Consider the following 72,089-nt stretch of genomic DNA (forward strand, 5'->3'; position numbering starts at 1 on the left):
AAATTGGTATGCATGTTAAGAACATATAGAACATGTAATCCAACGGTTGGATTTTCAAAATATGTATTCAATAATAAGTTATTAGGTGGTGTAACATTTTTTAGAGTTACATCAGGTGTAACTTGAACCCAACCCTATATTTCTTAATTCAATGTGAATTTTGACAATCTACCGTTAAATTACATTATCTTCATATATTTTTCATGATTACAAAATTTCAAGGTGGTTAAAGATTAATAGCCATGTCGTAAACAGTTGTTCAAATTCAAGTTTTTGTAGTTTAAAATGTAACATTTAGTGACACTTTTCGTTTAAATTTATTTAATTTTCCTTAGAATGGACAATCACATATGTTTAATTGTAATCCTAAAAATAAATAAATTATTATATATAATTAATCAATTAATGTTATATAAAAATTAAGTAACTTTTTAAGTTTATTCATTTAATTAACTAAAATTACTATTTTTTTCTAGTCATAATTATCACAAAAAGGAAAAAGAAAAAGAAAAAAGCTTAATTAAGGTGACTTTTAATAAAATATAGTATATAATAACGTTTTTGAGGACAAAAAAGTTTTATTTGTACACTCTACAATGTACAGTCATGGTGAACCTTGGTTGGACACGTAATAATTATTTTAATAATTTATTAATATAAAAATAATAAAATACATGTACAAAATTTAACAATTTTAATTAAAATTATATATAAAGAGATTAAAACATATTTTAATTAAAGAAAATATGATATTTTTTGTAATTTATTACAAATATGATAAAATATTTTTTATATTATTTAAAAATTTTCAGAAAATTTGGACAAAATAATGAATTTTTTAACAAATTATGCTATGGGTACAATTTTTGGCACAATTTTATATTACAACTTGATATATGGCGAGTTATGATTAGTAAGGATGTGTCATGTCCCTACATGACCCACTGACATAACTTTACTAATCATAACTCACAATTTGACAAATTATGATATAAAATTGTACAAAATATTGTGTTCCTAACATAATTTTTTTTTTAACTTCCTTTTTACTTGTTTTCACTTTTCATTCGGCCCCACTCCCCAAAACTTTTTCTCCTCATTCTTATCTCATGTGTTCCCTTGTCTTGCCTTTTATTCTCTTTAGTTTTTTTTTTTTTTGGTTTTTTTAATATAAATTGTACTCTCTAGTCTTATCAATTAACAAATCCCAAAATTCTCACATACAAAACTTCATTCTCACCGTCAATTCAAAATGATCTCTTTAGCTCTCTATCTTCTTTCTTCTTGTCTTTCTAATAGTCTGATATTTTTCTCCTTTTTCGTCTCTTTCTTCATTTTGGTTAGCTCCAAGAATGCCTACAAAATAGCTCTTCGAAAATGCATGATTCAACTTCTATTTCAGAAAATCTAATGCCAGCGTAAGTTTGCTCTCTACTTTCCATTACTATATTACTTCATTCTCTCTAATCTCTAATCTCTATCAAATGTGTGTGGTTCTCATTGATTCTAGATTAAAAACTATATATAAAAAAAAGGGGTGTGGTTGTCATTGTTTTGTTTTGTATATTTTCACAATATTTTTATAATTAAGTGGTAGGTTGTTATTAGTTGTTATTGTTAGAGAAAAAAATAATCTTTATATTATGATTTATTGTGAAAATATTGTAAAAATATTGTAAACATGACATCTTAAATTTTTTTTAATTTCTTTTTGCGCGGTGCCCAATTTTCAGGCGCGTTCTAAATTTTTTTGATTTCCTTTTTTTTTTTACATTATTTTTTATTTGTGCAAACAAAACACTGTTACTCTCTCTTTCTCCTCCCACATACAGACCCACGCCTCTCTACCTCCCAAAAAGACCGGTAAGCTCTCTCTCATCGTTGTCATCGATCCTCTCTCTCTCATCACTCTTCTCTCTCTCATCACTCTTTTTTCTTCTTTCAGGATTAGCATGATATTGATTTCAGGAGGTGTTGGTTTTAGGACATAAATTTTGGGATTGGAGAAGGTAATAGAGTCTTTCCCTTTTGTTTCATGGTTATGCGCAAGAAAAAATAACACAAATTAAAGTTTTTGACTTTGTCTTTGTATGAAACTTACATGTAAAAGTTAATTCCTTTGTGGGTTTGTCTAATCTTTTAGTCAAGTTTTTACATACCCAGTTGGATTTTCTCTTATGGGTCTTTTTTATTTGGATAGATTTAGTGTGTTTCTATGGATTCCCTAAAATTTATTAGGAAAGTGAAATAGAATTGTTTTTTTTTTTTTTTTATTTATTAAATTTTGTCGGCATTGTGTTTTTAAGACTGAGGCTTTCTTGCATGTGTTTGTTACATTGTTCAATTGGCAGTGTGTAACCTAGGTTTCTTGTCCAAAGGGGTTGAATTGGGGTGAATTTGCATTGGATGGTTTTAGAGTCCATCTATTTCTCTTTATGCATTCAAGTTCAAGCATGCCTTTGTGTTAGAATGTAATGTAATCTCTCTCAATTTATGTCTTTAATAAAACTTATTGAACTTCGAGCTATATTGTATTATTAACAAATTCATTCATAAAAAACTAAAAACAGACAGAAATAAAGTTTCTCTTCCTTTATAGGTGTCGAATCCTTTCATAGGTGTGTATAAAGGATATTGTTTGTCTAAAGATGCTGAGGAGCACCTTGTACTGATGTGGGCTACCATATATATATATATATATATATATATATATATATATTTGTGTTTTAAAATTATTTAGCTTTTAGGGGCAACATGTTTGGCTTCTTTGTTCAACAACCACAGTTGCCCTCGTAGTAGAATGCCAAAATCTTTACCATTTTATATAACTGCATCATCAAGGTCTCACACTGAGATTGCCCCTTAAATACTTCCACACTTCCGTTTTACTTAAGATAAGTGGCCATAGAAAATGTCTGAAACTTGGTCTAGAGTTAGAAATTGCTTTTAAATATTTGTCTCTTTAACTGATTTGTCAAGTTTTTGGAAGTTGCCGTTTGTGTTCTGCTTTAGCTTATTGTCCTTTTTTCATGGCATTGTGGCCTTTGTTATTGCAAGAGATTGTTCTAATTGCTCTCTATCATAATTTTCAGCTTCTAAGTGGGTCAAGGGGAAGCAATTGGAAGAAGTTGTGGCCATTAAAAACACGTGAGTTCTGCCAATATATGATTTGTTGCTCAGTTCATCTTGTCTGTGATTTGGGTTTTCTCATATATGCTTGTTTATCCACACATTTTCTTGGCTTAGCTACTACCTATATGTGGTTTGCTTGTTTGTTCTTATGCTTGAAATGTTTTGTGTTTTGGGTTTTGGATAGCCAATATTTGGTGCTGTTGCAGGCCATATAGGAAAGGGACATTTGTTGTGCACATAAACTGTAACTTGATATGTAGATACACTCCCTGCAATATTGTTTTCAATTACATCAACATGGTCAATTCTAGTTAGGAACCATAACTCACTGAAATTAAAAGGGAAATAGAAACAAAAGCACACACCAATTTTATTGTGATGGCTGAGGTTTTTTTTATTTTTATTTTTTTTTATTTTTATGGTAGTGGCTGTGTTTTTGTGTAAATGGTGGTGACTGTGTTTTTTTGTTTAATGGTGGTGGTGGGTTTTTTGTTTATGGTAGTGGCTGAGTTTTTTGTTTAATGTTGGCGGTGGGTTTTTTGTTTATTGTGATGACTGAGTTTTTTGTTTAATGTTGGTGGTGGGTTTTTTGTTTATTGTGATGGTTGGGTTTTTTGTTTATGGTAGTGGCTGAGTTTTTGTGTTAATGGTGGTGGCTGTGTTTTTTGTTTAATGGTGGTGGTGGGTTTTTGTTTATGGTAGTGGTTGGGTTTTTGTATTAATGGTGGTGGCTGTGCTTTTTGTTTAATGGTGGTGGTTGGCTTTTTTGTTTATGGTAGTGGCTGGGTTTTTGTGTTGATGGCGGCGGCTGAGTTTTTTGTTTATTGTGATGGCTGGGTTTTTGTAAATGGTGGTGGCTAGTTTTTTTTTTTAATAGTGTTGGCTGGATTTTTTATTCGTTGTGGTGGTTGGGTTTTTGTTTTGGATTTCACTTTATTTGTTTTGTTTTAAATTGGGATTTTTCTGCATTCTTTATGATTCTCCATGGTTTGTAATGGGGGTTTGGTTTTTATTTGATGAGAGTGTTGTGGGTCTTCTTTCTTTGATAGTGATGTTGTATTATGATTATTTTGTCTAGTTAGTTATTGGGTTTTTTGTGGACATTTTTTGCATTGTCTTACTAATAATATATATATATATATATATATATGGTATTACATCTTACCAGGGATATAGGTTTGCAATCTAGTTTGTTATTGATGTATTTTCCTTTTTTACTTGTGCAGATATGGGATTGGTGGCAAAAAGATAGCTTTTGTGGGACTATTTGAACTCAAATAATTTTCTATAAAGTTTGGAAGCTAAGACATCATTTGTATATAAATGGTTGTAATTACTTTGTGAACATCTTTATTGCATTTTGAGATTGTATGGATTTATTTATTTATTTATGGATTTGGTTAGAAATGAATGGATGTCTTTTTATTTTATTTTTTATTTATTTATGGATTTGGTTAGAAGTGAACAGGTTAAAGTAATGGAAAGTAAATGTAAAGAATATTAATAAAAAAAAAATTGGTGACGATAATTTTCGTCGCCATATCTGACTATAAGTAGAAATTGGTGACGAAACCTAATCTATTGAAAAAAAAAAAAAAAATCTGGTGACGCAAAAATTCGTCACCTAATCTATTGAAATTGGAAAAAAAAATACATTTGGTGACGAAATATTCCGTCACTTGAAAATAAGGTTTAGTGACGAAAATATTAGGTGATGAAAAATTTTCGTCACCTATCATTTTTTATTGGTGACGAAAAAATTTCATCACCTATCATTTTTTTATTGGTGACGAAACATTTTCGTCACCAATACATTCTGTGACGGAGCTTAGGTGACGAATGCTGTTTCGTCACCATTTCGTCACCATATGTATTCGGTGACGAAATAAGGACGTATTGTGACGAAATGTTTCATCACCATAGTCCACATTTGTTGTAGTGATCGGTGTGTTTCGGCCGGAAAAAGGAAATCGGCCGGTAAGGAAAAAAAAAAAAAAAACTTAAACCGAAAATACTGGTGGACTGGAGTCACCGGTGGACTGAAATCGTATCTTTACTTCTTCGTGTTCTTCTTTGCATCGTCTTCTTAAGTGAGTATTGAGTTGTTCTCTGTTTTTTTTTTTTTTTTGGGAAGTGCTTTGTAACTTCTGTTTCTCTTTTTGATAAGTACAACACTTAAAAACTCTTCTTTGTTTTTTGTGCCTCTCTGACAAAACATGAGAGCCACATCTTCCCTTTTTTTTCATTTTTCATTTTTTTTTTCTTTTTTAATGGGAAGCTACACGTGAGAGCCTCCTACTTTTTTTTTTTTTTACCTATTATTATCTATTTATTTTTTATTATTATTATTTCTATACTACTACTACTACTACTACCACTATTATTATTATTATTATTATTATTATTATTATTATATGAGTTTTCTATTATTATTATATAAAAAAGCATGCTTAGTAATATATTAAAAATATTTTTAATAATTTTTTAATCGTCGAGTCCCGCCGCACCCGCACCCACCTTATTCAAAAATTGCCGAGTCCCAAAATGCACCCGTGCTTCATAGTTTCTTAGTTGCCATGGTAGACTGGTTAAGAAATTAAAAGGGGAGCAAACTAATTTTTTTTCCCATACTCATTTTCTAGCCTTGCATTTTTTATGAACCTTCATAATCACTTCAGCAAAGGCTTCATGTTTCTTAGTGCCTATTTTCAAAGGGAGCCTTAATAATTCACTTAATTAGGAACGCCTTGTTGAAGACCCATAACATGAGATAGATGAGTTCTATCTCGGGTTGTTGTATTTCTAGCTTTTTACTTAAAAACATGTTGGATTTAGCACCACTTTTCCTGATCACCTTATTTATCTGTCGAGACATTCCTTAAGGCAAATAAGGAGGTTATCACTGGCCCACTTGCTGCAAGTACACCCCATCAGCTTGAACTCCTACACAGTCAACCTATTGTCTCTTTCGGCTCCACCACACAGCATGGACCTCTACTCCTTAATTGTCACCAATCACTCAATACTCATTCTATACAAATCTGTGGGCAGCTTTAGGCCGGTTTGCTCCATTATCACGTTAAATCTTCAATTCCTCTATAGCCGAAATCACTAAAATCTGCATTAAAACATCCTATTTGGGTTGCTGCTATGCGTGAAGAACTTCAAGAAGAACTTCAAGCCCTCCATGCTAAACATACTTGGACAGTTGGACTCTTGTCCCTCGTGATCCCACCATGTACATAATTGGGTGCAAATGGGTCTTCATAACCAAATTGAAAGTTTGTTCAGGTAATAACCAAATTGAAAGTTTGTTCAGGTAATATTTTCTATGTATTAGCTTATCTTGTGAGAAAATGCTCTTTACTTGTAATTGGGTAGATTTAAGATATGTTTAAAATATCAAGAAGTGTGTTAAACAAACATCACAAGTTGTATCATTAAATACACGAAGATTGAACCAAGAAATAATTGAAGAAAAGCTGAAACAGTGAACCTCGACACTAGTCTCAATAGAAGCCCAACACTAGCATTTATCGAGACTTAATGAGTAATTCTCAACATTAAGCTCGACAACTCTCGATCTATCAAGCTTCGCAAATCCAAAATTCTCATATTAGAATTTTGGTCGATGACGTGGTTTGCTAGGGTTTCGTTCACTAAACCTCTAGATTATATAAAAGCTTTATTTTAAAATCATCATCAACATAGAGACTCAATTTAGAGAACATATATACTCTATAAGAAGCTACTGCGTTCTTGTGCATTTTAGAGTTTTTGTAATCAAGTGCTTCCAGATCTTCAACATTCTTTGAAGTGAAGAACCTTGCATCCAACAACAATCAATCAGTTGCTAGGAAGTTTGATATTGGGATCCATACATACAAGAAGAAGTCTTTACAAAATTGAAAGCTCGGATTTGTGTAAATACACAAGAGCTTGTTCATACCCTCCAATTAAAAATTACTGCTAGATTGCTTTTACTCTAACTTAGACTAAGTACGGAACAAGAATAAATGAGCGCAAATAAGCGATAACACTACCGTAAACCATATTTATCCATTGTTAACAATAAAAGAAAAGATTAAAAGTAGGGAAGAGAGATGCAAATACAGGATAACACCGAGACGTATTATCGTAGAGGAAACCAAAGAACTTTACAAAAAACCTTAGGCTTCAACCTATAATAAGAAGAAGACATGAGTCCTTGTCATTTGAAATGTATATAATTTTGTTGATCTCATGATAGGTATACATATCATCTTATTATTGTGCATTGAAACCCTAAGGCTCTAAATATATTTAGAGCTAAACTTTATTCTTGAAAGAAATTAAAAAAAAAAAATCCAATTGATTTATGGAAACTCATGTACTGTATAAGACACGTAACTAACAAAAGCTTCTTTTTTTTTTTTGTCTCACTTAAAAAAAAAAAAAAAAAAAAATTTTAAGTTTTTTTTTTTTAAATTAAAAAAAAAAGTTTTTACTTTTTCTCACACATTTAGCATAAAACCTATCAGCATCTATATTTTTGATAAACACTATGCAAATAAATTACAAAATATTATAAAATACTCAAATGAATACTATATTAATGTATTAGTTTGTACTTTGTAATTGTTTGTGAGAATAAACCCAAATAATCAAATATTTTATAAAAAAATTTTATTTAATTTTAATATTTTCTTTCTTTATATTTAACATTAACTTAGTTTATAAATAGATTTTTGAACTTTTTGTATATTATCTTAATAAATTATTATTATTATTATTATTTTTTTTAGTTTTGATGCATTCACTAATTTATTTGTATTTAAATTAATTATAACGGTAAATACATTTTTTGCCATTAGTTGAATCTCAAATTGTTCTTAAATCTTAGTAATTTCAATAGAAACATGTAATGTTCAAATTAATTCCTCTTTTCTCAACTATCTAATTATCCAAAAAAAATCAAAAATCAAAACTATAGTAGAGGCAATATTGTCATTTAGGTGATATTATATATCACATATGTATTGGAATCTTGCAGCCCATTTGGTAAGGCATTTCAAGCACACTTTTGAGTATTTTAAACACACTTACATACATTTATACACATTTTTTCACCTACACGTATATCAAAAATACTTAAACAATGTTACTCAAAACTCCTCTACCAAACACCCCCTTGATATTCCCTCGCCAAAGTTACTAGTTTCTCACATTATTAGAAGATCTTGAAGAAAGAAGCACAAATCATCAGTTCAGTTACAAGTTCAAGGCTGTGCACGTGTTACTTGTCGGTTAGATAAGAGTTTTCATTTGCTTGCTGTGTTTGTTGACAAATGCTACCAACGTAACATTTTACACAACATTTATCATAATTTGATGAGTGGTAAGTAATAGAGAAAAAATAGTAGGTGAACTTGGTTTCATATTTCAACTACTCACAATTTACTATGGGACAAAAATAGTGTAAATCGTATTCATTTAGTATTTATTGTGGGGACCGTATACACAGATCCTGGATGTATTATTCAATTCATTGAATAAGATGAGCGAGCAAGCTTTATTTAGTTCTTTAGTTTTTCACACACATTACTACATATAATCTATTCTCTCTCACGTCAGTCCATCTTGCTCGGACTGGAAAGGTCCATTACACAAGCAATGCACTAAAGGATCACTATAGAATTACAAATTAGAAATAGGGAGAAAGAATATTGAACATTTTTGCCAATGATAAGAAAAGATGTAACCAAATATTAAAATATATATATATACACACACTGCAATCGATAATTGATAAATACCTTTTTCTATTTGCTCCTAATTGAAAGACAGTATGAAATGATACTCTACATTCGCCTCGAGCTGGATTAAACAATAAAGCTATGTTAATGACTTTAGAATGCCCAATAATACCACTAGGAAAGTGATACTAATTGAGGAAATTAAAATAAATACATTACTGAGGCCTTTTTGTTTGTTATTATATGATCAAAAGCAAAGTTATCAGAGTATAGAATAGTAGTATTCTCTCTTACGGCTTTACTTCTCTGTATTCTTCTTCAAAAGTGTTAAAACTAATGCCCTTTTCTCCATACTTGAGGATGCATCTGCTGAGACTAGTGGAGGACAGCAGTGCAAGAGTGGAGCAGCACCACTTGCACACAATTTCAGTTACAAGCAATGCGAAGCAGAGGCATCAGATACAGAGCATCAGTGGGCTTGCAAGGATGTGCTAGAGACCATTGAAGCTATGCCTTATCATGAAGTGTTCATATATAGTTTTGGAGATTATGATACACGTGGCTTGTAGCCATTGGTCTGTCATGTAAATACTGCAATACCATTGTATAGTTTAGGATTGTTAATGACGAAGTTTGTTGAAAATTAGGGAATTGATTATGTTAGAGACGTGTATATATAGAATACCTTTAATTGTATTGGGCTCAGTTGCTTTGTATCATTCAATTTTTGATTCAATAAGATCTGATCTTTTATTTAGAGAGAGAGAGAGAGAGTTCCAAATTTTATAAAAAGAATTAGGCTTTCCACGTAATTATCCAAATAGAAAGATCTTGATAAGCCAGAGATATAAAGATCAGTACAAGGTCTTCCACTGCGGCCATTTGGTGCGTACAAAAGAAAGCCTTTATCCTTATCATCATCCATCAAAATGGATCCTGCAAAAACAGAACAGCCTGAGCCAACTGTCTGCCACCTGGTGGCTATGCCATATCCCGGTCGCAGCCACATCAACGCTATGATGAATTTGTGCAAGCTTCTGGCTTCAAAAACCGCCGATATTCTCATCAGCTTCGTCGTCACCGAAGAGTGGCTCGGATTCATCAGCTCAGAGCCAAAGCCACCGGCTCAGATACGCTTCGCCACAGTACCCAATTGCATACCTTCCGAGGTGAGTCGTGGGAAAGAATTACCGAGCTTTCTGAAAGCCGTGAATACGAAGATGGAAGTGCACTTTGAGGAGCTCCTGGACCGGCTTCAGCCGCCGGTGAAAGCTATCGTGGCTGATACTTATGTGTATTGGGCTATCGGCTTGGGGAACCGAAGGAATATTCCAGTGGCCTCACTTTTTCCTATGCCGGCGATGGTGTTCTCAGTGTTTCATCATTTTGAACTGCTCGTGCAGAACCAGCATTTCCCGGTCGATTTGTCAGGTGCGTCTCAAAACTATATTTTTACTGTATCTATATTATGTTATTATTATTACTACTAGTGTTTAACTCGCGCAATGCACAGGATAATTTTTAATTTTTAATAAACTCAATCCAATTCCTCTAATTTTGTTTTAGAATAATCCAAACGGAACCTTTTCTATCCCAAGTTCTTTGCCGGATTTCATCGAACAGCTAGTATTCATTTTAATAACCCTGTAGAACCCAATCACTAATACAGCTCCCCAACCAAAAAAAAAAATCTAATTAAAACAAAATTAGCCAACATTTATAAAGTTCATCCACTTCTTTTGGATCTCTCTTTTGTTTAATTTTTTTTTCTTATTTTTTTTTTTATAATGGAAGTTCACTCAACATTCCCAAATTTGTTTTCAATATGCAACATTAAGAAGTAGGAAAGCAACAACAAAGTAGCATTGATCACATGAATAAGGGCCTAAATAGGCTTGCTTTTGTGACTACATTATTAAGTCATGTTACAAATGAAAAAAAGTAACTGCATAAATTGAGAAATCAACACAGGACATGTAAGGAAACCAAATGAATTAATTGTCTAAATAGCTGTATGTTATAGCAAAAAGAGTGTTGAAATTACAACCAACCAAAAAAAAAAAACTAAATAATGAATTTACTATATATATATATATGTACAAAATATAGAGCCGAAGGATAACAATGCAAAAACACATTAGGATTCCAAAGGTAAGCACTGATTAATCACATCAAATGCAACAGCAGAAATAGAAAGCTACATAATAATTTCTAGAATCTTGTAGAGAAAACAATATCGTATTTCCACATAATCATCAAAAATCTAGACCATGGGACCCTCAGAACCTCTCTAACAAAAACAGAGTGCCATTAAGAAAAACAGACATCAGTTGCATTCCTTATCCAAACTCCAATACCAACAGTATAGAATGCCTCCTGAACAAACAGCTATTATTATGTTTAGAAACAGAACAATCAAGCCTGTCAACAGTGCCTTGTCATTAATAACACCAGATTTAGAAAAAACCTAAAGCATTCTATATCAGAGTCAAAATCCCTTTTTCCCATGTACACACCACCTGTATGAGAAAAAGAAAATTAGAACCTTAGACAGGAGATATTACAAAAACAATCATCATATTCAAAATATTGTCACTCTGTTTTAACTGAAAAGTTGAGATTCTTCCAAACAGAGGTATATTTATGTTGCTGAATTACATGCTCCTCCTAAAAATAACTCCATCATTGCCCAAACTTTCATTAAGCTTTGACCTATATCACATTAAAAGTAAGTCCCTCTCTCCCACCCTCAGTTTCATAATGATTATAAAATTAACACAATTATTATGTAATAAGAAGTAAATTATTGATTCCATACAAACAAAAATAAACTATAAAATAAACTGATACAAACCTGAGGGAGAAAGAATCCAATGATTTGAATCATTTAGGTACTATTGGGAGAATTATACACCTCATAAAACTTAAATTATAAACAATAAAAATAAATTTTAGAATTAAAAAACAGCAGAATTTTATCAAACAATTTGTAAGCATATAATAAAATGTATATATTGATTATATCTTAGGCATAGCAAAGCTGATCAGTGCTGTCAATTTCAAAAACTTAGTAGTCTCAATTTTCAAAAGAGAAAAAATACTAATTGTAATGAATTTCGTAAATGATCACTCAAAACCAAACCAATCTAATTCAAGCCAGAACTAACACAACAATAATTTAAAATGTTAAAAATTAACAACTAGCCAAATTACCTATCAATGGCATGCTAATGGAAGCCTAACTCAAAACCAAACCTAATTGAAATAGCTAAATCTAAACCAATCCAACCAAGAAATTCAAACCTAAATCATATTCAAACCCCAGATTTGAAAACGAAAAGGAAAAAACCAAAAACAATAACTTTATCGGTTACAGGTATACGGCGCGACCTGTCTCTCTGTGCCTAATAGACTCTATTTGGGTGTATGATGTTCCGGCAGAAAGACCTAAAATAAGATTGAAAAAGGAAAATAAGTACTAGAAACGAAAATACCCAATGATTTCAATCCTATAATTATTTAATCTCAATGGTTTTGTAAAGATTAGAAACAGAAGCACCCAAAAACCTGAAACAAAAACGAATCAAATCTAAACATATCAACCAAAAAAAACCCAAATGGCCAAATCTAAAAAATGGGAAAAAAAATTGTACCGGTGCCAATTCCGACGATTTGGGTGGCATATGGTCATAGTTTTTTCTTCATGTGTGCTTGCGGTTCCGATGGCCTAAGTCTGGCGAGGGAACAGGCAATGGCTAGCCATAGATATTTTTTCTCTCTTGGCGCCTACAAACTCTACTTGCTTCTTCTATCTCCGTATCCCTTAATCAAAACCGAATCTAACCCAAAATACCAATTTAAATCATAATCAACTCCCAATTGATTCTCCAAATAAAAACCAAAAACCTTAAATTTTTAAATTTAAAACAAAGCTATACCAGTAGCGATTCCAATTCCAATAGTTGGGTAGTGAGTGGAGGCTTACGGTGATGGCAGAAGATCTGGGTGGCGCCCTTCTCTCCATCTCTGCCCCTCTATTTCATTCTTGACTCCTCTTCGTTCTTGACGCTTCATCTTCCTTACTTCTTCTTATTCCAGGGAAAGAAATTAGCGGATAGTTAGATAAAGAAATTTGACAGGAAGTGAGAGACATCTTTTCATTCTTGATTGCAAACTGCAGTTTTTGATCTCTCGATCTCTCTCTCCTTCTCCGTTCTTTGCCTCTCTATTTTTCTGTCTCTCTTTTCTCTCGGTCTCTCTTTCTCCTTTCTCCGTGTAGCAGTCCTTTTTTTTTTTTTTTTTCCTTCTTAAGCGGTTAGTTTTCTTTTTTATACCAAGTGTTTAACGCAGTGAAAATTTATATTTTATCATTTTTAAACGATGTTTTAGCGTTACCAAACAATATAATGTACCACTTTTTAAAGTAGAACATGGCTAAATTTTGGATGGGCACTTATCCTATTTGTCACCATCTCTTTAATTATAGGAATCCACTTTCTCTCAGCTTCTACTATTATGTATATATATATAGATTATTTTTTTATTTACAATGTAAAATTTCTACTTTAGACTAATTTGAATGTATATATATGTAAAATTCACTCTTAGAGATTTGAATCCTGATCCTTACCTTCCTCATCCTACAAACATTTATATTTGTAGAGTGACTACCATACCAAAAATGCGCACTTAGATATTATATTATTATCTTAAGAGTTGGTTTTTGTTTTAACCCAAAAAAAAAAAAAAAAAAAAGGTTGGTTTTTGTAATTTACTCCTCAAATGGCGTAAACTAAACAACAAATGTACATAAAAATTTTTGGACTCACGTGGTCTGTTCGGATTTTGGGAATGATGCATAAGAAACCTTAGAAAAGTGACTTTCTTAAATAAATAAATAAAAGGTAAATAATTTTTTTGTCTGCTTTTTGTTTTATTTTTTTAATTTTTAATAAAAATAGTACCAAATCATCTATAAAATGGTTTATTAATAAATGAGAATGCTAATAAATGCTTTTATGGCAATAATTAATTATTTATTTAAAGAAAATATTTATGGGAAAAGAAAAAAAATGTTTTTACAGTTTTTTTCATTTCTCATAAAATGATGTCAAAACTTTCTTAAAATAGATTATTAACCATTGACTTAAAGACAACCATTAGCATGACCTATTAATAAATACTTTAAAAACACTTATTAATTGGACCCAATAATAAAACTAAGAAAGACCCCCCAAAGATATCTTTTAGCCAAAAATGCAATTTACATTTGATGATTTTATTTAAAAATAATTTTAGTTCTATAAGTTTGTCGATTATTTTAGTTTGATAATTTTGTCAAAAAAATGATTTTATCCGAAACTTTTGTCCAAAGATTATTTTATTTAGTAATAATTTAATGTTGCTAAAGGGACAAACTTCAAATTAAATAACTAAAATGGTTTTCAGACAAAGATACAAGACTAAAATGACTAACTTCAAAATTAAAGAAATATAATAATTTTTATGTAGAGTTTATGGGTGTATTGCATTATTATTTCAAGACAAATTACTTTTTTAAAAATTGATTATGGATATCTATTCGTTCATATGAATATCTATATTTCAAAATAACTAATTATTATTATTTTTTTTTATATATATTTTGTTTAGAATGTGAACCAGCTATTAATTGGTTGAAGTAGTGACTTAATGGTTGCACCAAATCATTATATTAGATTAATAAACATCAGTAATTGACATTAAACTTTTTTTATTCCATGTTCGTTACAATTTTGATAACAAGGGCCATTGTGTACATTAACATTATATATTAAATATTTTCTTTATAGACAAAGTTTGACTTCAAACGTGTTCGGAGCCTTGTGGTTTAATTACCAATAAAAGATGATATGTATCTCATCATATACATGACAAAGACTAATTCATCTTCTCATTAGCGTTTGAAACCAAACATTTTCCTCTCCTATGCTGCAAAAATTATATATATATATTCTATATTCTTGAATTGACTAAAAAAATTAATTGAGTTAGGTAAGTAGGGCAGAATTTTTCTTATCAAAGAAAAGGACCAAACAGTTAAAAGTCGTAATCTTGTATAAATAAGGTGGTTGCCAATTAATATTAGTTGGGAAAAAGGATTTTTTTTTTTTTTTTTTTTTTTTAAATAGTTGGGAAAAAGTTGTTACTCTTATATAAATATAAATATAAATATATATATATATATATATATATATATATTCTATATTCTTGAACTGACTAAAAAAAATTAATTGAGTTAGGTAAGTAGGACAGAACAGTTCTTATCAAAGAAAAGGACCAAACAGTTAAAAGTCGTAATCTCGTATAAATAAGGTGGTTGCCAATTAATATTAGTTGGGAAAAAGGGATTTTTTTTTTTTTTTTTGGCTAAATAGTTGGGAAAAAGTTGTTACTCTTACACACACTTAACTCGTTTATATAAGGTGGTCATCAAATCAAAGTCCAAACAATCAACCAATATGGTACAAGACCCACAAACAGCTTTTTTTCCCTATCAAAGTTTTGTATATTTGCAATAATAGATATTCCATATCACCGGAAGTGATTATCCGTACAGCATTGGTTAAGAATCTAATTAAAGAAAATTTTTATGAAAAAAGAAAAAAAAGAAATTAATGTTTTGACAGCTTTTTCATTTCCCATAAAAGTGATGTCAAAATTTTCCTAAAATGGATTCTTAACTAATGCCATATGACACTTATTAACATGACCCAAAAAAAGATATCTTCAACTGCGTTAAAAGATTGGGCCCAAAAAATGCCATTAAAGAAGCTTAAGCTTCGCATTGTATCCCTTTTTTGGTTTTCTAGCTCCATGTTCCAAGGCAGTTTCTAGTATTTAGGCTTTTCACTTACACTACTTTCTATGTGTTTAATTAAGAACGGGGTGATGAGCTTGTGGACTACATCCCTGGAGTTTCTACTATCCGTATTGCTGATCTTCCCACCTTCACATATGGAGATGGTCGACTAGTCTTGCCTGGAGTCCTGGAAGGTATTTCAAGCGTGTCCAATAAAGCGCAGTATCTTCTATTCACCACCTTTCATGAACTTGAAGCTAAAGCCATTGACGCCATAAAAGCCAACTTTCCTATCCCTGTCTACCCTATTGGTCCTGCCATACCTTACTTAGAACTTGAAGAAAAGGATGCTTCTTTAACTAATTCTAACAATGGTGTCAACTATCTCCAGTGGCTTGATTCTCAACCTCCATGTTCGGTGTTGTACATCTCAATGGGAAGTTTCCATTCGGTTTCAAATGCCCAAATGGATGAAATTATTGGTGGTATAAGGGACAGTGGTGTTCGGTGCTTGTGGGTGTCACGTGGAGAAACTGCGCAGTTCAAGGATTGTAGTGGTGATATGAGCCTAGTGGTGCCTTGGTGTGACCAACTGAAGGTGTTGTGCCACTCTTCAATAGGAGGGTTTTGGACACATTGTGGCTGGAATTCCACTCTTGAGGCTGTTTTTGCTGGTGTGCCAATGCTTACTTTTCCTATATTTTGGGATCAAGTCCCAATCAATAAACACATTGTGGAGGATTGGAAGATTGGATGGAAGGTTAAGAAAGATGTTGGAGTTGTGACAAGAGGTGAAATTTCAGAGCTTGTGAAAAGGTTTATGGATAACAAAAGCGATGAGATGAATGCGATGAGGAAAAGAGCAAAAGAATTTCAGAAGTCAAGTCAACGAGCAATTGCGAACGGTGGGTCATCTGATGCAAATCTTAATGATTTTATTAGAAATATTTCAGAAGGCCATGGTCATTAAGCAAATTCTATTGTATTGTATTCATTAATCAGTTGATTTGTAGGAGTCGACTGTAATTTCATTTAAGATCGTGCAGTTTCAGACACTTTACTGTTCAACAATTTCCTAAAAAATAAAATTGAAGCTGTCACCCAAGATGCACCAGAAATTATAAAGGGAAAAGATTCTAACCAACTTTATCTTTCTCTCAATAATGCGTGCTAATTTTTTTTTTCTTTTTTTGGTTTAATGTCAAAACTTTCCTTTTATCCCACGGTATTTATGCATTTCCCAATCACTAATATAGCTAAGAGTGATGATACCTACCACCGCTCCCCCCTTGGTGCGATAGTCACTTTACAAATATAAATGCTTGTAGGGTGTGGAGAGCAAAAGTCGGGATTCAAGTCTCCAGGAGGGAGCTTCACACATATATACAAAAAAAAAAAGTGATGGTACCTAGTACCGCATACAAACTCACAAACTAATTATTCCAATACTATTTTATTTTATTTTTTTTATTATTATTATTATTTTAATTGTGCTAGGTATCATTACATCCCTAGCTATATTGGTGATTGGCAAATACACAAATATCATTCGTTAAGCACATAAGCTTCAAATTGGGATGAAGGGAAAGTTTTGACATTAAACCAAAAAGAAACAAAAAAAAAAAACTCTAAGCACACACATAGTGCGTGCAATGAGGCTAGTATATAAATTAATGTGTTACATGTGCATTTTTGCCTAAAGTTTACTTCAATTTTATTCTAAAACTGAACAATATATATAAATTAATGTCATACCTGTGCAAAGAGAATGTGCAAAGAGAATTTTATCATATAGACCTCATCATACACACTATGTGCGTGCTTAGAAGCTTTTCGGTGCTTTCGTTTGGCAAATCCTAAATTAGCATCAGTCTTAGGTCTATAAAGTTCACTTTATTTCTAATCATTTTCAGTGCTTTCAATTGAAACATACATAAAAATATATATATATATATATATATATATATATATATTAATACCAGCAGCTTGTCAACTCGTTGACTTCTTCTTCTTCTTCAATCTTCAGTAAAAGGTTAAACCAAATTCATCAAAATACATCCATTCAGTATACATGGATCCCACCGGTGCTGAACCAACTGCCGTACACCACACGGTGGCAATGCCAATCCCATTAAATGGCCACATCAACGCCATGATGAGTTTAAGTAAATTAACTGCAATTACACCTAATCTCAATCCAAGTCCAACACTTTAACTTATAAAACTCCCTTCCCATTATTTTTTTTTTTTTTGAGACTCTATTTGGAATCCGTTTATTTTGCTAAAACTGAAAGTTTTTTTGCTGAAAGTATTGTAGATAAAGATAAAATTAGTTGAAATAGTATAATGAGATTTATAAATAGTAGCAAAAATATGTTAAATAGTAAAATAAATTGACAAAATTAATTATGTCAAATGAACGTGGCACTAGTTATTGATTTTGAACCAGGACATGTTTGTAATCATGCCAAACAACAACCGCACTAGTCATTGATTCTGAAATAGGACATGTTTGTAATTACGTGGCTTGAATCAACTGGTTTTAAGTGACTGTTTGTAATTATGTGCTTCATTACTATTAACAAGTAACTGGGAAGGTACCAATGCTCGCAAGATCATCTATTATTAATCATTTACATTGTACCATAATGATATCATTTACATTGTCACATAGTGTTGATAAAAAGATAGGCCAATAAATTATTATCATTATTATCATTATTATTATTATTATTATTTATTTTTAATTTATTTTTTCAAAACAAAAACAAATTTCACTCTGTATTATGTTATCTGCTACAAGAATCTCCCTCAAATATCCTTTCTCTAGCTTTTGACACCCGAAACTTCTAAAAATCCAATAAAGCATTTAAAACCAGTTGATTCCCCTAGCAATACGAAAGAAGAATCATGACTTCTACAATGGCCTAATTCGCTAATTTATTCTGAAGATGGGCTAGACCATAACTATTAACTAGACATGTCCAAGAGAAAGAGATTACTTCGAGAAAGAGATTAATTAGCTAATTTGGAGACTGAATTAGCGCTTAATTAGCTAATTAATCATATAGCACGATTGATAAATTGTAATAGCTTCTAAACTTGTCAAAAAATTCACAGCTAATGCTCTCATAGACATCAACTTAAATACGCTACAGTTTAGGGGAAAAAAAAAGTATAGCTTGGGGGAAAATCACCTGAAAGTATAGCTTGTAGGCCATCCAATAAAAGTTATGAACTTAATTGGTTCATCCAATGAAAATCATTATAAGTGAAACCATATAGACAAGGATTACTACACCCCTCAATAAAAAAAGAAAGAAAAGAAGATGAAATAAAAGATCATGCCTCTACAGTCTTTATGAAACAAGATATAAGGATATGTCACTTGAATAAATTTCCAAACCATTATAACCGAAACCATATATAAATTCGATACAACATACCAGGATTTTCATCTAAAAGTAATATATATATATATATATATATATAAATATATAATCCAAAACATAGTCAAATTGACAGAAGTCCTTATGCGCATCCAGTAACTGAAATCCTCCTATGAAAATCCTCTCCATTTAGCAACCAGACAAAGTATAAACAGAACATAAGTGTCATCTTCTACAGACATGTTAATTGTTATCATTTGCATATATATGAAAACTTGAGTTAGTTTGGTATTACAATCAAAACAAAAAGCAATAGCAATTCACTCATTAATAATCAGTATAATTGGAGTTCCTCCTTGTATTTTCTAGAAGGCATGTCACCAATGATTATGAAGTATAGACATGGTAGAGACTACACAGTCTCTAGTTTTCACATGTAAAAAATTTATGAGGATAATTTCTCTTGCTTTTGCTTGCATTACACAAGATGAATATGAAAATTAGCATGATACTTGCACACTTACGAATGGGATGTCATTATAGGTCTGAAACATCTACCTTAGCAAAATCCTTGAAGTTGGAAATCAAAAACCTCATGAAACGAGGTTGGATTTAGTTTCTATTAGACAATTGGTGGATTAATTAAGGAATATGCATTGTTTCTTCCAAGAAATTAACTAAATAGTAACACAAATTGTTTCCTTTACTATATTTTTATATTCACTAAACATAGAAGTTGAGCTAGGAAAGTTAGCGCTCAAAAAATTTAGATATAAAACAAACAGAACGACTTCTCGCCTGCTTTCTCAACATCTAAAGAGGACTTTAACACAATTTTAAAAACGAATTATAAAAAATAGAACAACAGCAATTTCTCTTACTATAAAAACGAATAACACTCTTATTATAAAACGAAGACCAAAATGAGAACATCATATTGAAGTTAATTATCAAACAAAAAAACATTATGGCAATCATATTGAGAGTAATATTCATGTACTCTAGAAGAGGGCAATCATAAAGCAATTTATAACAAACATGATCAAATGCAAAAATATATTTGAATAGTTTTGAGACCATGAAAACTCAAACTCGTTCATCATGAAATCCCAAAATTGAATTACATTTTTTTTCTTCTAGTAATGAGATGGACATAAATAAATAAATAATAAGAATAATATGAATAAAAAAAACTCATTTTGAGTTCGTACCCTTTGGATCTGGGCTACTAATGTTCACCTCTCATATGCTTCAGTTTTGTCCTTTACCTCTAGAGTCACTCTCTATCTCCTGCACTTTTTTGATTGGGTTTTGACAGACAGACTTGAGTCATGACCGAAAGAATGGTTAAAACACTCAAGAAATTAGCTATTCATTGAAGGCCATATTGATCAATTTGTGGATAGAGAACAATTGAAAATTTATAAGGAAAAAAAGATGAGAGGCGAGGAGGTAGAAATCTATTGGTGACTATCAAAATTCCATATAATAGCATTTGAAGAATCTAGATTAATGGAGAGACATACGGTAGTGTTGGAGATAAAGTAACACTTGAATCTAAGGAGATGCTCAATGAATGTCAATTGGTAAATCGAAAAAAAAAAAAAAAAAACAAATGAATATATACCTTAGCAATAGGATTCTGAAATAGGACCAAACAATCTACCTTAGCAAAACCCTTAGAGCAGTACAAGAGTAAAGCTTGAGAATATATTTCCTATATAGTCTATATCATTTATTCAGCTGCTTGTATGATATAATATCTATTGATTTGGAGAGAGTCCTCTCCTTTTTCTTTTCCATTTTTTTTTTAATGGCATGAAACTTCACCAAAGCAAGATCTTCTCCGAATTTGGATAGAATTGAAATAATCATATTTTAGGAATTTAAATACAATTATTGAAATTTTATGAATTAAATTATAGAATGGTCAAATTGCAAAAGTCAAATAGTAATTTACCTAAGAAATATATATATATATATATATATATAGTGAAGATAATAAACAATATATTGTAGGGCTATTGGGCCCAGGAGCTCATTTTCTATGTGTATATTGAGCCTAAGGCCCAAGTCGAAGATGGGGGGTCGTCCGAGAAGGAGTAAACATTGTCAAGGGAGCCCGTGTTAGTAAATGAAGAAGTTAGTTTTGATCATAATGGCCTAGGAGGTTGGGCCGAGGATGAATGTCTCCTCAACTAACCAAAGCCAAGGTCCATAGAGGTGGTCTGCCGTCCAGGGGAGCACTTCAGGAAATTTCTGTTAATTCGGATAAGCATTATAGGAACATTTTTTTATTATTATTAAAATCTTGGGATTTTAAATCCAAACCCCTTTTCTTTAAAAGAAAAACCCTTGAAAATTTTTCAATCAACCTTTTCCTCCAATTTATTTTATTTTATTTTTTGTGGAATTGGTGTTCTTATACAATACATACATACGTACATACATACATATATTCAAAACAAACTCCTTTTTCTTAAAAATTTTATTATCAAAATAAAAATCATGGAATTTTTAAATCTAAACCCTTTAAGGAAAACCCATGAAACATTTTTTTTTTTTAAATCAATCTTTCCCCCCAAAATTCTTTTTCTTTTAGAATAGGTATTTTTGCAAAATGATTTTCAAAGCAAACTCTTTTTTAAAAAAACAAAAGCCATGGGAATGTTCGGATCCCCTCCTTAAAAAAAAAAAAAAAAAAAACCCACGGACACCCTTTTTCTCTAAATCAACTCTTTTCCCAAAACCCCTTTCTAAAAAGCTGTTGTTTTCACTAAAAATTTTCAAAACCCAAACTTTGCTTATTCAAAAGAAAACCTTTTGTCATCTCTTGTAAAAATTGATAAAAACATGGTTTCCAATTGAAACATGGAAACCCTTTTCTCAAAATAAAAAGTTTTTAAAACTTTTTTTACTCTATCTAAAAAAAAAAAGAAAGGTTTTTCCAACCTCTTTTCTCTAAAGCCAAAGTTATTTTTTATAAAATGGGGTCCTTTTTATGAGAACAAAAAATCTTTTAAGTATTGTACAAAGAAAATGGGCAAACTTTTTTTTTTTTTCAAACAATCTATTCTCAAAATAATTTGTGCATTTCTTTTTAGGCAAGTTTTGAAGCTTTTCATCTTTAAATCCAAGCATTGTTATTTTAAATCTTTTCTTTCTTAGAATTGCATCTTTTAGAGATTTTTACCTCTGGTTCAATTTCATTAAACCAATAAGCACCAATCAAGCATACATGATTCCTTCCATTTTATTGGCACTAATGTTTCTTCTTATTGTGTTTTTCACATGATAAATGAGAAAAATGTAGTGGATGACAACAATGTATTATTCTTCCTACTCTATCTCTTTTGTTTTTACATTGTAAATAGTCATGTTGTAAAGAATCATGCTAAATATATGGTATATAAGTATCCACATGTTAAACATTTAGTATATAAATATTCACATGCTAACATATATATTATTTCTTGCAACATGGTAAAATGCTTCTCACATGTTATGTATATATATATATATACTTCACATGCTTTGTTTGTAAATAAATCCTTGAAATAAATATTCACATGCTACGTTATAAATAAATAAATACTCACATGTGTGTATATATATTTTGTACAGAACTTTAAAAAAAAAAAAAAAATCGCTAAGTATCTTATTTTTTCACTAAAAAGATAAAGTTAGACTTAAATTAAAATAGGGTACTATCCTTTGGATAGGTGGTGTGAGGTGCCTAATATATTTCCCACATATAACTAAACTCCTGAATTCAAGATCTTTGGTTTGAGACTTTTGGTTTACCTTAATTAATAAACCCTTTAAATTGGTTTAGTTAATTAAGTAACTTAAAATAAATTAGATAAATAGGCGACTAATCTCACCTAATACAAAACTAATGGTTGGTGGCGACTCCTAAAATAAAAAGGAAAAAGGGACTCACACACACACCTCATCCTAAAGACATATGCACACAAAGTGTCATGTTGCTAAGTACCTAATGTGCAATAAACCAAAAAAACAGAAGCCCTCTCACAAAGGCCCTTCTATTTAAGAAATTTTTTGGGCGTCCACAAGGCCAAGTTATTAATTAGGTCTATTGTGAAAGCGTTATGTTAATCAAACAAGCATCAATATCATGCATAGCAAAAAATAAATATGACACAGGATATAATGACCTAGGAAACCAATAAAACCAAACTAGTTTCACAGGAAAAACCTAAGGGGACTAATCCCAAGATGAACAAAACCACTATCAGATAAAGATTTACAATCAAAATAACCTTATTCGTTGAAAATATAACTATAGTTACCAAACTGAGCTCTGAATCCCATAGACGTCTCTGATAAAAATCTGTTGTTGCATAACCTCTAGTCCATGACTTCAAAATCCCATAAAAGATTTGGATCTCTAGCACCTTTAATAACTAGTATGAGGCAGCAACTTCTATAATACTGAATCTTGAGTGTCTTCGAAGAATATTATCAGCAAAAGATATGAGAGTTTCAGTGGTTTTTGCTTACATTTAAAACCCTAAATTCAACAATTAGTGTTCTTTTATCTAATCTTATAGTTCCAATTATATGAAAAATAGATATCATAATCTTAAAAGTTAATGATAAAAATAATTTGGAGTATGAAAGTTCATAAGAAATAGGCTTGGGAAATATTAGGAAATTAAATTTTGTAATTTTGTAGGCTAGTTAGTAGGACTTAAAAAAAAAAGGTGGTGGTGGTGGTGAAAATGATATCTCCTCATCTTTTTGAACATATAAAGAATGTAGAGAATTTTGAAAGAAAATTATTTTCTTTTGAAAATTTGGACACCCAAAGCTTTGAAATGAGTACTAGTTTGACTTCTTCTGGAAATAAAATATAATGATAAGATATGGCGTTTTTAAGTTTATGATATCAGTGTATGAATAATTGGGATAACATTTGATAAGAAAAACGATTTCTAAGAGTTAAATTTAGGGTTTTAAGAAGTAGGGTAAAACCATAGATATTTTTTTCCTCTAAATAGACTTTTGTTCAAAGAACGGACAGGAATTTGGAGAGACGAGAAAACTTTCAAATGATTTTTTTTTTTTTTTAATATAACGATTTTGTGACTTCCCTTTAGTATATTGGCGAATTTGTTGAAGTTGTAAATTGTATTGTGGTTTCTGGAGTTCTCAAGAGAAAAAAAAAAAATCTCTTTTAATTTACTTAATATTATATTAGGGTTTGATAAGAAAAATTCAAATTCCAATTCTATTCATGATTATTATTCACTATATAATTCAATTTCTTAAATGTTTGGTTTTCGGTCTTATTTAATGTTCACGCAATTATGTATAATTTAGGTTATTTAATTTAAATAACCTAAATATTCAAAGTACAATTAACCACCTTATCACTTTATCTTCAAATGTCCCCCACATAATACATTTGTTGCCCTATCTTCAATGTGTGTCATTAAGAAGATGTGTCAAAAGGAGTTGCTATTAGGTTCAAATTATTTCTTCTCCTACAGAATAATCCAAAACTCTCAGACATTTCAAGTTTTTTTGGTTTGATCTCATTTGGGAGTTTCCAATTAAAGTGATATAATAACTAAGAAAGAACAAGTTCAATACTTGCAAGAGCAAATAATATGCCTGGACATATCCTCCTACCACCTCCAAATGGAATGAATTCAAAGTTGGACCCTTTAAAATCAATGAGAGAACCTTGGACCCTTTCTGGGCGAAAGCAATCAGCATCAATCCAATATTCGGTATCTCTCCCTATGGCCCATGCATTAATGATTACTTTGGTGTTGTTTGGTATCTCATACCCATTAATTTCACATTTTTCTCTTGATTCTCTTTTGATCAAGGCACCAGGAGGGTGTAATCGCAAAGTTTCTTTTACTACTAATTTCAAGTAATCTAGCTTTTGAAGGTTTCCCTCATCAAAACTTCTCCACCCTTCAAGGATTTGTCGCACTTCGGCTTGTGCCTTCCTCATTACTCTTGGGTTTTTCAATAATTCTGACATTGCCCATTCGATTGTAGTTGCTGTAGTCTCAGTTCCTGCAGCAAAGACCTCCTAGAAAATGATGTGTTAAATTACAATCAGGTTGTGTTTACATGAATTTTCCTTCAAAGTTCCTAATTCTTCTGTGACTTTGGTGTTGATTATTGTTACGTGTACATGAAATTTATGTCAAGAGAAAAATTGTTTGTGGCAATACACAATCATGTCTATTTGGCTTGCAACTTAAAAGGTCTACTACTCAAAAAATATAGTGTGGCGAAATACATGAAAACATGTATGATGTACCTCTACTCGTTCATCGCTTTTGTTTACGGAGTAAAGAATACATGTAAAAATATTTGTATAGAGCCGATTGAACCGAGACACCGCACAAATGAAGACCAGAGAACCAACCTCTAGTGGTTATAATCAGAGCCAGTGAAGGGATAACTGATCCCTATAGTGTGTGAATACCTTAGTATAAAGATGCTTAGTTACCAACAGAGAAGAGGGAAAAATAATAAAAAAGCAACAAAAGAAATGCTGGTCATAAAGTGTGTATATGTTAAAAAAAATAATTGCTTGATTTAATTTAATTTAATATATTTTTTTTGACATACCAGAGTGATTGCTTTGATGTGGTTGTTTGTGACCCGTTTGGTATATGTGTTTAAATAACAATTTTAAGTTTTTTTGAAAATACGTATGGATAAAAAAGTGTGTAGAAATACGTGTAATGTGATAGGTATGTATATTTTGTTGTAAAGCCCAAGCCCATGCTCTAGAATTTTCCTTGGCTGGCGTGGGAATTTTTGACAGCAAACAAAACCCTCAATCTTCTTATATTTCCTTATAAAATAGTCAGCCGCATTTTCCCATGTTTTACAAAAAATACATAGCAGTTTGTGACATCAATGGTAAAGAAAATTACTTTGTTTTTGCCTTGCCCTTTTCACTTTAATCATCTTTAGCTACATCCTTTTTTTAGAGCTCTAAGACTAAAAAAAAAAAAAAAAAAAAAAAAAATTTGCATATATGATATTAGTTAAAAATAATTAAAGATATATTGTTCCCGTTTGGATTCAACGTTTTCCGCTAAATCCTGGGCTGCGTTTTCTGATTTTTTTTTTTTTGTTCCAGCCGCACTATTTGACCAAGTCTCGTGAACAGTGCATTCGTGCACTGTTCACAGACCCACAAATTTCACTTTTCAGCAACTTTTTCATTAAAAATGGGTCCCACGATACTATTCACATATTTAAAAATTATTTTGCTACAGTGTTTTCAGTTTCAGTTTTCAGTTTCAGCAAAAATAAGATCAATCCAAACAGACCCATTACTTTTGATACTCTTGCTACTTTGTTTATGCTGAAAATTTTCTCTTGGGCATTTGTGACGAGTTCAAAACTCTTTTTGTAAGTGCACATTAATAGAGTTGTCGTTGTATCCTAGAAAGTGATCGCCTGAGTCATTTGCAGCGACATATTCATTCCAGTAAGGGCGAAATCGCTTCTTAAGGACAGCGAATTTAGTTTCGTGCCTCGGCGATAAGTTTTACTTAATCCTTAATTTTATATACTTTTGTACTTGTCTATTTTGTTTATAAGTTAATTTGAGCATATCTTGTTTTATTGATATATTATTAATATTGCTTTGTAACTTCGTTAATCAATTTGGACAATTTTCCAAACTATACTTCCAACATAATGTTATTTGTTTAAATACATATACCAAGCTCGCCTGTTTCCTAAAGTTACAGAAGCACATCAATCATATTATCATGATTGCTTTCTTCACATTTTCTGGCTAAAGTGGCACTTCTTTTCTTCTTATGCTCGTTGATTATATCATTGAGAATGTTTTTTGTTTTTCTATGCATTTCAACAATGCGGGATTAGTTCCTATAAGGATGCCAAGGAAATTTAGTGAAGGGAACAAATCAGGCACATCAAATCTTCCACTGCGATTAAATGTTTCCTGGATTAGTGATATGAGTTCTTTTTCATATTTGCACTTCTTCCCAATGACTGCCCTGACATTTATACAATTTGTCAAGGAGACGATTTTCTCAGTGAAATTGATTGCAAGTCCCTCAGCCTCGGATGATTAAATGAATTCAATAAGATTCCACACCTCTTCTTCGCTTATTGTTCTAAATGACCGAACACGCTTGGGACTTAGGAGCTCCATGACACAAATCTTTCGCATTTGTCTCCAATAATCACCATAGGGACTAAAGACCATACTTGAATTATCATAGCACATAACTTCAATGGCAAGAACAGTTGGCCGATTTGCCAAAGCAGTATCATGTGTCTTCATCACCTCTTTGGCTACTTTTGGTGATGAAATGATTATAGCCAAGACCTCCCCTAGCTGAAGTTGCATAATAGGTCCATGTTTCATGACTAAATCTCTCAAAGATCGATGCGGTAGAGAGAAAACAAACTGGTGCAAATTCCCTATAAAAGGCAGTTTCCATGGCCCTGGTGGCAACTTATGGCTTTGGCCTTTGGCTTTAGACCTCTTTCAATAATATACTATGATAAACAAGAAAAAGAAGAGGCACCAAAAGAGAAGAAAGGAGGGCACTGGAAGCATTGGGGACAACAAAAGAACTCCATGTTTGGGAATGGGGTTTTGTATGCATTGGTGCAAGGAACACTAGGTGTACTTATAGTAAGTTAAATGATAATACATAACTGGAAATCTCTGTATTATACTATCATATTTTAATTCAATGCTATATGAAGTTTGACTTTTTCCTCTATAATTTTTGTGGTTTTGAGTTGGATCCAATGTTTCAGTATACGATGTCAACCTCACACAAAAGTTTTGCCCAAATTTGGCAGTTAGATGACATGCATGTCAAATAATTTCTTTATCTAGGCTATGCTTCAGTATGTTTCATTGGACAAAGTTGTCACAATATGCTGTCCATTCTTGCTTTTCTCTAATTTGTTTCGTTGATTCTCTTTCTGTTGTAGGTGAAACACGTTTGCAGGGGTAAATAGTTTTTTTTTTTTTTTAATATATATATATATATATTTTTTTTTTCCTTTGAACGAAGGAGTCTCTAGTTGGACTCATTAACCTCATACCACGTGACAGTAAAAGCAATACCATTTGTACTACTAGAATTTGATAAGCTATCAATGTGGGCACAACATATTCATTGAAGTGCCACTACTCAAACCAATTTAACTCCTACAAAGCATTATATGAAGCAATATGAGAACTCTTACCACTAAGTCATACCTCACAGTGGTTGCAGGTATAAATAGTTTGTGGATATGTGTTTTGTTTCTTTAATTCTCTTTCCATTACGGGTGTAAGTGTGTAACACGCTTGCAGGGATAAAAGGTTTTTTGATTAGTGAGCATATATATTGTACAACTTGGTCAAAACAAAAATTCACTTTATTTTAGAGAATAAACCCTTAAAATTTTGGTTTAACTGTCTATTTGAATTATTATTATTATTTTTTTATCATGAACAGATATTCATAGTTTATTAGCAAAAGAACTTTTGGCTTAAAAATAAATAAATAATGAAAATAATGAAAAGGTTTATTCAAAAGAATGAGTAAAAAATTCTTTAAGAAAAAAATAAGAAATGATATTTAAATGAGATAAAGAGAAAACAAAATTCATTGGAAATTGTATTTCAAAAAGTACTAGAAAAAAAATGAAAATAGAACTTTTATTCTCCAACTTGGGTGAGAAAATGCCTACACTAATGGAGATGACAAGAATCTTTCATCTATCCATTTAAATATTTGAGAGTGCAAAAAGATAGAAATGAATGAAATGAAAAGAATCTTTCAACATAATTTTTTTCGTTTCCTTGTTTGAAAATTTAAATAGGAGAGATAAGAAATACTATTTTCTTGTTTGGGATTTTGAGTAAGACAAAATATAATAGGTAAAGGGAACATTTATTTCTCCATTTATGTCAAAAACTCAAATTTTCATTTTCTCAAAATTAGGTGGAGTTTGAGAGAATAAGATTAAGTTTAATGATGTAAAGTTTATATTTATAGGTTGGAAACCATTAACAAAGTAACAACTTAGAACCTAGTTTATCTAGTTGATTGGTATTGAATTAATCTTTAGATCAAGACAAATGAAGATCTGAATAGTTGAAGACTCAAGAATACAAAAAATAGACTATTGGAAGGCTGCATTTCGACTGCAACACGACAAGTCGAAATCCACTTATCTTGACCAATCGAACTGCACATCTCAACCGATAGAGATTCGTGCATATTTTACAAACAACTTATTTTCTTAGCCATTTGATTTATGGTTTTGGTGCAACTCAAGTACATATAAACACAAACCCTGGAGCAAGTTTTTACATACACAAAGGGGCAGTATTTCTGTACATAGATCTAGAATTTTCCAAGTCCTCTCGAAGCATCAACCGGAGCATACATGCATATATACAAAAGATCCGGTGATCAAGTGAAGATGCTGCAACCAGTTGACTACAGTTATTGGCTAAATCTGTAAGGTTGAATTTATTCAACCATCTAATTGGCTTTATTCCGGGCTAAATTTGCTTGTAATTTAGCTTTTAGTAACCCTGTATTTAGGTGGGTTTGATGTAAGGGTAGTGAGTGAGATAGAGTGAAGATTGCTCAAGAGTGTGCAAGAAAACAGAGACTCGCGGCTGGGACTTACGGGTGACTCGCGGCTGCAAGCCGCCAGACGCAGCACACGTGCCAAGCATGCTGGAAGATGAACAGTCATGCTAGCTAGAGCACTACAGGACAAAACAGGACAACTGGCCATACGGTTATCTCACGACTGGATCTCGCAACTTAGTCAAGCCGCGAGGTCAAGCCGCGAGCCACCCCTGTTTTGTTAAACCTGACGTTTCACATTCCTCTCCCACTCTAGTATAAATACCCCTTTTACCCACGATTGAAAGAGAGCTTCCAGAGAGAATTTTGAGAGAGAAACCCTAAAGAAAAACAAGATTGATTCACACACAATCTATACCTTAGAGTCTCTTTAAATTCCTCAACTCTCTTCCTCTCCATTGTCAAATCCTTGAGAGGCATTATACCAAACCTGGTTCTCACCATCATCTTCACTGTGAGACAGCTGTTTGGACTTCTGGGAAGCAGTTAGGAAGGAACCAATCTTTATTGGTTGATGCTACGGTCTAGTAGCAGAATCCGAGAAGCTAGAAAAGAAAAAGGTTCGGCGCAACCTCGTTGAAGCAAGAAGCTTGGAGGGCTTAGGTGCACTGGGTAGATTAGGCTTGGAGGGTCTATTGCTGTCCATGTATCCCAACTGTATTTTCTAGTGGATTGTTTACCGCTTGGAGGGCGGCGGAGAGGTTTTACGCCGAGGGCTTCGGTTTCCTCTTCGATAACACATCGCGTGTTGTCTTTGTGTTTGCATCTTCCTTCCTCTCTATCTTTGCCTTTCTATTATCTGTTGTGGATTGTATTTTGTTTTGGCTTAGATAGTTTTTAACCAATTCCATATTATAACTTATGTTAAGTTTCCGCACACTTGTTGTTTGACATATTGCTTGAATTGGTTAAGTTGTAATTTGGGGGCCTAAACGTTCAAGGGTGTTTATACACGTTTTTGAACTTTCAAAATCTTTGAAAGTGGGTCTTAGAGCCATGAAGTGGGATTTCATGTGCAACAAATCAGAATAGAAGAGTTTGTGAACATCAGAACTATGTGTGGTCATGTCAATAAGTATTACATAAGATAGCATTGGATTTAGGGTTGAATCTTTGTATAAACTTTCATTCTATTTTAGTGGATTTGTTACCATGAGGATTGCTTAGGTTAAAGCCCCCCATGTTTGTTTTACTATGAAACTGTTAGTTTCATTAGCTTTCCTAGGTCATCATTTTGGTGTCTTATATGATTTATGTTTGTATGAAGTTATTCATTTCAAATCTAAAGCATAATTAATCTAATTAATTACTTGATTAAGAATTGATTAATTTTGTGACAAGTGTGGCCTAAAACCCAAACAAATGAAATTTAAACTGAAATGGCCATAATACTCTTTCATAGTATATAAATTTTCTATAATATCATTCTCTTATTATTTGCCTCACTCTACCTAACAAAATAGTACTGGCACCAATTTCTATCGCCTAAGGCCCCAAGTAAAAAATTTTCTCCAAATTTTAACTAATAGGGTTATTTCTTTCATTGTAACAATATTAATTAAACCAAAATATTAAACAATAAATAAAATATTTTTTTATCAAATGAAAAAAAAAAAAAAAAAAAAAGCAAGAGAGAAATGCTACATCCACAACATTTTTACAATAAATCTTAAGCAGCAGGTTGTTACAAGCTATTATTGATAACAAAAATAAAAAATTAGTGGTGGATTCAAAAAGAAAACAAGAAGCAACTTTACATCTAGGATTTGTTATGAGAAATGTTGTAAATGTAGTACTTCTCAAAAATGAAAAAGGAAAAAGAGCAATACACAAAAAAATTCACAACATTTTTTCACAATAGTTGAGTTAGAAATTTTGTACTAGTTCTCATCTAGGTCCATTACTAACATAATTCTTTTACTTACCACTATCAATCTACCACAGCAACAAGTGTAAAAAGATTTGTCAAATTTTTTGTGTTGGACCCCCTCAATATCAAGATCAGAAGCCTCAATTCATCAACCAAAAAAAAAAAAAAATGATCAAAAGACATAGGAACAGTAACCATAACTTTCGAACCCACAATTTCCTCACCCTTATCATCCGACACCACCTAAGATGACAAAGTCACCACCGCTGCCACCATTGGATCGCTAGATGCCTGAGACAACACCACTGCTGATATCTGCTCGAATGATGCCTTATCCACCTCCATTGGCAAGATCGGCATGGTGGATGTCTTTTTAAGCCAGATCAGAATCAACTAACCACTGTAGTCACTATCGCCTGGAACATCCAGCACCAATATGGCAGATTTTGTGACCAATGGAACCATCAAACTCACCTCAAGTCGACTTGCTGGTGAAGGAGAGACCACAAAGCTCGTGGGTTGCATTGTAGAGTTCTGTTGCTGGGTTTGTGTTTGTGTTTTTGTTCTTGCTGGAAATCAATTTGTGTTTGTGTTTTTGTGTTTGGTTGCCAAGAAAGGGCAAGAAAATGCTAGAAAATTTGGGTATGTGTTCTTATGTTTAAATCTGAATTTGTATTCTTCAAAGTTCTTATTGAAGATAAACTGGATTTTAATTTTGTTTTCATGTTTAATTTCTTGTTCATGTTTGATTTGATGTGGATCTATAGTTTAATTTTCTGTTCTTATTTTCTGGATTTGTGGTTTTTGGATTTTAATTTTGTGTTCTTAGATCTAGGTTTATGTTCTTGTTCAAGACACATTTAGATTTCAATTAATGTGATTTTTTGTTTTTATTTCTGTTTTTAATTTTTTTATTTAGTTAAAATTAATAATTTTTTTTTAATTTAGATGCTAACGTGGCATTTTTTAATGCCAAAATAAAATTTTTTATTATTATTTTAATAGTTCTGTCTGCCACGTAGGACTTTGCCGTTAGGGCATTGACGGAAAGGACTAAAATAAATAGCGTTTTTCTAAATAGGAACTAAAAGCAGTGAAAATAAAAGATAGGGACAAAAATGTGGTTTTTGCCTAAACTTTTTATAAAACAAAAAATAAAATAAAATAAAATTTATGAGATTTATATTAATTAGTAGTAATTTTGCATATAAAACAAGATAATCAATTTTCACCTTTAGCCCCTAAGTAAATCAAGGGAAATGCTAACAAGTGCCCTTAGGGCACTGGTTAAGAATCCAGTTAAAAAAAGTTTTTTTGGGAAAAGAAAAAAAAAAGAACAATTAATGTTTTGACAACTTTTTTCATTTCCCATAAATGTGATGTCCTAAGGGAAATGCTAACGAGTGCTCTTAGGGCACTGGTTAAGAATCCAGTTAAAAAAAGTTTTTCTGGGAAAAGAAAAAAAAAACAATTAATGTTTTGACAACTTTTTTCATTTCCCATAAATGTGATGTTAAAACTTTCCTAAAATTGATTCTTAATCAGTGCCCTAAGAGCACTCTTTAGTATGACCCATAATTATAAAAATAAATCCTTACACCAACCTTTTCAATGCAAATTATTGAGTAGATGACACCTCATACTTGCACACTTTAATAGATTCTTATGTTGCAGGTCCTCCTCTTGAGAAGATATCTCATGAGATGGTCTCTTAAAATATCTCTCTTGCAATATATATTGCAAGAGATATATCTTATAAAACTATCTTATAAAATAATTTTCTCTTTCCTCTTAAGATTAAATTTTTCTAAAATTAATATGATATTGAAATATAGTTAATTTAAAACATATATTGCGTCAGAGTCATGTATGCACTGAACTCAATTGATTTACACCTTCTCGGCTCAAAAAAAAAAAATCATTTATTTTATCTATAATAACACTATTTTTAATTCTTATTTATAACGAAATTCCTTCAAGATTTTGTTAAAGGTATATAAGTTGATTGATACAGTGGCACTTCTGCAATAATCGAAACGGGCCCGATGATTAAAAGGGACCAATATGGACCTTACATTTATCTATGGAAAGGAAATGCATTTATCTACTAGGACTTTGTTTTTCAAAGATTAAAAAAAAAAATAATACATTACCGCGTACCAATTAAAAATGGTTTCAACCAAAAAAAAAATCTTTTATATTGAATCTGTTTTAAAAGAAAAACTTCATTCTGAATTACTATTTTCAAATTGATTTCTTTGCGCATTAAAAAAGAGAGTCTAAGAGACCTTTTATAGATAGTGCATGGCTATTCCTAAGTGATTTGGGTAATACCATACATACCATCGAGACTTTGATGGTAAAATCATAAAATATATATATATATATATATAAATATATATATATATATAAAAAAGCTATTTATACATACATTAAAAAGAGCGCTGCTTTTGTTTTTTGGCTAGGCATAAAAAACTCTAAAAGATGGGAAGACATGCAGTATTGGTAAATTATGTAATAGCTTTTTGGGATACTCATTTCAATAATTTGTAACGAATTGGTGACCAACAGAAGTACTGCATGCATAACTTTTTTTACAATATTTTCCCAATTATTGAAATAGTCAATGAAAAATGGTAACAAAAAAAGAAGTGGTTGATACATGTAGAGAAAGTGTTGTTATTCATTATTTACAGAAGATTTACAAAAAGTATGAAAAATTTTGTGAAAAGAGTTAAGGTATATAATATTATGAAAACTAATGATTTGCCTCAGAAACCCTGGGGAACTCCAATTAAAGCAGCCCCTCCTCCTAGCCATTAAAGAAGAAATTCGTGTGAATTTGAAGACTTTGGTCTTTGAAGGAGACTCCCAGTTTTCATCTCATCCATCAACAATCTCTTTCAAGCCAACTGGGTTCTGTAATCATAGACTTCAAGGATTCCCTTTAACCTTTTTCAATTTTGTCGTGTTGATAGAGGATTATATGCAATGGCCCACACTATAGAAGCCTGGTTACCTGTTTTTTTTTACACAACAATCCCATCTCTCCAAATGCCTGTGCCTTGCTGCAGAACTTTGCCATTTAGAAGATTGCAGATTGATGCAAAAATCAGTGACAGTATGAGAAAATGCTTTAGCTGACAAGATACGCAATAATCAGTTCAGTTTTGTGGAGTGGAATGGTTGATAGAGAATCACATTCTATTGGACATAAGAGCTATTTGAAACATGATCTTGCTTTTAAATGACACAAAGATTTTTTGTCTGCTGGAAAGATCTTTCGCCAGAAGAGTGAATGGAATGGAGAATCCAATGATTAATTGTAGATACAGAGAGTTTTCATCCCATCCCTCTATTTTAGTGTTGGTTGGCGCAGTCAAAAATAAACGAGTAAGATGTGAAAAAGGAAAGTCGGTGATTTATTTTGGTGTCCATAGTATTACATAATTACTCTTAATTAGTTAACTTGTTTAGATGTTAAAACAATAATACTAAAATGAATTAATGTAAGTAATTTTATTTGGAATTCTCTTGTGAGAAGTAATGAAAATGAATACTTCATAACAACTTTTATGGGAAATGAAAAAGCTGTCAAAATATTAATTTTTTTTTTTTCTTTTTCCATAAAAACTTTCTTTAATTGGATTCTTAACCGGTGCCCTGAGGACACTCATTAACATTTCCCTCCTTTAAATCATAAATAATTTCCAACTTGGGACAAATTATTAATGATTCAATATTCTTACCCGAAGTCTCAACATATGAGAGCGAGAGAGAGATCAAACCAAGGATGACGATTTCATACCGTACCGGCCGGTACCGCCGGAATATTCCGTTCCGGCGCCTAAACCGGTACAGAAACAAGGCTGATTCGTACCGCCCAAAATACCGGGGTGTACCGGCTTGTTTCGGCTATTCCGGCGAATTTCGGAGCTTTTCGGGCGGTATTTTCGTTTCGGACCGGTACAAATATAACTGGGTTTTTTTGAAAAAACTTGATACTTACAGCAACTTACAGCAACTAGTGACCATCATTGAAGCATCAACTTGCTAGATCATCAACAACATCATCTTCTTCTTCGTTTTAGCCACTTAGATCTTCTTTTTAGCCATTGTAATCACTCCCTTCTTCATCTGCTCTCCCCCTGCTTCATTTGCTCAGCTTGTTGAAATTCTTTCTCTACTTTTTTGAGAAGTTTTCTCTGCTTGGGGGAGAGCAGATGTAAAATTTAAAAGCAAATAAAATAAGAGGCTGCTGTACCTATTTCGCTTGGTTTCTTCGCCAAAAGCATAAAAGCCTCTTATTTTATTTGCTTTTCCCAAAGCCACGTGACTCTCCATGGTTCTTATCTCTGGCTTATTTTGCTCTTTCAAATTTCAATTACTTTTGATTTTTTATTTAGTCAATTGCATAGATGGGCAAGTGTCAACTTCTAGACTTCTAGTGGCATGGAGTTTAGTTTAACTGATTACATGGGTCATAAATAAAAATTTAATTATTCTTTAAATGTATTAACAAATTCTTTTAAGTCCTAAAGAACATAGAAGGGATAAATTCTAAGAGAATTATTATTATTATTATTATTATATAAAATAATGGTAAATCCGAAACGGTACACCGGTATTGACCGGTATCCGAAATATATCGTACCGGTGGTCAAACCGGTACAGCCTCCAGTACGGTATTGACTTCCTTGGATCAAACATATTTATGGTCTAAGAGCATTAAATAAGCGTTCTTTTTTTTCTTTTTCTTTTTCTTTTTTAATAAATCAATTGTTGCATCTATGTGGGATGAGGTATTTAAACTCTAGATGTCTTCATCGGATATACCAAAAGTGTTAATTGAGCTCCAAAACTCTTGGTGTTCAAAACCTTGGTTTTTTATTTTACTAACCATTTCTCTCCTTTTTTTTAAATATTTAGTGGAATTTATTAAATAAACTAGACCATTTTACTTATAGAAACTGTTCCAAAAGTACAAGCAGGAAGAAGTATTAAACGAAGAAAATTCATACACAAAGTAAAATTTAGGTACAATTCTAGAGGATTGAGATCAGATGCAATACAAATTACAAATTAGTATGATAGTTTTACCTTTCCCCTAAACAAAAATTCCTTGATCTGTCCCTACCCAAGGGATACTGTTGCCTCAAGCAAAACTCATCTCCGTCTCTAGAGGATTGAGATCAGGTGCAATACTTGACGCAATAGAAATGAGTGGTTGAGATTGAAAATTGCAAAAAGCAACTCTCAATCTCAACCATTAAATAAAAAAAATATTAAAAAGAAGTAAAATGTAAATAAATAAATTGGGAAGGAAATGGGGTAATTGCATGGTGCAATTGCATTTTATCTCAATCCATCTCTGGACCTTCTAAAGGATTGAGATCAGGTGCAATACTTGACGCAATAGAAATGAGTGGTTGAGATTGAAAATTGCAAAAAGCAACTCTCAATCTCAATTATTAAATAAAAAAATATTAAAAAGAAGTAAAATGTAAAAAAATAAAAAAAATTAAAAAAAATAAATTGTGAAGGAAATGGGGTAATTGCATGGTGCAATTGCATTTTATCTCAATCCGTCTCTGGACCTCATTTCATAGTCAACAACCTTCATCTTGTTCTCTCTATGGCCACCTCACAACGTATCTGCCAACAACAGTGCCATAGCAGAAAGGTTTCAAATCCGTGGCCGCAACACCCAGGTTTAAAACTCATCGCCATGAAACGACAGCGGCATACACACTTGTCGGCACTGAGTTAACTCAGCTGTGATACGCCATCAACTCGCAAGACTTGATGACTCAATTGTTTCATTCATACAGGGGTCAGAAAACTAGCCATTTGCAAACATTGGTGGCTCCGCATAATTCATGCATATGTGGAGGATACGTGCATATATCATGTAGCATATGTGGTTCGCAAATGTGGCATGCGAGTTAACATATTTGGTGGTAAATTGGTAACTTAAAAAAATTATTTTAAAAAAAAAAAAAAAACAGAAACAAAAACAAAAGCAAAACAAATTGTCATCAAAAGATGTGGCCATGTCAGCCCGAGTCGTATAGCTTGTCATATCTGTAAAGTTTTAGACCCCTAGAAAAAACAGTTTGTTTAACTTAATTTATTAGCCAAGTACATACTTAGGTTAATTATCCAAATCTAGGTTAAACATTCATTACAAATATCATGCACAATGGAAACCTAAATAACACAAGATGTGATGACCCAGAAAAACCAATAAAACAACTCGTTTCAAGGTAAAAAACCTAGGAAGAATGATCCTAAGAGAACAATTCACTAAATCAAATTGAGATTTATAGTCAAAAATACCAATTCGTAGTAAATCTAACTACAGTTACCAAACTGAGCTCTGAACCTCTCAAACTTCTTTGATGTGGATTTGCTCTCACATGAACCTCCAGTTCACACTTTAGATTTTCCACATAGACCTTATGTCTATGACTCCAAGACCACCCTTGAAGGTTTAAATCCATCACCTTTGATTGTTGGTATGCAACAACTTCAAATTTACCAGTTACAATAATGTGTAGATGAAATTCAAGTAATGACTTTGAAAGGAGAATGCACAAAACCTTTTAAAAATCTCAAAAGAGAAGTTTCAAAATCTCTTCAAAACGTGCCTTAGGGTTTCATTTAAATACTATATGAATTAAATCTAAAACCTAATAACTTACTGGGCTTAATGGGCTGATAGGCTAAAATTAAAATCTATAGAATCATAGTTCGATTGGTCGAGTCTAGCATGTTTCGAATTTCTTGAACCTGCAGCTTCCTTGTTCTTTTATTCTAACTTACAACACATTAAGAGCATCTCCAACTGTGTAGGCAAAAGCATAAAATTCTCTATAATAAAGAATGGGACCATAAAACAGTCTCCAGTGGATTCTCTATACCCGGAAATTTTTTTGGCTAATGAACAGTAGCTTATCAAGTCTGATAGGCTACTGTTCATTCTTCAAAAGTTTTTTTTTTTTCTATTATAATAATCAGGTGGTGAATAAAAAAAATGTTGGAAGATGTGTAGTTGTTAAAAAAAGAATAAATAATAAATGAAGAAATAATATTTAAATGAGATAGAAAATGTGATAGAGAATCTGTTGGAAAGTGTATTTGAAAAAATTGGTAAATAAAAGGTAAAAGTCATTGTTCATTCTCCAAACAATACAAAAATTTGATGAATTTGCTGGAGATGCTCTAAGTATTGTTTAATATACTCTATAGACTCTAAAATCTATATCTAAATGAGTTTGTGCTCACAGTTTGCTAATTGTTCTAAACTTTTAGAACTTAACAATATTAGTGTTGTAATTTTATGCAAGATATTGACACAAGATCTTATGTACCAAAGCAGCTTTGGCATGGCAGCCAGATGACTAGCTTCATCATCAGTGCCATGTCAGTAGTACAAGATCTTGCCATGTTAGTTGGATTGCATAGATGCCACACCAAGCTATACATTCAAGACATTCCAAACTCAAGATTTTTACCTTTAGTTTGGGGGTGTTAGATATATTATAACCCAAACCAATTGTAAGCCCTAATATTTGTAGAAGAAATAACTTAATAATGAGTTAGTCTATGGTTAATCTAGGTTTAGTAAAGTATTCTCTAGTATAAAAATTCTATATTGGGTTCATTATAAACTAAAGTGCTTAATGGAATAGGTGGTTGTCAATGACGTTCACATCATGAACATAGGTCATCATACCAAACCACGTAAGCTTTTATGTGTGCTCTCTCTTTTATATGTGTGTTCTTTCTTTTATGCTTTTTCTCATCATTCAATTATCACATATAATCACACAATTTTAACAAGATTAAAGGTAAAAACCATAAGAACTTATTGCTTGATTTATTTGTTTGAATAAAAGGAGAAATTTAAATTAAAAAAAAAGGCAATAAAAGAAATGTTGATGATAAATTGCTAGATTTATTTCTTTCTTTTATATGGGAGTGACATCTTTGATGTGATTACTTGTGACATTAAATTCAAGCTAGCCCGTTTCCTGAAGTTTCAGAAGCACATCAATCATATCGTCAGGTCAAAATGGTCAAATATCATTGTCAGCTGAAACTTTTAGCAATCTATCACCTTTTTAAAATTCAAGTTTGTGAAACTCAAGTTTTCTATGTAACTCAAGTTTTAGGAAATGAAGTTCTATAAAAATAGCCACCATGGCACCCGCTGAAGTGGATTTTTTTTAATTAAAAAAGCCATGTGGAATGGGTTCCACAATGGCACATTTTTTAGGAACTCAATTTCTTGGAACTTAAGTTACATGTAAAATTCGAGTTTCATAAACTCACGTTACAAAATGTTAGTACCAATAGATTACTAAATATTTCGCAAACAGTGTGCACTACCAAAAAAAAAATGCCTATTAGCGACCAAGAATTTTTGACAGACCCAAAAAGCCCTCTCAAAAAATCTTTTTTACGATGGCAAAATAAAGCCCTCGCAAATACTTGGTAAAATGTGAAATATTTGTGACCAACAAAAAAAGCTATCGCAATTATGCGTTATAGCCCTCACAAATACTAATATTTTGGAGGGAAATTTTCCCTCCATATTATTTGCAAGAGACAATTAAAAATCTCTCGCAAAAAGTGTGTTATTTGTGACAGTTAAAAAAAGCCGTCACTAATACTAAATTATTTGTGAGGGCTAGGATCAACCTTCACAAACAATCATTATAATGTCAAAAAATTTGGAGGGAAATGTTCCCACCAAATTATTTCCAAGGGACAATAAAAATCCCTTGCAAAAAGTTTATTTTTGTGTGGGTTAAAAATATGCCCTTAGTAACCCTAAATTATTTGCGAAGGCCACAATTGACCTTCGCAAAAAATCATAAAAATATTATTATTAATTTTTTTTTTTTGGTAGATAAAAGTTATTCTAAAATTCAAAGAAAAATAAAAAGAAATGTATAAACATATAGCACTTTGTATACTTTAGATGAACCTTTTGTTTACCGTCTAAAAAAAACCATTTTATATACATCCTATATAAGAAAGGTCTATCCTTATTTTCTAAACAATTGTACGCATAAAAAAATGATAGCACTTTCAACTTCAAAATAGTAGCTTAAAATTTAAAAATTTCATCCTTTTGTACTCTCTCTCTCTCTCTCTCTCTCTCTCTCTCTCTCAAAAGTGAATAAAAATTTCTTCCCATTAAAATAATGCATAAAAGATGAGTTTATAGATCAAATGGTAAATTACATCCAATTAGCATGCATGTTAAGAACATATAGACCATGTAATCCAATGGTTGGATTTCCAAAATATGAATTCAATAATAAGTTATTAGATGATATAACATTTTTTAGAGTTATATCACATGTAAGTTGAACCCAATTCTATATTTTTTAATTCGATGTGAATTTTGACAAATCTACTTTTAGATTTCATTATCTTCATATATTTTTCATGCTTATAAAATTTCAAGATGATCAAATATTAATAGTCATGTCATCAATCAATTGTCCAGATTCAAGTTTTAGTAGTTTAAAATAAATAATGCAAAAAATATGAGTTTATAGATCAAATTGTAAATTACATCCGATTAGCATGAAAATTGGCATGAATGTTAAGACAATATAGAACATGTAATCCAATGTTTGGATTTTCAAAATATGAATTAAATAATAAGTTATTGGGTGGTATAACATTTTTAAGAGTTACGTCAAGTGTAACTTGAACTTAACCCTATATTTCTTAATTCGATATGAATTTCGACAAATCTACCATTAGATTATATTATCTTCATACATTTTTCATGGTTACAAAATTTCAAGGTGGTCAAAGATTAATAGGCATGTCATCAAAGATTTGTCTAAATTCAAGTTTTTGTAGTTTAAAATAATGTATAAAATATGAGTTTATAGATCAAATGGTAAATTACATCTGATTGGCATGAAAATTGGCATGCTTATTAAGACCATATAGAACATGTAATCCAACGGTTGGATTTTCAAAATTTGAATTCAATAATAAGTTATTGGGTGGTGGAATATTTTTTAGAGCTACATCAGGTTTAACTTGAATCCAACCCTATATTTCTTAATTCGATGTGAATTTTGACAAATCTACCATTAAATTACATTATCTTCATATATTTTTCATGCTTACAAAATTTCAAGGTGATCAAAGATTAATAGCCATGTCATCAATCAATTGTCTAGATTCAAGTTTTAGTAGTTTAAAATAATGCATAACAGATGAGTCTATAGATCAAATGGTAAATTACATTCGATTGGCATGAAAATTGGCATGCATGTTAATATCATATAGAACATGTAATCCAATGGTTAGATTTTTAAAATATGAATTCAATAATAAGTTATTGGGTAGTGTAACTTTTTTAGAATAACATCAGGTGTAACTGGACCCAACCTTATATTTCTTAATTCGTTGTAAATTTTGATAAATCTACCATTAGATTGCACTATCTTCATATATATTTTCATGCTTACAAAATTTCAAGGTGATCAAAGATTAATAGGCATGTCATCAATCAATTGTCTAAATTCAACTTTTTATAATTTAAAATAACTCATAAAAGATGAGTTTAAAGATCAAATGGTAAATTACATCCGATTGGCATGAATATTAGCATGAATGTTAACAACATATAGAAGATGTAATCCAACGGTTGAATTTTCAAAATATGAATTCAATAATAAGTTATTAGGTGGTGGAACATTTTTGAAAGTTACGTAAGGTATAACTCAAACCCAACCTTATATTTCTTAATTCGATTTGAATTTTGACAAATTTACCGTTAGATTACATTATCTTTATATATTTTTCATGCTTACAAAATTTCAAGGTGATCAAAGATTAATAGCCATGTCATCAATCAATTGTCTAGATTCAAGTTTTAGTAGTTTAAAATAATGCATAACAGATGAGTTTAGAGATCAAATGGTAAATTAGATCCGATTGGCATGAAAATTGGCATGGATGTTAAGATCATATAGAACATGTAATCCAACGGTTAGATTTTCAAAATATGAATTCAATAATAAGTTATTGAGTAGTGTAACTTTTTTAGAGTAACGTCAAGTGTAACTGGACCTAACCCTATATTTCTTAATTCAATGTGAATTTTGATAAATCTACCGTTATATTACACTATCTTCATATATATTTTCATGCTTACAAAATTTCAAGATGATCAAAGATTAATAGGCATGTCATCAATCAATTGTTTAAATTCAACTTTTTATAATTTAAAATAACTCATAAAAGATGAGTTTAAAGATCAAATGGTAAATTACATCCGATTGGCATGAATATTAGCATGCATGTTAATAACATATAGAACATGTAATCCAACGGTTGGAGTTTCAAAATATGAATTCAGTAATAAGTTATTGGGTGGTGGAACATTTTTTAAAGTTACGTCAGGTGTAATTCAAACTCAACCTTATATTTCTTAATTCGATTTGAATTTTGACAAATCTACCATTAGATTACATTATCTTCATATATTTTTCATGCTTACAAAATTTTAAAGTGATAAAAAATAAATAGCCATGTCATCAATCAATTGTCTAGATTCAAGTTTTAGTTGTTTAAAATAATGCATAAAATATGAGTTTATAGATCAAATGGTAAATTACATCCGATTGGCATGAAAATTGACATGCTTGTTAAGACCATATAAAACATGTAATCCAATGGTTGGATTTTCAAATTTTGAATTCAATAATAAGTTATTAGGTGGTGTAACATATTTTAAAGTTACATCAGGTGTAACTTGAACCCAACCCTATATTTCTTAATTTGATTTGAATTTTGACAAATCTACCGTTAGATTACATTATCTTAATATATTTTTCATGCTTACAAAATTTCAAGGTAATCAAAGATTAATAGCTATGTCATTAATCAATTGTCTAAATTAAAGTTTTTGTAGTTTAAAATAACGCATAAAAGATGAGTTTAAAGATCAAATGGTAAATTACATCTAATTGGAATGAAAACTGACATGCATGTTAAGAACATATAAAACATATACTCCAACGGTTGGAGTTTCAAAATATGAATTTAATAATAAGTTATTGGGTGGTGTAACATTTTTTAGAGGTACATCAGGTGTAACTTGAACCCAACCTTATATTTCTTAATTCAATGTGAATTTTGACAAATCTACCATTAAATTACATTATCTTCATTTATTTTTCTTACTTAAAAAATTTCAAGGTGATCAAAGATTAATAGTCATGTCATCAATCAATTGTCTAGATTCAAGTTTTAGTTGTTTAAAATAATACATAAAATATGAGTTTAAATCAAATGGTAAATTACATCCGATTGACATGCTTGTTAAGACCATAAAATTACCAAAATACCCCCCGAAACATGGAAACCGACCATAAATATCACCCTATGTTTGAAAAAGACCAAAATACCCCTCGGGGGTATTTTGGTCTTTTTTTTGGGTTATGGGGGGTATTTTGGTCATTTTCTGGGTTTTGGGGGTATTTTGGTAATTTTTAGGTTTTGGGGGTATTTTGGTAATTTTTTGAGTTTTGGGGGTTTATTTTGGTCATTTTTTGGGATTTTGGAGGTATTTTGGTCATTTTTAGGTTTGTGGGGGTATTTTGGTTATTTTTTGGGTTTTGAGGGTACTTTGGTCATTTTTTGGGTTTTAGGGGGTATATTGGTCATTTTTAGGTTTTGGTGATATTTTGGACATTTTAGAGGTTTTGGGGGGAACTTTGCTCATTTTAGAGATTTTGGAGTTATTTTGGTCATTTCAGTGGTTTTTAAGTATATTCGGTGATTTTAGAGATATCGGGGATATTTTAGTCATTTTAGAGATTTCATGGGTATGTTGCTCATTTTAGAGATTTTGGGGATATTTTGGTCAGTTTAGTAGTTTTAGAGCATATTTGGTAATTTTAGAGATATCAGGTTAAATGGTGGGTTATTAATTAAATGGGTTGGATTGATAATGAAAAATTAATTTATATATAAACGGGTCATAAATGGATAAATGGGTAATTACACACCCAACCTATTTATGACCCAACCCGCCCATTTGCCACCCCTATGGGGTATTTGGTTCATTTTAGTTGTCGGTGGTATTTTGGTGTCTGAGCCATTTTTTGAGTTTATTATGGGGCAGGTTGGTCTTCTTTTAGTCTCAGGGGTATTTCAGTCGTTTTTAAATGAATATTGAATTATATTTCTTCCAATTTTAGTTTTTTCTTATGAGTCAAGGGTATTGTAGTCTTTTTATTGGCTTCACACTAAATTTCAGTTATTATGCTTACTTCGGGGGTATTTCAGTAATTTTTTGGGTGGTAGGGGTGTCTCAACCATTTTTTGATTTTGTGGGGTAGGTTGGCCTTCTTTTAGTCTTAGGGGTATTTCAGTTGTTTTCACTGAATAATACATTATATTTCCTCCAATTTTGGTATTTTCTTAGGATTCAAGGGTATTGTGGTCTTTTTCTAGGCTTCAAAGGTATTTCAGTTATTTTTCTTGCTTTGAGGGTAGGGATGTCTATGTTCAACCCAACTCATGAACACGACACGAACCCAAACGGGTTTTTTCGAGTTAGGGTTGGGCCTTAATGGGTTTGGATTATAAATGGGTCGACCCAAAAACGACACGATAAGAAAACATGTCATAAGCGGGTCAACCCGCGTAACCCGCAATAGATATGTTTGACACACCAATTTATTTGTGTCAATCTGAAATGACCCACTTAATACAATCAGTTTAACTCGTATAACAAATAAATATTTATTTTATTTTAGATTTGTCAAATACCTTTTATATCCAATATATATTTTAAATTAAAAAAGAAAAGTGAGTGATTACAAAAAATTTACAAGGAATATAATTGGAAATTGAAACTTTACAGACCTTAGAACTACTCATATATATATATATATATATATATTGGCTTAAAACTTACACAAATGAAATTGGATGAGCTTGTGGAAGATGTTATAAATTTGGACATCAACAAAGAATCTATGGATGATAATGGTGGTCATGGTCAAGATTAGTTTACTATTTGCTCAAATTCTTTCAATATTGATACTTAGCATTTGACGAGTTCCAAGGATATTATATTGTTGTTGAACTATGTAATTTTATTTATTTATTTTTAACTTTGTTATTTTGAATTTGGGTTGAAGTGTATGCACTTCTTTTGGAGTGTAAAGAACTTATTTCTAGATGAATGTTATATTTTTGTTGAACCATATTATTTTGAATGTGGGTTGAAGACTTGAAGTGTATACACTGCTTTTTGGGATATAAAAAAAAAATATTTCTAAATGAATGTTATATTTAATATTATGCAAGTTGAAATGGGTTGTGTAACATTCGTGTCAACTCAACACGACTCGTTTATTAAACATGTCAAATGGGTTGGGTCAGGTCAACCTGACTTATTAACAGGTCGGATTAGGGTTGAAGGATCATGACATGATTATTAAATGGGTCGGGTTAGGGTTGAGCCATTTAATCGAATACCCTTACCTCAACACGACACGAACCCGACACGCTAACTCGAATTGACACCCTCAAATTGAGGGTGTTTCAGCCATTTTTGGGGTGGTAGGGGTGCTTCGGTCATTTTCTATGGTTATGCAGGTAAGTTGGTCTTCTTTTAGTTTTAGGGGTATTGTAGTCACTCCAAAGAAATATTAAATTATATTTTAATTTTTTGGTCCTCTAGCCTCATCTTACATTTTTTTTTCTAGTTATTACATCATATTTTAGTAATTTGCAACAAGGAATTATATTTTATTAATATGAAGTATTAAATTAGTTTGAAGTATTAAATTCAATTAAATTTTGTTAAATTGAATTATGAAAATATATTTCTATTAATTAATATATTTCATTTTATTAATTTGTAGTGTTAAATTATATTTTATTAATTTGAAGTATTATATTAAATCTTATTAATTATTAAATTATACTCAAATAATTTGTAGTATTAAAATATATTTACATAATTGGAAGTATTAATTATATTGTTATTAATTAGTAAATTATATTTTATTGAGAATTCTAGTATTAAATTGCATTTTAGTAATTTGAAATATTAAATTATATATTTGTTAATTTGTAGGATTAAATTATATTTTATTAATTTCAAGTATTAAATCTTATTTTATTAAAAAAATCCGTAAAGATATATTAAGGCGGGCTTAATTTTCGCCACAAGAAGTTATATTCCCGTCATAATAAACCACAGCCAACTCTTTCTTTATTGCAGCAGCTATAAAATTTTGAATGTTGTCACAATAGGCCAAAATGTTGTCACAATAAAAATTCTGAATTCCCTCTAAAACTCTTTGGTTCCCACCAAAACACTTTGTAAAAATTTTGTGTCTCTTTACTCTCTCACTCAAATCAAACCATCGGACTGCCGAGCCTCACCCAAGCACTCTCTACCTCATTCTCCCTCACTCTCGTCTCCGTACCCTCGCCGCTCGGATTGCCGAGCCACCATCGTCCTCCCCACTGCCGGTCCAACAGTCCCCCGACAACCTAATTCTCCCTTACTCCCTCCCTCACTCTCCCTCACACTCCGTCGGCCTTGCCTTCTGCCGCCGACACCACCACCTCCAACAACACAGCCACCGCGGCCATCCTCGGACTCCTTCCCTCCCTCAGCCGCCTGACACACCCCTGACGGTATATCTTCCACTCGTTATTTATTTAGCACCTTTTATTTTTGTTTTTTCGTACAATATTTGTCTTGGGTTTTTGGTTTTTCAATGATGGGGTTATTCGACAATGAATTGGGCCACAATAGATTTTATTGGTAAGCTCATATAAATATTCAAATCCTGCAATATGTTTTTAGTTGTTTGCTATTGTATCTATGATGTTACTAAATTGGACCCTATTTGAATTTTTGGGTTTCTTTTACTATAGATTAAAATTTGCCCGGTTCTACATATTTGTTTTTATTGCATTCCACATGTTCGATGAAATACCTCTTAGAATTGATATTTGATGTTTGGGTTTGATTTTTCCCACCCCATACCTGATTGTCCACATTGCATCTGAGCTAAACTGACTATTCAAGGCTAAACTGATTTTTCCCACCCCATACCTGAGTGTCTCCCCATGTGCATTGCTGAAAGCTTTCCTTATTTTCATATACATTCAGTCTATTATGAACACCCAACAAGTGTGTGCAGTCGTGTTTCAGTGCATTTGTCTCTGCACATACTGTAGAGCTTAGTATAATGCAATGGCAATAATTGTCAGGAGCCCCCAGGATTGTACTATTCATCAAACTCATTCTGAGCATGAAGTCTTCATTTTGACTTTTCCCTTTAGCATTTAACCAACCTTTTATTTCTTAGAATTTATCCTAGTAATTATCTAGTGTGAAACAAAGGGACTAATATTCAAATACTTAAAAAGAGTTCCAACTAGCTGATTAGCAAAAGATAAATAAATAGTCATGGCTTTCATTGCTCAACTTTCTTGACCATAAATTATATTATGCAAGCAAACGTTGGATACTCACTTTTCATGGCTTTCATTGCTCAGTTTTGCATAGTCTGTCTTTATGTTAATTTTGTTAAGATGTCATAGATTCGTGTAATTTGTGTGATTAATTGTATGGTCCCCAGCTGTATCTGTATACTTGGGTGATTCTCTTTTTTGATATCAATAAGAATTGCATTACTTGTCAAAAAAAGTTGGATTTTATACTGTGTTGCTGTGAAATGTCAAGTTCTTAAATATTATAACATGTAGAAATAATTCTTTATCAAAATTTTAAAAATGAATTTATGGAGTGTATGTGTGTTTTGTGGGACATTGGCTAGTAATAATTAAGCAACCTCTTTAAGGAATGCAACAAATTAAGCAAGCAGAAAAGAGATAAGCCCCTTGTCAACCAATTTTAGCTTGAGATGGTCCTTGTTACATGTAATATATGTGGACTATTAACTTCATATGTGGCATTAGGTGCAATTAATGCACCTCATTCCTCATTAAGTTCAATCCACGTCATTATCAGGTTGCCCATTTTTTATAGCTGAAATTATAGGAGCTGTCATTGAGATGCATGAGCATGAAAGTGCCTTGGAATGTATTTTAGTTAGTCTTTGGATTTTGAAATTAAAGAAATAGCCATGCTCTATGGATGATGAATTAGTGATCTGCTATTTGCACCAAAGTTAACATTGATAGTATGATTGATGTGTAGGTGTAGAAAAAAGTTTTAAACACCCAAAAGTGGCAAGATCACCATCACGCAATTGCTGCAGAAAAGCTGCCAGACTTAAATCCTTTTGTAAGTTTTTGCTTCCTTTTAATTTGCTTCTTCTATTTGATTTGTAAAGAAGAGTTGGGCTTGTCTAATGATCTTCATCGTCCCATTTTTGTTATATCTGTAGCCTTTTGTAAATTCTTGTCACTGAATTATTTAAAAACAAAGTTTTGAATGGGTTTATATCTATATTTATTTATAGCTATGAATTTATTTTCTCGTGCTCAACCTTTACCATTCTAATGTAAAGAATTATTGTAGTTCTTTGTTTGTATGGATCATATTGTTTGAGTTTTGTTTTTTCATTTATTATCATTTACTTCCTTTACAGTTTTGTGTTTTGGTTTATTATCATTTACTGCTTTTGTAATTTTCTGTTATGCTTTGTGATTACTTAAGTAAAGCTATTACTAATCAAAATGTCATTACTCTATAAATAAGCTTGTTCATGAAGACTAGGAATCATCTTACATAGGAATACAAAAAATTTAAGAAGGGACATAGAATACTGTATATACTATATAGACACACATATAACCATAACCAACCCCATAGTTTGGGGGTTAAGTTTCTGTTGTTTAATTTATTGAATTGGGTACCCAAAAAAAATTGATTAAGCTTGCAAGTCCGTTTGGTTAGGGTGATAATAAAAAGAATTGTTATGGGTGTTAAGATACAATGATAATGACTATAGCGTTGATTATTCTAATGTTGAATAGGAATTTAGGAATGGCAATTGGGGAAGTCCTTATGTATGGTGCCTTTGATATTTGATGGCCCTAAAGTTGCAGATGCACATGTTTCTTTATGATGCTGTTTGGTAATTTAAGTGTTGTCTGAAAAATACAATGTTTTTGCAGGTTGATAATTTTGTAGGTTGATTTTCAAACCACATGCTCATATCTTTTGATTTTCATGATGGAAATGATGGACTGTATGTAATTTAAAGTCTTTGGTGTTATCTTTAATGTGAGTTACTAAATTCAATTGTGGATTAGTGAAACTAAATAATATGATTCTTATTCTGTTAAGTGGACATTTTCATGTGGTGGGTCTTTGTTATTGTCAAGGAAGCTAATAGTAGGTAGACATGGCAAGGGAAGGTAAAAGTAAAGGTAGAATCATCACACCAAAAGCTACTCAAGAGATTACTATTCTTTTTCACCCAAAACTGAATGGAGTTTGGACGACTTTTACTGAATACCCAAGATTTGAGTACGAAACTCTATATGCTTGCTATAGAGCTCAACATTTTAAGCATAAGCAACCAAATGAGGAAGCGAAGAAATCATTTGTAGAATTGGTGAAACACTGTTATTTTGATTGGATGTTTCACATTAAAAATCCTATTTTTAAGAAGTACATAGAGAAAGAAGATTGTCATAAGAATGGTCCTTCCTTTGTTCCTACACTCTTTTGGAAAAAGATGGTGGATAAATGGATGGATGGAGATTAGGGGGTGAGTATAAATGAAATACATGTCAGGAATTCTCTCTATCTCTCTTGCACTCTCTTTAACCATTATTTGTTATTATTTTTATAAAAGCTAATATTCTAATGTATGAACTATGTTTAATGTTTTGTTTTTTTTGTTTTGTTTTTTGTTTTTTTTTTTTTTTTTAAGGATGGTACTAGTAGAGATGAAGAGGACAACTCAATCAATAACACGAGGGAGGTTGAAAACAGCTTGGAGGGTAACTCAGAGGAAGACTAGTATAGATCTTGTCATAATTCTATTTGTTTAAGTTTAAAACAAGGTTTAATTTCAGAATTTCTTTGTATATTCTAAATTTTAAAGTTTGAACTTATATGAATTTTTATCTTTCAATTGATCAATTTTTAGTAATTATTGTACTATTGTAATATGATAGTTAAAAAAAATTATATAAAGTAATTAAAAATAAATAAATAATAAAATATTTCAAAAATTATATAAAATATTATCACCAATGACATAAAAATTTGGTCATAAATAATTTTATAGTAACGACAAAGTCCCTCTCAATTTATAGAATAGCGATGCCACTTAACCCCTTGCAAAAACATCTTAAGCAACAGCTTAATGTCGTCACTATTATTTCTAACTAATTGCAAGGGGTTAAAAGTCCTCACAAATAAATTTTAACGACAGCATTATTTGTCTCTAAAAAGTATGTCGTTAATTTGAAATTCGCAAATAATTAATTGCGAGAGTATAAAGGTTCTCACAAATAGTTGTTAACGACGACTACTCTCCCTCGCTAAAAATAAGTCGTTGACTTTTCTCGTCGTTTGATAATATATTTGTGAGGGCGAATTTGTTCAATAGCGATAGTAGATTGCCCTCGTAAATTATTTATTTGCAAAGGTATGGTTGCAAAATCTCTTTTAGTGACAAGTACAAATACGACAGCCTTCGAGGGCCATATGCCCTCGCTAATAACCTTTTGCGACGATATTTGTACGTGGTAGATTGCTAAATATATTGCCAAATAGTGCTATATGGCCATTTTGGTCCATATCATCATCATCACTTTCTTCACATTTTCTGGCTGAAGTGGCACTTCTATTCTTCTTATGATCGCTGATTATATCATTGAGAATTTTTGTCTATTTTTCTGGGCATTTTCATTATCACCTATGGCACATATTTTGAGAGAACAATAGCATATATTTTTATTGCTAAAATAATAAATTACAGGTAAATATATATATATATATATATATATATATTTATAGACACACAAGAACGTTATATTCTTGGGATAAGTTAATCCTTACAGAAAATTCTGCAAACTAAATCTATTCAGACAAATTAGGGAGAGACAATAATACACATGAGAAAACAAATTAATATTCATTGGTTTCTTCTAAAACTAAATATCCAATTGCTCTCCAAATATCCTCCTCAAAGCCATTATAGACAATCATGGGAAACTCTAGATATTGAAGAAAAACGCTAGTACTCAAAAGCCAAGAGTAGGAGCAAAACAACTGATTCAGGTTAGGGTTTTATTAATTAAAATCAGATTTACATGCATGAATTAATGTATAATTTTTTTAATGAAGATGCCCAATCGTGATTTATAATTGCAAGGTTCTAGTGGGTCTTGCAATCATGTCTTGGCTTCTTAAGAGCTCAACTTTGCCCTGTTTATTTTAGAGTGGAGTAAAAGGCCCAATCCTGTTTATAGAATCACGGAGTCAGGACGGAAGCCAGGTCTAATTGGCACAAGAGAACTACAGAGTTTCCAATGCCAAAGAACAAGCACAATCATACTCTCAAACTAAAATACTATATATCCAAACCTAATTTTATTCACACAATAAAGAGAATTGGTACCTTAGAAATACATCCAATCATTTGTAACAAGGGGTATTATACATTTACATCCCTATTATTCACTGTCTTTCAATTAAAAAGAAGCCCAAGGAGTGGCAATTACAAACAAATCATTCCTTCTCCTATAGGTAAATCCCAAAGACTCGGACATATCAAGCTCTTCAAGCTTGATGTCATTAGGGAGTTTCCAATTGAAGTGAAATAGTAATTGAGAAAGAACAAGTTCAACAATTGCGAGAGCAAATGACATGCCAGGACACATCCTCCTACCACCTCCAAATGGAATGAATTCATAATTGGTCCCTTTAAAATCAATAGAAGAACCATGGAATCTCTCTGGCCAAAAGCAATCAGCATCAATCCAATATTCAGGATCTCTCCCTAAAGCCCATATATTTATGATTACTTTTGTGTTGCTTGGTATCTCATACCCATTAATTTCACATTTTTCTCTTGATTCTCTTGAAACCAAGGCACCAGGAGGATGTAGTCGTAGTGTTTCTTTCACAACTAATTTCAGGTAATCTAGTTTATGAACGTATGTCTCATCAAGATTCCTTCTCCCTTGTAGAACTTGTCGCACTTCGGCTTGTGCCTTCTCCATCACTCTAGGGTTTCTCAATAATTCTGACATTGCCCATTCTATTGTCGAAGCTGAAGTCTCATTTGCTGCTGAGAAGATGTCCTGAAAAGTAACTCTATTTGCAATCAGATAGTGTATGCATTTTTAATATTGAACAGAATAAGCTAGCTTGGTAATTACTTAGAGAATGTTTTCCATAGTATCTTACACATTTTTCTTCCAAATTCTTAAAGATGTTGATTTCTTTTTGTGCACATGAAATTAATATCAAGAGATAAATTGTTTATGACACACAAAATCCTCCATTGTATTTATTTCAAATAGTCTGCTCTAAAAACTATTTTCTAGTGTGTGTATATATATGTATGTGTATATATATCAAACAAAAGTAATTACAAAGCGCCAAAGGATGTTAGCCCATCTCATTCTTTTGGGTTGAAGAATTTCAAGGGAAATATATGAGATGTGAAGTGCTATTGCAAGCAGAAGTCATTTATCATCAACTTGAATTCGAATCCCACATACACAAAAAACCAATTTATACACACACATTAATTATATATATATATATATATATATAATTTTTGGCTGTCAAAGCTATGGGCCAAGCTATTAAGTAGAAGTGTAGTTGTATTGTCTAACAATTTCACTTTAAAATATTGTAAATAAGCATATAAACTAAATTAACTAAGGGTCTGTTTGGATAGAACTTATTTTGCTGAAACTGAAAACTGAAAACTGAAAACACTGTAGCAAAATAATTTTTAAATGTGTGAATAGTACCGTGGGACCCATTTTTAATGAAAAAATTGATAAAAAAATGAAATTTGTGAGTCCGTGAACAGTGCACGGATGCACTGTTCACGTAAAACTGGTCAAATGTTGTGACTACTATTCATGTACAGTACATGAACAATAGCCGCTTGTGAGGGGGAAAACGCGTGGAAAAAAAAAAAAAAAAAAAGGAGAAAACGTAGAAACTGAAACGCAACACAGCAAATGCCAGCCCAAACACACACTAAAAAGAAAAATCAAAGAAAACAAGAACCCTTATATAATGGTTTTTTTTTTTTTGCCTAAAGAATTTTTGTATAACGTTGCTCATTTAATAATTAAGAAGAAAAAATAAATAAATAAATTGATCGATCTTATTTGCATACCTCAGTAACAGCTTTAATGTGGTTACTTGTGACACGAAATTCAAGCTCACCCATCTCCTGAAGTTTGATAAGCACATCAACTAGGTCATCATCATCGTCATCATCACCTGGTTCATGTTTATTGGTTGAAGTGGCACTTCTTTTCATCTTATGCTCGTTCACTATTTCATCAAGAATCCTATCTAACTGTTTTTGTATTTTCTCCAAGGCAGACTTCATTCCAGTAAGGAAGCCAAGGAACTTTAGTGAAGGGAACAAATCAGGTAAGTCAAAGCCTCCACCTAGAGCAAACATTTCCTTGATTAATGATATGAATTCTTTTTCGTATTTGCACTTCTTCCCAATGGCTGCCCTGGAAGCTATACAATTTGTTGATGAGAAGATCTTCTCACTGAGATTGATTGGAACTCCCTCTGACAAGGAAATGGATTTAACAAGATTATTTACCTCTTCTTCTCTAATTCTGCTAAATGACTGGACTCGCTTGGCACTCAGGAGCTTTGAGACACAAATCTTTCGCATTTGTCTCCAATAATCACCATAGGGAGCAAAGACTATACCTGAATTATCATAGGACATAACTTCAACGGCAAGAATAATTGGCCGATTTGCCAAAGCAGTATCATGCGTCTTCAGTACTTCCTCAACTACTTTTGGAGATGAAATGATTATAGCCAAGACCTCACCCAGTTGTAGTTGCATAATAGGTCCATGTTTCTGGGCTAAGTCTCTTAAAGATCGATGTGGAAGGGAGAAAACTAGCTGGTGCAAATTCCCTATAAGAGGTAGTTTCCATGGCCCTGGTGGCAACTTTTGCCCTTGGCCTTTGGCTTTAGATCTCTTCCAGTAAATAACCAGTATAAACAAGAAGAACAACCAAGTAAAAAGGGGAAAGGGGAAAACTTGGAGCATTGGGGACGAGCACCGAAAATCTTATTCTAAGGCAAAGGTTTTGTATTCATGAATCAAAAAGATGCAAGGAACAATATATTGCACCTAGCTCGGTTGTTTGCATTTACGGAGGCTAAACACGCTAGTGGTTTTAGGCTTTTAGCTTTATAATTAACAGTAGGTGGATTCTTTATTTGAATATGTTTTGATCTAAATTATTGGTGCTAGAGGCCAAATTAAACATCTATTGTTTGCTACAGTGATAATAACCCAATGACGTGTCTTTATTTATTTATTTATTTATTTTTATGGTTAAATAGAGATTCCGGTGTGAACTTATGATCACACACCACATAACAGTAATTAGTAATATTATGTATATTATCAAGACCTTAATAAGACTATTATCGTGGGCACAACACATTTATTGAAGTACTACTACTCAAACCACTTACTTTCTACCAAATTTCATATAAAGTGATACGAGAATTTCTTCCACCAAATTACACCCCACAATAGTAATAAAGTGTGTTTTTAGTGCTTTGTTTGTTAAAGGTTTTGTGTTACATTGATTGTATTGGACTGTACCCATAAAATGATAATCTCATCTAACTAAATAAGATCTCAATTATTAGCTAAGAAATTCTACAACTAACACCATGGCTTGTCTAATCTGTTACTAATACTAGGACCACAATTATTTATACAATTTTTGTCACAACTCAATACGTAGCTAGATGTAAGTGATGAAAATGTTAACTCACATAAAGACATTATTTTTTCTCCATCACTCATGATTCACTACATGGCAGTGGTAAAGTTTATGATCACACTAAGCATTTTTGGTTACCCATCTCAAAAGTCACTTGTTTCAGCGAAGACTTTTGCGCGTGTAGAGAATAGTTTATAACTGTGGCATAGTGGGCTACCATCTTAATTACAAGGCACTTTATTTCAACAAATTAAGACTTTTGCTCTCTTTCCTCCAAAATAAAAAATAAAAAAAATAAATAAAAAATTTGCTCTTGGTGTACATCAATCAAATAGGAAAATGGTTGGATGTGCCACCATGAGGGTTGGTCTGTCTGTCATTACATTGTGACAAAATCCCTTTTGTATTAGGTTGTATTAGCTTTTTTTTTTTTTTTTTTTTTTTTTTTTTTTTTTTTTTTGGACAGCGGCGGCTCTGACTAGCATGTGACAACTAAGACAGAGTAACCGGGTAGATAACCAGTTATCAAATTTTTCATCCTTCTACATCAGGTAGGTGCAGACATTTTTTAATTCTGAGATAAGAACAAGCATTTTACTTCTTCTGAGCTTGCCAAATTTGACTCTCAAACACCATCTGATTTCATATTTTTTGGAACTCATTCTTTTTTCTTCGTATGCAGTTTGGTGGTAGCATTCAATGGCTTGCCTACCCTCTTTATTTTTCTTGTCTGTTATCTTAATTAGTAGAAGCTCTCGATATAAAGGCATGCTATTGCCTTTTTTTTTTTTTTTTATCCCTTCTGTTTTGGGTTGTTGTGGTTTTTTTGTTCTTTTTGCGGCGGCGGCTCTAAACTAGCATGTGACAATTCAAGTACGGCTGCTAACAATTCAGGTAGATGACTCATTACCAAATTTTCCATCCTTCCAACCATTGATTGGCGGATGCAGACATTTTTGAATTTTGAAATAAGAACAAACCTTTTTATTCTTTTGAACTTGCCAAATTTTACTCTCAAACACTATTTGTTTTCACATTTTTTGTAATCTACAGTCTCTGTAACCCATAGTTTGGATGATTTTGTTATGAATGTTTTTCATATTTGAGGTTGAAATTCTTGAAGTTTTTTGGAGGCTTTAGGGCCTGATTCTGCTTGTGGTGTCTTCCAAAATATCTTGGTGTCTAGAAACGCCTTAAGAAGACTTCTATTTATATGAGTTTGGGGATGGGTGAGTGACAAGTGGCGGAGTCTAATTGGTGATACATATGACAGCCTAATTAGAGGAGCTTTAAGACTTTTTGAATATTTTTTATGCTTTTATTTCAATACCACTTGGCAAATCTTTGTTGATTTCTGAATGTCGATAGTGGAAACTTGTAGCAATACGTGACGCTTTGTAATTGGCCGTACTTTATGAACTTGGTAGTATGATGTGTCAACTTGTGATAGGTTGGAAATTTTCTCTCTCTATAGACATATTATGGCACAAGTGACCCATATCAATTGTAGGTCAATATACTTGTAGAACAAGCATATTAACCTTAGATTAGTCTATGATTAGTCTAGAATTAGTCAAGTATTCTCTAGTATATAAACCTTACATTAAGTTCATTGTAACACAAGTGTGCGTAGTATATTTTGTAGCCGTTAAGGGCTTTCTTATTGTGGACGTAGGCCGTTAAGCTAAACTACTAAACTTTTGTATGTACTCTTTCTTTCATGTTTCCACTCATCATTCAATCACTATACATAATCGCACAACAACTTTCTCAGATATCAAGAAAATCATGCAGGTAGGCCTTTGCTGTTTGAGCTACATTTTCACGACTCTTCAGAAAATTCAGACACCTCGCATTCATAATTGACAAGGGAAGAACGGACTGCACGTACATTTTCACGTAGACACCATTACATGCTGGGGTAGATCCAAAGTTAGATGCGTGTTCTTGGTATAGATCACTATATGTTGGAGTTGATCCTAATTATAACAACTTTTTTTGCTAAAGAAACAAAATTAATAATAACATATATGAGGAAAACGACATAACTGAGAAAATAGATATCCAGTACCTTCCAAAAATCCACCTCAAAGCCATCCGGAAAAAGAAAAATTTTGACTTCTATTAAAAATTTGGGACCTATGAGAAAAGGAGGAGACATCACATTGGGTCATAATGAACCAAAATATGGTGATCTAATAGTCGCCAAAGTTAAAAAATTACTGTATTTTTCAATATCGATCCTCTGTTCTAATTTTTTTTTTTTTTTCATTTTTTTATATTTTTCAAATGTAAAATTCACTTTCAAATTCCAATTCTATTCATGATTATTATTCACTATATATTCAATTTCTTATATGTTTGATTCTTATTTAATGTTCATGCAATTATGTATTATTTAGTTGAGAGAATTAAAGTTAATGATCTCCCATTGTTTTTTAATTTGTAAAGTTGTGATTTACAATGTTTTTGTTAGCTTTTATTTCGTGTAAAATTTTATTATATTTTTATTCAATCATTTTCCTGTATTTTTGTGAAATTTAATGTAAGGGTTAAGTGTGAGAATTTGGTGAAGAAATACTCAAGAAAATGAAGTGACTGGCTCCGGAGTGGACACCCGTAAAAGGCCACGTGAGAAGCACATGCTAGAAGCAAAAAGGACTTGTGCCAAGTTGCATTTTGTGAGTCACTTCGCAACTCAAGCCTAGTCATGAGTGACCTGCGAAACTCTCTGCCTGGAGCTTTTTGAAATGTGTTTTTCTCATTCTTTTACCAACACTATATAAGCCCTCATTACCCATGAAATCGTAAGGAGTCTTTTCAAGAAAATTTTAAAAGAGAAACCCTAGCAATACACTTAAGAGTTAGAGATTGTCAACCCACAATTACCTACACAAATTCTCTTAGTTTTCCTCTACTCCTACCTCTTTAATTACAAATCCTTTAGACGTTCTTAGCCCAAACACTTACCTCACCCAATCAAAGAGTTGAGAGAAGTTTTGGTGCATATAGGAAGTACTGGAAGGAGTCATTGATTGAAGGATGCAATTTGAAGCTAATTGTAGGATCCAGATACCTAGTGAAGACATAGCTTGATGAAGCTTGTTAGTAGCTGGAACTTGGAGAGTTTAAGTACATTGGATAGATTAGGCCTGAAGGGTCTTTCTGATATTCGTGTACTCCAACTTTATTCACTAGTGGATCATTTCGACTTGGAGGATCTTAGAGAGATTTTTCGCCGAGTTCTTCGGTTTCCTCTTCGATAACACATCTTGGTGTTATCTTGTGTTTGCATCTCTCATCTCTTACTCTTTTAGCTTTACTTTAATTGTTTATTGTATATGCTTATGCCTTAAAGAGTTGTTCTGATTAATTATACCTTGATTACTCTTTTTTTTCACTTAGTTGAGTAGGTTAAAAGCAATTAAGCTGTAGTTTAAAATTGGAGTTCTAAACAAGCTATAATGTTTTCACACTATTTGATATTTCAATTAATATTAGAGCGGGTATACTTGTCGAATTTAATTATCCTTTTGTAATCCTAAACCCCATTTGAGATGGATAGATCTCAATCCCTCAACGCTCCTCCCCTTTTTTATGGGAGTATGTAATTACTCGTTTTGGAAAGTACACATGCGTGCTTTCCTATATGCCATTGATGAGATTGTTTGGGACTCTGCTAAGAATGGTTAGCTGAGACCGGCAATACCCAAGCATCGAGTGGGATAAGGTCGTTACTGTTTTGGCAAATGCCAATAGCAAAGCTATTAATGCAATTTTCTATGGTGTTTCAACTGACAAATTCCATAGGATCTCTCATGTGAAGATAGCCCAAGAAGCGTGGAAAATTCTTGAGATCACCTATGAGGGAACGAAGAAGGTCAAGGGCACCAAATTGCAAATACTCACTACCCAATTTGAGGAAGTGAAGATGAGTGAAGATGAGTCATTTGACTTATTCTATGGTAGGCTTAATGAGATTGTCATTCCCAAGCTTAATGTAAAAAAAAAGATAGAAGACAACAAGGTTGTAAGAAAGGTCCTAAGGCCTTTGCCTGAAAGCTTCCAAGCCAAAGTCACCACTATTGAGGAGAGCAAAGACTTGGATGAGATTAAGATTTAAGACCTTGTTGGTTCTCTTCAAACCTATGAGCTTGGCTTACCTTATCACAAGTCTAGCAAATCTCTTGCTCTCAAAACTATAAATGAGAGAGCCGATGAATCCTCAGATGAGGATGATGTAGAGAAAGAGGTGGCTTACCTTGCAAAGAACTTCCGTAAATTTTTGAAGATCAAGAATAATGGGAAGTCGTTTGGCAAAGGAAAATTTTCATCCTTCAAGAATTACAAGAGAGTTCTCAAGAAGAAGGACGCTAACAAGTCATCCCCATTTCAAGGAATTGTTTGCTATGAATGCAATGGTAAGGTACTAACAACCACCCTTAGAGATTCTGAGAGCTCAAGTATAGATTTGGAGGATAGCTGCGATGGAGATGGAAATTATTTTGCCTTTATTGCAATTACCTCCATGGACTCGGTGAGCACACCTATGTTGAAGAAGATGAAGCTATGAATGATGAGGAAGAATTCCTTGTTAAAGGTGGTAAGAAGCTTCAAGTCATGTATGATGCATTACTTGAAGATTGTGGCAAGTAAGTCAAAGTAGAAAAGAGTGCAGTCAAGAAGATGAAGAGAATCAAAGAAGATCATAAAGCCACTCTTGCACAACTTATAGATGCCAAATGTGAAGTCAAGAATTTGAAAGAGGAGCTGCTGAATGCTTATTCAAAGATTGAGTTTCTTGATCTTGAGGTGATTCAAGAAAATCCAAAAGTAGAGTGCATCACAACCAAGAAGCTTGCCAACGTAATCTCATCTCAAAAGGCCTTTTCAGACAAAGCCAGAGATGAAGTTTGTATTAGCAAAGGTTGTGAAGAAGCCCATGGTTGAGACTCCTATCGTTGAGAAGAAGGCCAATGTGGCAAATTCTAAGGCAAAAGGAAAGTCATTGCCCAAGAATCAAAAGGGATCTCAAGTGAAGCATTTTTGCTATCATTGTGGCATTCATGGGCAAACAAGACCAAATTACTTTAGGCTTCATGCTCTCAAAAGAACCGATCTTCAACGTGCTCAAGAAAATGAAAGAGGAATGCCAAGAGGAAAGCAAGCTAAGGAAGACAATGATGGACAACTCATTGGAGATGTTGTGGAAATGCTTAATAACATCGCATCATGCCTTGCTGACTTTACCCCAAGATTTGAGCATTATGTTGCACGTACCCCTTCTTCTAAGGATCTCACCCAAAACACCCGTGTGGTGTGGATGAAAAAGGGTACTCATGCATGATTCTTCTACCATGTCTATGCATTAATACTTCCAATATTTTAGGGACATAGTTTTATGCATCATAGCATGTATTCTTCTTGCTATCATGCACCTCTCTAGCATGTTTCTTTTTATTGTTTTGTTTTCAAAAGCTTGTTTGTTTTTTATCTTACTTTATTGCTTTTATTTTGTGTGTGTAAAAAATCCACATGTGGAGTTTGGCCTAGTACATTTATACTAATAGTGTAGTGTATTCATGAACTTAGCCAGTTTGTAAGCACATATTGAATGTGAGTGAATTCTAGAAATATATGTTTGATAGATCTTCAAGCTTATTATGAATGTCTAACCAATAGTCTTGATTGATCTTGATACATGTGTAGACTTGCTCTTATATATCTCCTCACATTTAATTTTTCTTTAAAAAAGCTCTTCAAACGTCAATCTATAAAAAGAGAAAGAGTTAAAATGCCTTGCTTTGAGAACTAGTTAGACAAGGAAAATGTGGAGCAAATGTATTAAAAATGTATGATGCCAAAAGCCAAAGGCTTATCCTTCAAAGAAATATAAAAAATTCATGGAATTGATGATCAAAAAATATGAAAAATGGAAGCCAAATGAAAATCTTTCAATCAACTAAACACTTTGATGATGAGTCATATATGTTCATTTCTATAAATGAGATAGGTCTCTTGACTTTGTATTATTTGTGTATGAGTTGGTTAAATTGATCATTGAAGTTTTGTTCTAGACTATAGACTAACTCATACTTGATACTCATACACAACACACAAGTCTAATGTTCAATAGATATCTATTTCATTTGTGTGGTTGTACGTTTTTAAATGTAATGTGTATGCTCAATTGCTTAACCCAAAAATATTTTTGAGTGTTTTATTTGTTTTTGGAAGTGATTTTTGTCACTTTAGTTTTAACAGATTTTCTTAAAATACCAAATATTTTGTGTTGAAAAATTTCTATTTGACAGTTTCGCAACTCACTTCGCAAGTGGATGCACTCCCATCCAAGTCGCAAAGTGATATGAGGAAATTTTCAATTTCTTCAAAAATTTAGGTAGAGAGTTTCGCGACTCATCTGCAAGTTCTTTAAAATTTAATAATAGTCCACCAACCTGTTAAGCCCATTAAGTGATTAGGGTTTCAAATTTATTTCACATAATATTTGAAGGTGCTCTTATAAAATCTAAAAGATACTGTGCCTTCTCCTTTCAAAGTCACTACTTGAAATCATTCTTATACTATTAGCAAATCCACGATAGAAGAGTCTATAGAGTCGAAGCTACACATGGTCGTGTTAGTAAGCTCTACTTAAGGTAGCTTTAGATTTAGAGTTTAAATCTATTGTAATCTTCCACTCTATCATAGTGGATTTGATTATCTTAGGATTTTATCTTAAAATGGTTGGTTTCATTGGTTTTTCTAGGTTATCATATTGCTCTTTTCCTCACTTTTCCGCACCAAGTAATATGTTTACACGTGTTTAACCTAGATCTCATAATTAACTTTAGTAAATACTTGGCTAATTTATTAAGTTAAACTAATCTGTTTTTTAAGGGGTCTAAACAAATGAACTTGGATTGTTAGGGTTTCGTTCACTAAACCTCTAGACCATATAAAAGTTTTATTTTAAAGTCATCATAGACACAAAGACTCAATTTAGAGAACATATACACTCTGTGAGAAGCTAATGTGTTCTTGTGTACCTTAGGGTTTTGTAACTAAGTGCCTCCAGATCTTCAACATGCTTTGAAGTGAAGAACTTTGCATCCAACAACAATTAATTAGATGTTGGAAAGTTTGAAATGTACTTGGATATGAGCATAGAGGAAGAAGTCTCTACAAGATCAAGTCCAATTGTGGATTGGAGTGAAGATTTAACAGTAGGTTGGTATTTTAGGATAGTCCAGGGTAGTGGCAAGATTTCTTATATTTGTAACCACTTGATTCTTGATTAATGAATTCTTGGGAGTGGTCACTTGAAGTTTTTGCCTTGCAAGAGGTTTTCCTCATTCATCAACAAATCACTGTGTCAATTTAATTTCCACTACGATTTGTTCATGCCTCTATGATTTGCATGTAATTTGACCTAATTAATCAACTTGGGTAATTGAATTAATTAACTGAAGTCAATCTATAACCCAACAAATCTGATAGGAGCCTTGAACGATTGAAAGCATGACTAAGTGCTGAAGGCTTTAACTAGCGTGAAGATGTTGACTATGAAAAAACCTTTCAACCCTTCACTATTGTAAGAGAGGATTGAGAGAATTGTGGGAGAAATGGATTTATCTTGTTTTAGAGAGAAAATGTAGAAGAGTAAAGTATTGTAAAAGATACAAAGCCTACCAATTGATATTGAAAGAAGGATAAATTTTGGCTCCAAGCATGTTTGGGACCTTAGGCTTCAACCTAAAATAAGAAGATGATATGAGTCCTTGTCATTTGAAATGCATATGATTCAGTTGATCACTTGACATGTATACATATCATCTTATTATTGTGCATTGAAGCCTGAGGCTCCAAATACATTCAGAGCTAAACTTTATTCTTGAAAGTTTTTTTTTTTTTTTTAAAGAAGAAATATCCAATTGATTTATGCAAAATGTACTATATAAGACACATAACCATCAAAAGCTTTTGTTTTTTGTCTCACTTAATAAATAAACAAATAAACTAACTTTTAGTTTTTTCTTTAATTTTAAAAAATAGTTTTTACTTTTTCTCACACATTTAGCATAAAATCTTTTAGCAACTACATCTTTGAAAGACATTATAAAAATAAATTACTGAAAATTATAAGATACCCAAATGCTATATTAACTTATTAGTTTGTACTTTCTAATTGTTTGTGAGAATAAACCCAAATAATCAAATATTTTATAATAGTTATTTATTTAATTTTAATATTTTCTTCCTTTATATTTAACATTAACTGAGTTTATAAATGGATTTTTGAACTTTTTGTATATTACCTTAATAAATTTATTTTAGTTTTGATGCATTGACTAATTTATTTGTATTTAAATTAATTATAACAGTAAATACATTTTGGCCTTTAGTTGAATCTCAAATTGTTCTTAAATCTTAGTAATTTTAATAGAAACGTGTAATGTTCAAAGTAACCCCTCTTTCCTCAACTCTCCAGTTATCAAAAAAATCAAAACTATGGTAGAGGCTATATCGTCATTTACCGTCATTTGGGTGATATTATCCTAAGTTACTAGAATCTCCCATTATCAAAAGATCTTGAAGAAAGAAGCACAAATCATCAGTTCAGCTACAAGTTCAAGGCGGTGCACGTGCTACACACGTGTAATTAAGTCCTTATTGGTTAGATAAGAGTTTTCTTTTGCTTGCTCGGCAGCGTATAATATTTTACACAACATTTATCACAATTTTGTTATTTGACGAGTAATAAGTGGTGAAAATAAAAAGTAAGTCCATATCTGCCTTACTTACCATTTACTTCATGATAAGTTGTAATAAAAATTATATAAATCCTATTTATCTAGTATTTATAAGATGACCAAGTTTTAGTTCTTTAGTTTTTCACATAAACATCACTACATATAATCTATTCTCTCTCACGTCAGTTCATCTTGCTCGGACTACTTTGTAGTAGTTTCGTTTGTATTACCTTTCCTCAATCTCATCAGTTTCCATCAAAATGGATCCTGCAAAAACAGAACGGCCTGAGCCAACCGTCTGCCACCTGGTGGCTATGCCGTATCCCGGTCGCAGCCACATCAACGCTATGATGAATTTGTGCAAGCTTCTGGCTTCAAAAACCGCCGATATTCTCATCAGCTTCGTCGTCACCGAAGAGTGGCTCGGATTCATCAGCTCAGAGCCAAAGCCACCGGCTCAGATACGCTTCGCCACAGTACCCAATTGCATACCTTCCGAGGTGGGTCGTGGGAAAGATTTTCCGGGCTTTCTGAAAGCCGTGAATACGAAGATGGAAGTTTACTTTGAGGAGCTCCTGGACCGGCTTCAGCCGCCGGTGAAAGCCATCGTGGCTGATACTTATGTGTATTGGGCTATCGGCTTGGGGAACCGAAGGAATATTCCGGTGGCCTCACTTTTTCCTATGCCGGCGATGGTGTTCTCAGTGTTGCATCATTTTGAACTGCTCGTGCAGAACCAGCACTTTCCGGTTGATTTGTCTGGTGAGTCAAAACCATATCGTTAGGTTATCTATATTATCTTATAGAGCAAGTCTTATATACAGTACTTAGGTGTAGTTCTTTAGATTATGTTCTTAAGATTCTATCATGTGAATTTTTTCTCATAGAATGAAAATGTATATTTTAATTAAGTAGCTACATGACTCAATTTTAAAAAGAGAACCTAAAAAACAGCACCTAAAGTACTACACTAATTAAGTTTTGTCTATCTTATATTATAGTATATCATAAGACTTGGTTTTCATAATTTATTCCTTAAAATGCGTAAACTAAACAATAAGGTTTTGTTTAATTGAAAAGATGAAATGGTAGGAGAATAGAAAGTTGTAAAAGAATGGAAAAAATTTTAATCTCCTTCTTTTTTGTTTGGTTGGAAGTAGAAGAGTGGAATGATGGAAAAAGTATATTTGTTTAAATTTATTTATATACCCTTGTTAAAAAATGATGCCCAATTAAAACCAAAAAAGTGACAAACAACCAAAAAAAAAAAAAAAAAAAACAATCACCTAAATTTATTAAAAAATAAAAGTCATGTAAAAAAAATCACATCTAAAAAAAAAAAAAAAGCAAAGTAAAAAAAATAATTGGAATATGGGCAACATACACTAGATGGCTGCCCAGTGTAAGGAAAAAAAAAAAAAAAGAGGCAACATAGTAGAAGGAAAAATAAAAAAAAGTGAAGAGCAATGTAGAAGCTCATATGCAAGTGCATATGAGCATTTTCGTCTATTAAGCAACTCTATTTTCACCATTTAGTTTTCTCTCCATTTTGGGGAGAAAGCATTTTGGTGAGTCCGATAAGAAAACACTTGGATCCCATCATTTATTTTCCTTTCTCTCCACCCATCCAAATACACTCTAAAAAAGTTTTCCTTTCCATTTTCTTTTTAAAAATTTTCTTCCACCTTATTTCACCTCCAAACAAACACATCCTAGACGTACATAAAATAATTTTGGACTCACGTGCTCTGCTGGGATTTTGGGAATGATGCATAAGAAAACTTAGAAAAGACTTTTTATAGAAAAGAAAAAAAAAAGTAAATAATATTGTTTGATTTTTTTTAATATTTAATAAAAATAATACCTAATTATCTCTAAAATGATCTATTAATAAATACTTTAAAGACACTTCTTAATTGGACCCAATAATAAACTAGGAAAGACTTGTTAAAGGTATGTTTTAGCCAAAAATTCAATTTACATTTGATGATTTTATTTAAAATAATTTTAGTTCTAAAATTTTGTTGGTTATTTTAGTCTGATAATTTTATCAAAAAAATGATTTTAATCCTCTAAATTTGAAAGTGATGATTTTAATCCGATAACTTTGTCCAAAAATTATCTTATTTAGTAATAATTTAATGTTGTTAGACTAAAGCGACAAACTTCAAATTAAATGATTAAAATGATTTTTAGACAAAGTTACTGAGCTAAAATAGCTAACTTCAAACTTAAAGAAATAAAATAATTCTTAGGTAGAGTTAGTAGGTGTAAATTGCATTATTATTTTAACATAATTACATTTTAAAAAAATTGACTATGGATATCTATTAGTTCATATGTGTGTGTATATATATATATATATATATATTTTAATAAAATTTTAACTTATGGCGTCCATTCCTAATGATAGCTTCTTATCATCAGAAAAATGTACCAATCAGTTCTTGGTTTAGGTGAAGATTAAATTTCAGATCTTTTATTCAATCTCAGAAACTTTACTAGTTGAACTAATTGAAACCTACTATGTATATCTATATTTCAAAATAACTAACTATTTTTTTTTTTTTTAAGAATGTGAACCAGCTATTAATTGGTTGAAGTAATGACTTAATGGTTGCACCAAATCATTATATCATATTAATAAACATCAGTAATTAACACTAAATTTTTTTTATTCCATATTCAATACAATTTTGATAATTAGGACCATTGTGTACTTTAACGTTATATATATATATATATATATATATATTTTTTTTTTTTTGAGAAAGTTAACGTTATATATTAAATATTTACTTTATAGACAAAATTTGATTCCAAACATGTTCACAGTTTTGGGCTCTAATTAACCATAGAAAAATGATATGTCTCATCATAAACATAACTAAGACTAATTTCTTTTTATTATTCTTTGAAACCAAACATTTTCCTTTTCTATAATGCAAAAATTATATATATATATATATATATATATATTCTTGAATTGACTAACAAAATTTAATTGACTTAGGTAAGTATAGGACCAAACAGTGAAAGTCGTATTCTCGTATAAATAAGGCGGTTGCTAATTAAAATATTAGATGGGATTTATTTTTTTTTGGCTGAATAGTTGGGAAAAAGTTGTTACTCTTACACACACTTGTTTATATAAGGTGGTCATCAAATCAAAGTCAACCACTATGGTACATGACCCACAAACTGCATTTTTTCCCCATCAAAGTTTTGTATAGTTGCAATGTTAGATATTCCACATCACGGGAAGTGATTATCAAAAAAATATCTTCAACTGCGTTAAAAGATTGGCCCAAAAAATGCTACTAAAGAAGCTTAAGGCGTATTTGGTAGAGGAGTTTAAATAATGTTATTTGAATGTTTTTTATATATGTATGGATGAAAAAATATGTAAAAATGTGTGTAAATATATTTAAAATACTTAGCCCAAACAGGCCCTTAAGCGTCGGATTATATCCCTCTTTTCTTTTGGCTTCATGTTCTCTGTTTTTTTGAACAAGAGGTTTCTAGTATTTAGGCTTCTCACTTACATTACTTTCCATATATGTTTTATTAAGAACGGGGTGATGAGCTTGTGGACTACATCCCTGGAGTTTCTACTATCCGTATTGCTGATCTTCCCAACTTTACATATGGAGATGGTCGACTAGTCTTGCCTGGAGTCCTGGAAGGTATTACAAACGTGTCCAAGAAAGCGCAGTATCTTCTATTCACCACCTTTCACGAACTTGAAGCTGCAGCCATTGACGCTATAAAAGCCAACTTACCTATCCCTGTCTACCCTATTGGTCCTGTCATACCTTACCTAGAACTTGAAGAAAAGAAAGCTTCTATAACTAATTCTAACAATGGTGTCAACTATCTCCAGTGGCTTGATTCTCAACCTCCATGTTCGGTGTTGTACATCTCAATGGGAAGTTTCCTTTCCGTTTCAAACACCCAAATGGATGAAATTATTGGTGGTATAACGGACAGTGGTGTTCGGTGCTTGTGGGTGTCACGTGGGGAAACTGGTCAATTCAAAAATTATAATGGTGATATGAGCCTAGTGGTGCCTTGGTGTGACCAATTGAAGGTGTTGTGCCACTCTTCAATAGGAGCGTTTTGGACACATTGTGGCTGGAATTCCACTCTTGAGGCTGTTTTTGCTGGTGTACCAATGCTTACTTTTCCTATATATGGGGATCAAGTCCCAATCAGTAAACACATCGTGGAGGATTGGAAGATTGGGTGGAAGGTTAAGAAAGATGTTGGAGTTGTGACTAGAGGTGAAATTTCAGAGCTTGTGAAAAGGTTTATGGATAACAAAAGCGATGAGATGATTGCGATGAGGCAAAGAGCAAAAGAACTTCAGAAGTCAAGTCGACGAGCAATTGCAAAAGGTGGGTCATCTGATGCAAATCTTGATGCTTTTATTAGAAATATTTCAGTAGGCCACGGTCATTAAGCAAATTCTATTGTATTGTGTTCATTAATCAGTTGATTTGTAGGAGTTGAATGTAATTTCATTTAAGATCGTGCAGTTTCAGACACTTTATTGTTCAACAATTTCCTAAAAATAAAACTGAAGCTTTCACCCAAGATGCGTCAGAAATTATAAAGGGGAAAGATTCTAACCAACTCTATCTTTCTCTCACTTACAAAAAGGACTCCCATTGTCCAACAGAATGAGGCTGAGAGTTCAAATGTCTCTTTTTACAACAGAAAATTTCCAATCAAATATATTATTACAAATTAAAGTTAGGAAATATCATCCATGATGATTTGTTGATGAGGTTGCCTGCCAATGAGGTTTGCTATTTGGTTCTACCTATGGCAACAAGCTCAATTTTGCATCTCCTTCAAAGATCACCCTAGAGAAGCCCATCTTAATACCATTATCTATAGCAAAAAGTCTTGCCATTGCCACTGCCAAGACTGAATTATCTTTGTATGTGATTTGTGTCCAAATATGGGAGGCATTGTCATCTGCTTTTCTACAGACTGTAGCCAAAGCTACGTAGGATTCTTTAACTGTTGCATCGAAGTTGACTTTAATCTGTCTAGGAGGGGATGGATTCCAGCATACATGGTTGTTTCCATAGTGACTTCAAAAACTTTATTAGTTTCCCTTACCAAAACAGTTGGGTCAACTCCCATGTTGTTATGAAACACTTTGTTTCTATGTTGCCTTTATTTATTAGAATCTGAGTTGCCAAATTTGATCACAACCTATTACAGCAAACAAAATAAACTCATGCTCCTCCTCTACTCTAGCACCTAGACACCTACATAGATTAAGCATCACATGAACCCAATTTGATATACAGTTGATAGTTAGCCTATTGTTGATGCCCACTATTGCAAATATTCTACAAGGAACATGCTACGCTTGGATTATATTTTGAACAAGCGTCACATGCCCACCTTGATATACAAGGAACCAAAGACGAAGCTAGAACTTGAAGTTAGAGAGAGCAATTTTGCTATTAGTTGCGTGTGGTGGCTCAAGCTTCCAACTCACTTGCTTAATAGCTATTGAGGTTTTTTTTTTTTTTTTTTTTTAATTGTTTTTTATGTGTGCATCCAGGTATGGACAAAATTATTTTGTTTAAAATTTTTTAAAGGATCAAGTTGTTTGTTTTAAGTAAAATTGGATGATGGAGTTTAACTGTTTTTTACTTTATTATTGGTAATTTTTGTTGTTGTATTGTTTTGGGCTTGTTTATTTTGCTTTATATTTTAGATATGGCCTTTAAAAAAAGAAAAATGCTAGAATTACAAACTTCTTTTTACAAATTATTAATGTAGTGAGTGGTTATTAATAAATAAAAATACGATGTAAGTAATTGGTTTAGATGCAAACTAATAAAAGTTTCTATTACAACAGTTTGTAAAAATGTTATAGAAAATTTTGTGATTAGAGTGATACTCTTAAAAGAATTAATGATAATATTAAAAGGAGGTAAAATGTGATTTTATAAAATAAAATTATTAAAATTAGTGATTCTCTATATTAATTTTATATATATATATATATATATATATATATTAGTGGGGCCACTGCCCCATGTCCACGTCTTCCTCCGTCTCTGCAAGGAACATTCTACAGTTGATAGTTAGCTCCTCCTCTACTCTAGCCCCTAGATACCTACATGGATTAAGCACCACAAAGATGCTTCATGATTTAATATATTATTAGCATGTCTGTTGATTGTCCTATGTCATTATTGGTAGCCGACATACTTTTGGCAATTCAACGGATATTTTTTAGTCGATGTCTTCACGTCACCTCAACACTATTTGGTTCAATCGGATCACCTGTCAATATGAATTGTTACATTTGTACTGGCTCAGCCAACAACTTAGTATTTCTTGGCGAAAATTAATAATGGCCCAAGTGCAGATTCGGGTTCTGGTGCGGGTATGATGCGGAAACACAGTGATTATATTTTGAAAAAATAGGATATGAATGCAGAGGAATAATAATAATAATAATAATAATAGAAGCCAAATGGGCGGACAACCAAAAAATAAAAATAAAAAAAGAAATGAAGGAAGCCCAGGAAGGGACGAAACGCAGAGAAAAAGAAGAGATTGAGAGGAGTGATCGAGTGAGAGGCTTAATGTTGTGGATCAATGAGACGAAGGAGAGATACAGAGAGAGTTGTGAGAAGCCGTGGGTTAGAGACTCAGAGAGGAGAAGGAGAGATTAAGAGAGCGCTCTGAGATTTTGGGGTTTCAGGCCATATATCAAGCAGTATCGGGCCATATTTGGCCGTGTATCAGGCTGTATCAGGCCATATCGCGAAGCGTCTTGGGATATTGGGCCGCGTAGAAAAAAAATTGTTACAGACGCTCATGCAGCCACATCCAGGCTACATGCCACGTCCTAACGTCCAACACGAGAGTAGTGACCAAAATGCCGAACCCGTGCTTCCCAGGTCTTGATTAGCTAAATTGGTCAAAAACCCCATAGTGAAGAAGAAAAAAGAACAGAGAGAGAGAACAGGTTGATTTTGTGTTTGTTTTTTCTTTTTTAGCTAACATGGCATTTTTAATATCAATATTTTTTTTTTTCTAATTTAACTAGTATATTTTGTAATGTTTCAATCCATACATATTATGATACATTCTAATAGAAATTCATCATATATTAAAAAAGACTTGTCATCTAAATATCGACATAAATAAATTAGTTATGGAAATTAGTTATTTTGTAAATACCAACTAGAGAGATTGGTCGCTTCTCTCAAAGCAACTCTCCACATTTCCACCTTCTTTATGTTCTCTTAAAGTGTTTTTTTGGGTTCAACAAAAGTTTTTGTTGTTGTTCTTATTTACTTGTTTATTTATTTATATTATTGTTCTTATTTCCTTGTTCATATATTTATATTGTTGTTCCTATTTATTTGTTAAACTATTTATTTTGTTGCTTTTATTTATCATGTTGTTTTATTTACTTGTTCATCTTTATATATTGCTCATCCCTCCCATTTATTTATTGCACTCTATATTGTTTAATTTATTGCTCTATATGTGTGTGTTGTGCTATATTATTGTGTTCTCCCCTCTTCCTCTCAACACCTAAAAATATTTTCTACCTATTTTTCCTAAATGGGTTCTAAACCTTGTTTTAAGCATAACATGGGTATGTTGCCTAGAGAATGGTGATGGCCTGTACTTCCATTTATTTTATTGGTAAAGAATCCATAAGGCTTTGACAAGTTTTGAACTTATTTAGGAGAAATCC

The 72,089-nt window shown here is 32.0% G+C and overlaps 3 protein-coding genes, 2 long non-coding RNA genes and 1 pseudogene across 6 annotated transcripts; 4 read left to right on the forward strand and 2 right to left on the reverse strand.

Annotated features, from left to right (window-relative positions):
* Positions 1-1,191: 1,191 nt before the first annotated feature.
* Positions 1,192-4,537, forward strand: LOC115983346. Its single transcript, XR_004090026.1, has 4 exons — positions 1,192-1,418; positions 1,946-2,009; positions 3,093-3,147; positions 4,359-4,537. It is a non-coding gene; the product is annotated as an uncharacterized LOC115983346 (long non-coding RNA).
* Positions 4,538-9,627: 5,090 nt separating this feature from the next.
* LOC115983343 (UDP-glycosyltransferase 87A1-like) lies at positions 9,628-16,826 on the forward strand. Its single transcript, XM_031105986.1, has 2 exons — positions 9,628-10,298; positions 15,789-16,826. The coding sequence occupies exons 1-2, from the start codon at positions 9,797-9,799 to the stop codon at positions 16,676-16,678; spliced, it is 1,392 nt and encodes a 463-aa protein (XP_030961846.1). The 5' UTR covers positions 9,628-9,796; the 3' UTR covers positions 16,679-16,826.
* Positions 16,827-24,555: 7,729 nt separating this feature from the next.
* On the reverse strand, positions 24,556-27,699 carry LOC115984979 (annotated as a pseudogene).
* A 19,323-nt stretch (positions 27,700-47,022) lies between these two features.
* Positions 47,023-50,673, forward strand: LOC115987517. Of its 2 annotated transcripts, none has more exons than XR_004091114.1 (3): positions 47,023-47,324; positions 48,859-48,945; positions 50,546-50,673. It is a non-coding gene; the product is annotated as an uncharacterized LOC115987517 (long non-coding RNA). The 2 variants fall into 2 exon arrangements; XR_004091115.1 differs by lacking the exon at positions 50,546-50,673 and adding an exon at positions 49,782-50,014.
* Positions 50,674-52,185: 1,512 nt separating this feature from the next.
* LOC115987332 (premnaspirodiene oxygenase-like) lies at positions 52,186-55,034 on the reverse strand. Its single transcript, XM_031110862.1, has 2 exons — positions 53,987-55,034; positions 52,186-52,928 (listed from the first exon to the last, which is right to left on the reverse strand). Exons 1-2 carry the CDS (start codon positions 54,896-54,898, stop codon positions 52,317-52,319), a joined length of 1,524 nt encoding a protein of 507 aa, XP_030966722.1. The 5' UTR covers positions 54,899-55,034; the 3' UTR covers positions 52,186-52,316.
* A 9,481-nt stretch (positions 55,035-64,515) lies between these two features.
* Positions 64,516-68,819, forward strand: LOC115987134 (UDP-glycosyltransferase 87A1-like). Its single transcript, XM_031110607.1, has 2 exons — positions 64,516-65,104; positions 67,915-68,819. The coding sequence occupies exons 1-2, from the start codon at positions 64,603-64,605 to the stop codon at positions 68,802-68,804; spliced, it is 1,392 nt and encodes a 463-aa protein (XP_030966467.1). The 5' UTR covers positions 64,516-64,602; the 3' UTR covers positions 68,805-68,819.
* The last annotated feature ends 3,270 nt before the right edge of the window (positions 68,820-72,089 follow it).

This window comes from Quercus lobata, chromosome 4, assembly GCF_001633185.2.
Source record: "Quercus lobata isolate SW786 chromosome 4, ValleyOak3.0 Primary Assembly, whole genome shotgun sequence".
NCBI lineage: Eukaryota > Viridiplantae > Streptophyta > Magnoliopsida > Fagales > Fagaceae > Quercus > Quercus lobata.

Excerpts from the sequence above, each read along its gene's own strand:
- LOC115987134 (XM_031110607.1), top strand. The coding sequence starts at position 64,603 with ATGGATCCTGCAAAAACAGAACGGCCTGAGCCAACCGTCTGCCACCTG. Across the intron at positions 65,105-67,914 it reads CTTTCCGGTTGATTTGTCTG|AACGGGGTGATGAGCTTGTG; the intron begins GTGAGTCAAAAC and ends TGTTTTATTAAG.
- LOC115987332 (XM_031110862.1), bottom strand. The coding sequence starts at position 54,898 with ATGCTCCAAGTTTTCCCCTTTCCCCTTTTTACTTGGTTGTTCTTCTTG. Across the intron at positions 52,929-53,986 it reads ACATTAAAGCTGTTACTGAG|GACATCTTCTCAGCAGCAAA; the intron begins GTATGCAAATAA and ends GTTACTTTTCAG.
- LOC115983343 (XM_031105986.1), top strand. The coding sequence starts at position 9,797 with ATGGATCCTGCAAAAACAGAACAGCCTGAGCCAACTGTCTGCCACCTG. Across the intron at positions 10,299-15,788 it reads TTTCCCGGTCGATTTGTCAG|AACGGGGTGATGAGCTTGTG; the intron begins GTGCGTCTCAAA and ends TGTTTAATTAAG.